At 38.7% G+C, this 60948-nt stretch overlaps 3 protein-coding genes, 1 long non-coding RNA gene and 1 pseudogene across 8 annotated transcripts; 3 read left to right on the top strand and 2 right to left on the bottom strand.

Annotated features, from left to right (window-relative positions):
• The first annotated feature begins 1705 nt into the window (after positions 1-1705).
• On the top strand, positions 1706-11540 carry LOC131321739 (flowering locus K homology domain-like). Of its 3 annotated transcripts, none has more exons than XM_058352655.1 (7): positions 1706-1942; positions 3960-4232; positions 6867-7113; positions 7542-7690; positions 9251-9526; positions 10413-10607; positions 11055-11540. In XM_058352655.1, the coding sequence occupies exons 2-7, from the start codon at positions 3963-3965 to the stop codon at positions 11235-11237; spliced, it is 1320 nt and encodes a 439-aa protein (XP_058208638.1). In that variant the 5' UTR covers positions 1706-1942; positions 3960-3962; the 3' UTR covers positions 11238-11540. The 3 variants fall into 3 exon arrangements, with proteins under 3 accessions (XP_058208638.1, XP_058208646.1, XP_058208655.1); XM_058352663.1 differs by lacking the exon at positions 1706-1942 and adding an exon at positions 5360-5623 and having other exon boundaries at positions 4092-4232; positions 6845-7113; XM_058352672.1 differs by lacking the exons at positions 1706-1942; positions 3960-4232 and adding an exon at positions 5366-5532.
• Positions 11541-12133: 593 nt separating this feature from the next.
• On the bottom strand, positions 12134-16445 carry LOC131321721 (uncharacterized). The gene is made up of 3 exons (XM_058352631.1): positions 16304-16445; positions 16026-16112; positions 12134-14682 (listed from the first exon to the last, which is right to left on the bottom strand). Exon 3 carries the CDS (start codon positions 14571-14573, stop codon positions 12282-12284), a length of 2292 nt encoding a protein of 763 aa, XP_058208614.1. The 5' UTR covers positions 14574-14682; positions 16026-16112; positions 16304-16445; the 3' UTR covers positions 12134-12281.
• A 1335-nt stretch (positions 16446-17780) lies between these two features.
• LOC131321809 (uncharacterized) lies at positions 17781-20421 on the bottom strand. Of its 3 annotated transcripts, none has more exons than XR_009198635.1 (2): positions 20252-20421; positions 17781-19312 (listed from the first exon to the last, which is right to left on the bottom strand). It is a non-coding gene; the product is annotated as an uncharacterized LOC131321809 (long non-coding RNA). The 3 variants fall into 3 exon arrangements; XR_009198637.1 differs by having other exon boundaries at positions 19389-20269; XR_009198639.1 differs by having other exon boundaries at positions 19409-20258.
• A 165-nt stretch (positions 20422-20586) lies between these two features.
• On the top strand, positions 20587-20757 carry LOC131309086 (U1 spliceosomal RNA; annotated as a pseudogene).
• Positions 20758-22124: 1367 nt separating this feature from the next.
• Positions 22125-24320, top strand: LOC131321730 (transcription factor MTB3). The gene has a single exon (XM_058352642.1). The coding sequence runs from the start codon at positions 22617-22619 to the stop codon at positions 24090-24092; it is 1476 nt and encodes a 491-aa protein (XP_058208625.1). The 5' UTR covers positions 22125-22616; the 3' UTR covers positions 24093-24320.
• Positions 24321-60948: the final 36628 nt, after the last annotated feature.

Genomic DNA, 60948 nt, shown 5'->3' with positions numbered 1-60948 from the left:
CTTGTCCTTGCGTATAAAAGGACCTCATGACAACTAATGCATGGCCAAATCATAACTCTCTCTCTCTCTTTCTCTCTCTCTTTGTGTGTGTGTGTGATGAATGGTTGAGGGGAATGTTGTCTGGTTCGAAATCGTTCATAGGGAGGCTGGAACACCATCTGAGTGATTTCGGACCAGGCTTCATTCCCCTCAACTTGGAAATTCGAGTGCTATCCTGGCTGTTTTCTTGAACAATAAAATAGTGTGGTTATGTTCTCTTGTTTGCAACTCTATGCTGTTCTGGTCAGTGATAGTTTATACAGCACAATCTACGCATGAATTATGAAGAAGCTGGTGTGGGTATCACAAGCATTGAGAGGAAGATCTGACTCACCGGAGTTCGGTGATCGTCGTCTGCTGCGGGTGGTTGGAATCGGCCTTTCCAATCTTTTTTCCTTTAAATTTCACCTAACATGTTGACAATAGTAGTACTATTTCCAATGTGAACGGTAATTTTTCGTCATAACTCAAGCTTTTGCTTGCTTTATTTGTTGGGACTTTTGACTGTTGAATTTCCAGTATGTGCTTTGCTTGTTTAGGTTGACAAAGAATATGAACTTGTGTATGGGGGGATCTACACTTTGAATTCTCACATGTAGATATACTATTACTATTATATATATATATATATATATATATATATATATATATGCACCATGATGCACATGACCTATGTGACCAATTAAAGTTGAGTTTTCGCATGGAGTTTTGAGTTCAAGAGGAGTTGACATAGCATCATGTCGTGATAAGGAGCCATGAAGGGATGGGAAGATCATACATAGCAATTAGCAAGTATACATATACAACTGGCCGTTCAATTGAGGCATTTTGTTGGGTTGCTTCTGATGAATGGTTAGGATGCTTTTTCAAGCTTTTAGATTAACGAAGATCTTCCTTTTGTGGGGCTTATTTATTCCCTTCTTAGTTACACCTCATCTTTTTTCTACCTGCGGAGGAGTGCCCTATTTTTCCCTGTCCGCGGAGGAGTCCTTGGATTCAAACTACCTTTCGCTTCCCTCGTCGGTTACTCTACCGAGTCTTTCCCGAGATTCACCTTAAGAAGGACCCAATATGTCATTCTTTTGAATAGAAAAATACTCACTATGCAGGCCGATCTTGTTTCACTAGCTCTTAATGAATCTGCTTACGTTTTCTTTAACCAAGTTCGTGTGAGATACTCGTTAGAAAAATCCTTTACAAAAATAAGAATTTGAGTTGCAATAGGCGATATTTTTTATGTTCAATTATAAATGGAAAAATCTAAAATAAGCCCAATATAAGAAGTGTGAATGTGTATTAAAAAGTGTAAAAAAATATATAGAAATATGTGTTTTTTTTATTTTCTTGTGTGTTTATTGTCAACCCATTGGGCTGACAATAGAAATACCGACTATAAATTAAAACTATAATCAATGCCAACCAAAAAGTAAGAGATGTTATCATGACATAAATATTTATTCAATAGAGTCTCTCTCTTTCTAAAAAAAGTTTTACAAAAGCCTTGTTTGGAAACTACGTATATTTTTTAAAGAGAGTTTGGAAACTACTCTTTAAAAGCATTTTACCGTTTGCTGATTTTCCAAAACAATTATCGGATGATAAAATAATTCCTCTCTCTCTCTCATCAATATAAACGATTTTGTTGGAGAACTTTTTTCATAGTATTTCACTATTTCAGGACTGGAATTTTGGTAAAAGATATCGGAAAGCCATGGCCTAATTCGTTGAAAAAGGTTTCTGGAGGGACTGAAAAGCAATTATCCTAACCCTAACACCACTCCGTAGAAATCTAGTACGCGGGCTCATTACGCTCGCGCTCTCTCTCTCTCTCTCTCTCTCTCTCTCTCTCTCCACGGCCCGCTCGCTCGCTCGCTGCATCACGCTTTGCTCACAGTGAATCACTGTAAGTATCCATTATATACATAAAACTACATATCTGTACATATATACATAGTACGTTCACACTCCCATGTTAGAGTCCCGTATTCAATCTTAAACGCTAAATTCGTTGAAGTAGGTATTCCTGTAGTATTTGTGTTGTTGCGTCACTTTGATTTTTGTGTATTTTCGTGTTCGAGTTTTTATGTTATACGAACATGTAGGAATGATGGGATTGGGTTGGTTTCTGATTTGTGGTTTCGTAGATTTTAAGGTTTGGTAGATTTTAGGGTTTCACCATCCTTTAGTAGGGCCTTCGCTCCTGCGCTCAGACCTCGCTCAGCACTCGGATTCTCAATCTCGCGAAATTTTGTACTTTGAAATATTTTAATAGACGCTTTTAGCCTTTTACGCTCGTGCACACGCATTATGTGACTTAGGAAGTACACCACAGGCCCGGCCCTGAGATTTGAGAGGCCCTAGGCGGGATTTCAAAATGAGGCCTCTCGCATTTATGTTTATAGGTTAGTTGTTCGAGATAAGGAACTAATTAGCCTTGTGCTTCAGTGGCAGAGAGTTGTAGCACTTCTTCAGTTCCCTTAGGTTGTGTGTTCGAGTTTTTGTGCCATATTCCAAAAGCGTTTTTTTTAAAGTTCCAGCATTGTTAAACGTCAAAAAACTCGAAGTTGCCAACGGTCGAACTCGAGACCTCTTGGATATTCACGCACACATCTTACCATTACACCAAAGAAGTATATTTTGAAAATTCTTGACATAAATAATATTTATCACATTCCTTTATTTGGAGGCCCTATTATTGGGCCAAAAACTGGAGGCCCTAGGTCCTAGGAGCTCGCCTTGTGGGCCGCTGGCCCTGGACAGCACTTTTTGTCCTTTTTCTGTGGTACTTCAGAAATCTGTGAAAGTATCCTGTCAGTCTTGGATTAAAACAGAGTGTGTTTTATTTTTTGTTGCAAATTAGGGGTTTTGAGTTCCTTTGGTTTGGGGGGGAGTTATTTGGTCATTTCTCTTACTTCTGTTTGATTTTCGCTGTTATCATTCCGGTTTTTGAGAGGAGGGGAGAATGTTTTACTTGATTTGTGGTTGCTTATTTTTAATTTGAAAGATTCTGGTGCCGGTGTTGGGCTCTTGTTTGTGTCAGGTTTCGAAATCTTTTCCTGCAAGTTAATTTCCTATTCTCTCCTACTCTTGTACCCTTAGGTTAATGAATAGGGGGAGAGAAAAGGAAAAATGAATAGGAAATCAGTTTTGTTTATTTGGTCAGAAAATACTGAGGCCAAGAGAACACAAGAAACTTTAGAGTAATTTTTAGACTTCATTGATCTTTTGTCTTGCAATCTCAGAGAGATTTTTAATTCATATTCTCCCCCCCCCCCCCTCCCCTCCAAAAAAGAGAGGAGGGAATTCATGGAGGAAATGAACTTTTGCTCATGTTTTGCTTTTTGTTATCCAAATCCTAGTTCCAAACAAAGTTAATAACCTTTTGGTTGTCGAGAAAGGGTTTATAAAGATTAGCGACATTAAACTGAGCTCTAGATATTTCGTTTATCGGAGGTCGGTACCCAAGACTAAGGAAATTATTGCATGTAACAGTCCTGATTGAGCATTTTCTCCTTTCACGGAAATGGGAGAGCATAAATTCGTACACTTTATATAGGCTTATACCTTTTTTTCTTATTGTTCTTTGGTTTATTGGCAGACCAAGTAGTTTCTGTTAGGTGTTTGTTTTCGTTTTGTCCGCTTGGATTGGTTTGTTGTTGAGGTTTTAAATGACCTGGCGTTGGGTTTTAAAAGTTGAATCTGTTTGTAAATTTACCTCTGGCCAGGGAAGGAAGCATATGTGCCCTTACTTCTTGACCACATTTCACACTATTCATGACTTCAAATCCCTAGGATCCAATACGTTGTCCTATTCCTTTCTTTCTACTAAGTGATGAATGTAGATGAGAACTATTCCCTATGATGGGAATTGAATGTCCGTTATTGAATATGATTAGTTTCTATTGAAATTGCTTGTTCAGAATATGGCTGAAGAAAGTTTTGATGAACCTGACATGGGTGGTATGCCTGAGAACTCAAATCCTCCAGATATACAATTATCCAGAAATGGTTCAGGAGAAGGTGGAGAAAAGAAGTGGCCTGGATGGCCCGGAGAGAATGTTTTCAGGATGTTGGTTCCTGCACAGAAGGTTGGTGGTATCATTGGCCGAAAGGGAGAGTACATCAAGAAAACCTGTGAGGAGACAAAGGCTCGCATAAAGATTCTTGATGGTCCTGGGTCGACAGAAAGAATTGTAAGTTTCCGTGTTCTATAAGTTGATACGATCACTCGTGTGAATATGACTAGTAAACTGCTGCAATGTGATTAATTTGACACTTGTAAATGGTCATTTTCTGGAGTAATTCATGGGTTGTGTTATGCACTCAGACTCGGAGTCACTGAAATGGTTCTGATGAGTAGAACCTAGTTTTGATGCATGCTACATTTTTATTTCTGTCCCTCTCCCTGCATCCAACACACTTCCTCATGTTACCTCCCTTGTTGGGGGGGGGGGGGGGGGTTGTGTGTGTGTGTGTGTGTGTGTGGTTACACAGGTCAATTGTCATTTAACTTTTATGTTTGGCTGAAATTACTACTCTGAAGTGGATGATCTATGTAATAAGCATACATGAACAATGGTGTCAAGGAGGTGCTACCCAAGAACAAGGTAAAAGGTGAAGGCCTCTGAAAGAGCAAAACAACACAAAGATATCACCTAATAGGTTCAGCTATGCAAAGATCCCACAAAATCAACCAGTTGGTTCAAACTATACATACTCAACCCTGTCCAGTTATGCAGCATAAGAAAACGAAAAAAGGAACTCTTTAAGCTATGGATTTATTCTACCAAACCCTGAAATGTTTGTAATACACTTTGTAATATAGATACACGATGCTTCATGTTGCTCTTGAAAACCATTGTCAATGATTGGATACTTTGATACTTGAGGATGTTTACATTTAACAATTGAAGAAGGTGGTCTGGTCATACTTTTCAGTTTTCAGAATTGTAAGACGAACATTTCGGTGGAAACTTCAATGCAGCTATTACTGCCTTCCATTTTGCAGTCAGGGTTGTATTGGGAGAGAAAAGGCTTTCACACGTTGTTGGTTGAGTATTATAAGGTTGTTAGTTGGAGTAGTATAAGGTTGTGAAGATTTGTTCTCAAGAGTATCGTTTCACTTGGTGAAGCTACACATAGATCACTGCCATCCCTCAAGATAAAGTTTGAAGTCAAATAGTTGAATCAACTTCCAGAAATAAGACTGAGCAAAAAAAAGAAAAGCTTTCAGAAATAAGGGAAAGAAATGTTAACTTCGAATACCAGGTTGGATATCAAGAAAGCAGGTTTGTCTTGATAACAAAATCGATGTTTGCAGGTTCTCGCAATCTATATGCATCATTTTCAATCACCAAAGTGCTTGAGTTAAGAAGGACAAGGATCCAGATTGCAGGAATCAACATGATCTTTATAAAGTGCTGAAAAGCTCTCTTGACTAACTGTCAGAAATGTCATGTGCGAACGATGGTACCAAGAAGCTGTGCACTGCTGGTAACTTCAGAACTTGGTCGATTGGTGTCTTGGACTCTTGGCACAAATTTGTAAAACCGTTACACCCAATAGTTGGCAATAACAAGATGAGGTATCGTTGATAGAATTTAAACTGGTTGCTCATTATCTAAATGAAACAAGTTGCCAGTTTGATGTACTGCAATCTGCAATATAAGCTTAGAGCCTTAGACTAAGACACGGATAACTTTTATGTACAAAGTGGAATATGTTTTGGTGCAGTCCACTTTATGAGCAACATATATCATCCAAAAAGGGTTCAAGCTGGTAATTGAAGATTATTGTCCTCTTCATGCAAATTGGACACACAGTTGTTCCTATTGGTTAGAAGTGATATGGGATAATAAACACCTAAATGCTTTCAGGTACATCTATGTGAAGTATGAGATGTAAACATAAAGGTGAATGCTTGCATTTGCCTTTTCTTTTGAAACATCCAATTCAAAACCAATTGCAACCGGTTCCTAGTTTTGGACGAGATACTAAACAGATGTGGGTTAAGCTCGAACACTCTGCTTGGGATCCCTGACTGGCTGACTTACACGTAGAGAGGTAAACAATGTCGGGTCACAATTAAGAGAGGCAAACAATGTCTGGTCACAAGCAAGAGAGGTAAGCAATGTCTGATCACGATTAAAGAAGGTACACTTCTTGGCACAAACAAAGGGGTCCAATCCTGTAAGAAATCGTCTTTCCCAAAATGTATCACCCCCCAGTCTTGAATTGTGATACCAATTTAAGTGTGGTGATGAGTGGAGAGGCTCTCATGGTCATTATATATCGGTTTTGGTGGTGATAATCTTCATGGAACAAGCTCTAACAAATGTTTCGTTTAAGCAGACAAAAACTTGAGTCTCTATATTGGGGAATGCAATCTAAGACGGGGGTTTACCCTAGGGGACGTGTCTGCCTTTGCATTTAAATTATCTGAACCGGAAGAAACACATGACATTGCGGATGAAAGGATTATTTGTTTTCCTTATCCTTCGTGACTTGGATTAGCCATAGTGGTTAATAGTAGGACCAAATTATCAATCCTCATAAGTGCTGTTTACTGATCAAAGTTCCCAAATTGTAGGTTATTGATTTATTGCTATGATGAAGAGCTAATCCTTTCTTTTCTTTTCTTTTCTTTTTCGTAAATGGGTTTATTTAGTTAAATTTGGTTTCCAACCTTTATGATGTCAGATGGTAGTATTACTTCATAATCTGGTAGATTTTTTTAGTAGTGGTTCTTTTTGAGTTTGCATCTGAATATGGAATTCGTTTGGTAATTCAACTGGTGATACTTCAGAATTCTTCTGCTCTATTTTAAGGTGCTGATTTCTGCCAAGGAAGAACCAGATGTTCCTATTCCTCCTGCTATGGACGGTTTACTGAAGGTTCATAAACGACTTGTTGATGGAGACAGTGATCCGGCTAATGCTTCATCTGGCGCTGGGAATGTTTGCACAAGGCTTCTAGTGGCAGCTACACAAGCTGGAAGCTTGATTGGGAAGCAGGGGACCACTATAAAGTCTATTCAAGATGCTTCTAGTTGTACAATCCGAGTTCTTGGAGAAGGTGCTGTCAGATCATTTCTTACTGCTCAGAATTGTTTGAAACTTGCATGTAACAAATTCAGATCAGCATTCCTGTCTGTTTGAGATTGTGTTCGCTTGGCTTTTGTTTTCTATTTAATTGTTCCCCCTTATTGTCAGATAATTTTTTCTTCCTTCCCATTCCTTGTTTTTATTTCTGAGGGAGGCCTTTTGTTCCATGTTAATTTCATCTCTGCTCCCCCTTTTCACAAGGTTTTTTGATTTATTCTCTTGGCTTTTGTCGCATAATAAATGTAAGGGGGACTAATTTGGGGATGACTGTAATGCCTTGTTAGCTCTATATGGGTCCACAATTGATGTTGTTCAATTATTTGAGATCTTATAGTATTCTTAGCATCTGAATTTTGTGTTGACTGGTGTTCCTATGCTTATGAAACAATCTCTGTGCAGAAAACCTTCCACCTTTTGCTTTGCCGGACGATAGTGTTGTTGAAGTACAAGGGGAGCCCGCGGGTGTGCATAAAGCAATTGAACTTATTGCAGCTCACCTCAGGAGATTTTTGGTTGACCGAAGTGTTGTTTCAGTATTTGAAATGCAAGTAAGTTTGATCTTTAGCCTCTTTTCATGTATTTCTTTTGGTATTAGAAGAATGTAGGTTCTAAAGGTGGTAACCAGAGGGGCTCGTGCTAATGAGAGCCATAGATTAGTGTTTGGAAATTGGCTTTTTACTAGAAGGGCTTATTCAATGGCGGGCTTGGGTAATGTTTGTTTGGATTGGTGTTAAGTGTTACAAACTGTGTTGTCAGAAAACACTTGTGCCTTAGTGATTAATGTTTGGAGTGCACATTCAGAAATATGGTACCCCTTCATATGTTTAGCGAGAGCCCTTCCACAGGGGACTCCCGGATCACTATGGTTGGCTGTCTTCTCTTCCAATATGGCGAATTCATTGTTGAACACCATCCAAAATTTTCCCTATTTGTTTCCCTGTCATTTTCCTTCCAAGATAAAATTCAGATTCAGTAAATCGGAATCTGGAGAGAGTCGACCTTTGGAAAGGCGAAATGTACAAGAATTTGTAATAACGATGCTAGAGATGTGTTAAAAAATAGTTAGGGGGGAAAAGAAAATTTCGATGAAGGTTTATGGCTTGCTACACATACAATATAATATTGTAATTTCAGAACCTACCTCTATCGGTACCTCAACATAAGACGTGGCATACCATGTTCCGTCTCGTTCATTGCACTGGACGATCCACGTTTTGGAATAGAAAAGTTGCGAGAAACAAAAACTTTGGATGAGGTTCCTTTGCTGTTGCAAGTTGAGGTTCAACTTTGTCGCTATATTGTACTTTTATTGTGACATTTCTTATCAAGAAAAATAAACTATTTTTCTAGTTCCATTATATGCAGTACAATCCAGTTATGGGAAGTATTTGGAATCAAATAATGTTGACGTTACATTAATGGGTGATGGTTGGAGGATACAAGGAAGTTCTGTGAAGGCTAAGGGAGAAATTGCTCAAGTAATTGTAATCCCTTTGGTAAACCTATTGATGGTAGAGGCAAATTTATCCCACTTTGCTTAAATGTGTCCCACTTTGCCTGTTATTTCTTAATGTTCCCCATATGAGCCTCTTCGAAAGGCCTTATTGCTGTGATCCTCTTGGTATGTGGCGTCGTTTCATTTTGCGGCGTCGTTTTAATATTCATTTATCCCTCGCTTTATTATTATTATTATTATTATTATTATTATTATTTTCTGTTCTTCTAAATTTGGGTTGGGATCTAATCCTCGGTTTTAAGATGAATCTAGGCAGGTTGAGTCCCCATTACCCCCTCTTTGGAGCCCAAATTGGAGCCCAAAAATAGAAGGCTGAATGATGCTAATTTTCGTTTTCCAGATTTAGATTGCACTTGAGCGATCTTAAACCCCCATTTGTCTATCCTCTTTTAACTCTTAATAGACATGATTCATCGTAACATCTCATGATCATTTCCTATCCTGGAAATCACCATTGAAATTTGATTTTGTAATAGCCCTGAATCTGGTTGCAGCTATGATTCCAAAAATAGACTTGTGTACTTTCTTAGTTTCTTAGCATGTCTGTAATCCAAGCACGGGAATGATTTGATGATTTCTGGTTTGTGGTCAGATGCAAATGCCAAATGCTCCAGCAAACCATAACATACCCCCACAGCAGGCTTGGGAGCCGCCCCCGCGAGGTTTTCCAATGAACAGTGATGGAGGACCTGGTTTTATGCCAAATCCTCGATATATGCCGCCTCCACATCAATTTGACAATTATTATCCACCTGTAGATCCGTCTTTTGACCAGCAACCTCGTCAAGGTCCACCTCCTTATGGAAGAGACACATATGCAGGAGTTAATACAACTTATGCCCCTCCACAACAATCAGTTGTTACAAAGGTTATATTCTTTTTGCTCAATCTTCATTTTTCTCTGCAAATTGTATCTCCTACCAGGGAAATTGCTAAAAGGAGGGGTTCAGAAAACTTGTGTTGGTTTTTTCTCTATTTTTTTCCCATTTTGATTTGGAGTAAACTTATCTAGCTTCAATCTATATAAGCAGGTGGAAAATGTGAAATTGAGTCATGTTGTCTTTCTTTCTTTTCCCCACTCTTTTTGTAAGAAATGGAAGATCTGAAGCTTTTATTTCCATGGCATAGTTTTCACTCTTTTCCAAGTATTTTTTTTTCTGTGCTGCTTAGGTTTAAGAAGTATTGACTTTTGCTCTCTCTCTCTCTCTCTCTCTCTCTCTCTCTCTCTCTCAGACACATGCGCGTGTGCCCACAATAAGTAGGGCAAAAAATGGTTTCAAAAATCTGGAAAGGTCTGCCTTCCTCTAATGATAACGTATGCTTAAGCCTTAAGAACGCAGCTCTGCATCCCCTGGAGTAGGAAGGCCAGCAAATGCTTCCCTAGTATTCTCTGGTTCTACCGTTCGAGAAGAATAGAATGTCACCAGGATATAATATGTTTTACTACTGTTCTCTGGTTGTATTTTCTTTCGTTCTAGTTGTAAGCTGTTTTAGTACTAAAATATGTATCAGTTTCCTCAATTTTTTTGTTTAATATTTCAATCTGCTGCATTGCAAGGACTCTCTATTTGGTTACTTACAAGCTTCCTTTTTCACTTATGTCTATTCAATTTGGACCGAGTTTTCATTTCTATCAAGCATGACAAAATGCATACTGGTCTCCCTCTGGCTTGTGTTTAATTTTGACATCAGGGGTGTATTTGCATGACGGTTATTGATTGGTAATATGTAAGTTTTAATTTGTTCTGCTGTAGGTCACCCAGAGCATGCAAATTCCTCTATCATATGCAGATGCCGTAATTGGGACCTCTGGTGCAAATATTAGCTATATCCGTCGTGCAAGTGGTGCAAGCATTGCAATACAGGAATCCAGAGGTGTGCCTGATGAGATGACGGTGGAAATAAGTGGATCTGCATCACAAGTTCAAACTGCTCAACAACTGATACAGGTATCTGATTCTCTTTGCATCTTGTGCTATATGATTTTGCCTTACTTCCGTTGGACTTCAATATTGACAGTGTCTTTGGGTGACGTTGCAGCATTTATAGCATTAGTGTTTAATTTATAATATGCTTTCCCAGTAAAGAAAACATGATTTAACATAGTGTGACCCCCCTTTTTGGGGGTAATGGAAGGTGCATGAAAACTAGCTGTTTACATCGGGTATTTCATCCCTATTGAGTCTTCTTGGATCGAATGAAAGATATTGACCTTATTTGTGGTTAAAGGCACCCTCCAGAAGCTTAAGACATTTGTAACTTCTGTAATTACAAGTCATGGATAACCAGAAGACCATATGGCTGTTTTGGGGTTGCTCCTTTTTAGACTAATTTAGAAGTTCTTGTTTCTATTCAAGCATTTGATTGCCTGTTCTTTTCTGTTTTCCGTTATGCAGAATTACATTGCTGAAGCTGCTAGTGCCACCCAGAATACTACTGCTGCACCAATGGGCCAACAGTACAACTATCCTAGTCATGGTCCAGTGTATGCATCCCCACCATCAAACCCTGGTGGTCATGCAGGCTATGCTCCTACCGGGGACTATGCATCTGTCCATGGAACGAACTATGGTTATTAAGGTTCAATATTTGGATAGTGCTATATGCTGCGCTGGGTTCACATGGGGAATGAATTTTCCCTTGGTCTGTATTGTATGGATAACTTTAGGCAGAACAGCGGGACTGAGCCCAAATTCAAGCCTTTTCTGCCCGCATGAATGCTCTCTGCTTGGGTTCCTCCCACAAATTTGGAGTGTGGTTTTGTTGCTTTGTCATTTTTCCTTATTCATGTTGCTATCTACAACTGCCCTGCTTTTCTGTATGGTTGGATGAAGGGCCAATTTATTACGAAGTATCTCTAATTAGCATGAGTGTTTTCTTTATTTACACGCTAGTTAATTCTCCTTTACTGACAGAAAATAAGATGTGGGGAGTTTGTAAGAAGGCTACAGATCAGACTGCTACATCAGCAATTATTAGGTGAATCCCATGGAATGTCAAAATCGACCAAAAAACATCCTAATTCCTAACCCTAAAAATGGAAGTCTGGGGGACGATGGACAGACCCAAGTGGGTTGTATCCTATTCAAAAATGCTACTTGCACAACCGTTGTTTTAGTTGTGTGCGTAATTCTGATCGTCCAAATACATTTGGAGGTCTAGATTTTAAAAAAACTTTTTCAAGGAAAAGTTTAACTTTTATAGGGAAGAGTTTGAGCGAATTTTAACCATTTATTACAGCAATGAATGTCTAGAGATTGGTTGTGTTGTGTTTTATACAACCGTCGTGTGTGTAGCACTTTTGTATCCTATTTTGTGAAACAAAAAGAGCTGATACCATAAAAGAGAACTGGATATAGTGTGTGTCAAAGAATGGTCAGCGTAAATCTTAAGAACGTGGAAGTCCAACTGTCAAATAGTACTACTAGAAGAAAAAATGAAACACACGAAGGAAAGAAAGACAGCAGGAAAAGAATTTGAGGCCGAAACTTATGCACTACATCATGATGTTCCAGCTACATACCACAAAGAAAATAAGAAACAAAAACCAATTAGTAGAATTTTAAGAAACCTGCATTCTTCTCACAGAAAAAGGAAACCTGGAAAACAAAGATAAACGGTATCTATATAGGAGCCGCACAAGTTGTTCTAAAATGTCCAGTTTGATTGCAACGGCTACAATGCACAACCCTCTTTACCTGACCCCGATCTTCTGCGCGAACTCGCCTTTTCCTCGGCTTAGCTGGTGGCCTAAGGGATTTTGGTGGGTTTATAACAATCTCAATACTACTGCCGGTACTGCCTTCAGCCAGAAAGCTGGTACTGCCATCAGTCAGAAAACCATCCGACATCTCCTTCCAAAGGGTTCTATCCGGAACTGGGTGTATCGTTTGAGAATACGCCTTTCGATAGGTAGCCACAGTGAAACACCCCTCAGTAAAGCGATGCACGTTCTGCCTACATGAAAGCAGTGCCGCCACAGCATGAGCGCAAGGCAACCCATACAACTGCCACCCTCTACAAAGACAACAACGGTTTCTTATATCAACTATATTTGTTCCTTCATGGGAAATGACTTCGAATTCTGCCTCATTTGCTCTGAGCACTTGGTAGGTCCGCGCTCTGTCAAGAGCCTCAGAAACATGCCTCTCGGCAGAAGGAACAAGTATGGATCCCCACTCCATGCTTGCTTCTCGTCGCTCATTGAACCAAGTCATGAGTTGCCGACGGATGGACTCCATCATTTGGATTATCGGAAGCGCAGAGGCTTCAAGAATCCAAGAATTTAAAGATTCCACTATGTTGGCAGTAAGATGCCCAAACCTTGTCCCTTCAAAATATGCTGTGGCCCACAAGCGAGGTGGAACCCGGCGGATCCAATATGCAGCTTCCTGTGATATCTCCTCAATCTCGAGGACTCTTGCTTCAAAATCAATTACGGTGAGAGCATTTGCAGATTCCCAGAGAAGGTTGACAAGGACCGTGTTGTTGAACTCCTTCCGGAAGCTTTCACTGAGGTGGCGCATACAGAACCCGTGAAAAGCGGTAGGGAAGTTTGCTTCCACACCCTCTACAATCCCCTTTTGTCTGTCGGACAAGATTGTAAGCCTTGGCATGTTTTCTGTGTTGGTTTCAAGCAATGTATGGAGCTCAGAGAGGAACCACATCCAATTATCGTCATTTTCCTCATCAACCACCCCAAATGCCAAAGGGAATAGGGCACCATCTCCGTCAAAGCCAGTGGCGAAAAGCAATGTCCCAAGGTATTTGCTTTTCAAAACACTTCTATCCAGCCCAAGAAGGGGGCGACACGCATTCAGAAACCCATAAATTGATGCTTGAAACGAAACAAACAGCCGTTGGAAGCAGTTATCTGCTGGATTCACATAAACTGACGCAATACTTCCAGGATTTGTCCGCCTAATCTGGTCACAATACTGAGGAAGGAGGCGATAATCTTCTTCAAATGACCCACGAACGGAGGCCATGATCCGTTCTTTCCCTCTCCAGGCTTGCTTGTAGGATAGTGTGATCCCATGAACGCGATGAATTTCTTCCAATATCTCCTTTGGTTTGCAATGTGGGTTTTCCCTAAGACTTTGTTCCACGGATTTCGCAACCCACTCAACCGAAGCTTGTTGGTGGCCAAGATGGGTAATTCCACCACAGGTGTGTTGCTCATGGATAGTCCTAATTGTGAAGCTGGGGATACCTGGCAGCTTTGCAGCGTGAATCCTCCAAGGGCATCCCTCACTAGCGCATTTGGCAGTGAAACGGGTCTTGTCGGACTTAACAGTCTGTATCTCAAAGTGAAGAGCAATAGCCATGTCCCTTAATGCCCTCCTACAGCTCTTGACATCAGGAAACTCTTGGCCAACAGTCAACTCATGAGTTGGAGCAAGAGCTACCGATCTGGACTGACGGATAGGTGTGATTTCATAGTGGGATTGCTGAATAGACATATCTGGGGAAGCTACAATACTCAACTCCTGGTTGTGGTCCAAGTTCTCATCCATATCATGGTTCTCTATGGCAGTCAATTCATTATTCTCCAACGCACCCAGCTCGTGATTTTCAGGGGCAGTATCATCTTCATCAATAGCAGGGTCATTGATCTTACCTGGGTTTATTCCATTGCTGTCGGTTTGTTCTAACCTGTTCTGTTGTTCGTCGCTCGGAACATGGGTATTTTGTGGAGCCATTTCATGGTCATGGGCTTCAGTCGGCTGACCTAGCACCGACTTGTGATCATGGGCCTGAACTAAACCTAAATCATCATGCTCATGCGTCTGTCCAAGTCCTAAATTATGACCCTCTCCCCTAATGAGATCATGATCATCCACAAGTCCCAAATTCTGGTTCTGTAACATTGGGAAATCCTGTCTTTGCCCAATGATCATGTCATGGTTTGCCATGAGTAATCCACTCAAATTTCACACGCAAACTAAATACCCAAATAAGAAGGCGAAAAGGGCACTCAAGAAACACTCAAAACTCTATGTTGCTCCTTATGTCCCAGAAAGCCTGTTCAAATGGAAATTAGGCATCAATAAGCATCCTTTTTTTTTTTTTGCACTACTCCAAACAAGCAAAAAAAAAAAAGGATATACAATTTTTTATCCAAACTTAATCTACGATACAAACACCAACAAATTAACATAGTGAATGTTACTGCCCCTTGTTCATTACTTTCTCAATAAATTAGCAAATCTGCAGGGCCAAGCAAACTTTGAATTGGCTCAAGAACATGGTAAGAACATGCCATCCTCAAAGAATAAGAGTAAACGATGCATTGGGTTTCTAGGCTAATACAATCAAATTAAGTCAAAATTTTGAACCCCCCCTCTATTTGGAAAGAAAGAAATTGTCGAATCTTTCAGCAGATTGGCCATGAGTCTGCTTCGTTGAAAGGCAGGTGGTGGAAGAGCTCAAAGCCTGTGCTTGCTTTTGGAGAAATGTGCAAGTCTGTGGATAACATGAGTCTTTGTATGGCTTGGGGAATTGTTGACTTTATTTTTTGAAACTCTAAGCCTAGCTCTTGAGGTATGTTGCAGTTTCGTTTCTAGTCTGTCTGGGTTTCTGGCATTGGAGCTATGGCTTTGGTTGTATTGTGGCTGTCTTGGTTGTAGAGTGGGTGTTACTGTTCTCAAGGGTATCCCCGGGTTCCTTTACTATATTGCCTTTTCCCAAAAAATTTTTTTTTTTTTGAACCCCAATCTAAATTGTAGAATTGGACAGACCCAAACTTCACTACATTAATCAAATGAGAGTATCTAAAGAAGCAACTGAAAAATCATGAGGGGCCAATTGAAAAAACTAGGTCCCCTAGATAGAAATAGTGTTCCATTAACAAATATAAGGAGCCAAATTGTTGCGATAATCAAATTCGGAAAATCTCATTTCTGGAACTCCTGTTTGGGCCCTTTTAAGAAAAAATAAAAACAGAGAAAAAAATCACTAAAGCAAAAAATAAAAAAAACTAAAGATGAAAAAATAACAAACATTACAATCAATATTTCTGGTATTTCTGTCGTCCTATATGAACTTTTTATAATTTCTCTAACTAATCATTAATCTCAAAAATTACGATAAAAAGCTAAACAAAAAGTAGAAACTACCGGACAAAAAACTTAGGGAGAATGGAGACTACTATGGACAAAAACAGAGTGTTTCAAAGTCTGAGTGGCCCAATTGACGTCACTAGCCCACAGCCCAGCACAGCCGATGCCCCTTTATAGAATTCCCGATTACGTCACTCATCTAACTAAGCCTGGTCGTACTACGACGTTTTCTCAACCACCAAAACGGCGATTAATACTGTAACAAAGATCACCATAACTAGACTAGACCAATCAAAAACAGCTCACCTGGAGGCATCCGAAGAAGAAGCCGCAAAACCCTAATCAAGAATGCACATAAAGAGCTCCCATCACGGCTTGGAAAACCGAGGAAACCTGCGAACAATTGGGATAAAACAGAATCAGATTATCAATGCAGAGATCACTGATCAAACAACTATTCTAAAACGACGGCTCATAATCAATAATCTGAAACGTATAGAAAGATGAGAAATCCCGAGAGAGAGAGAGAGAGAGAGAGAGAGAGAGAGAGTTTTGATTTTGGCGGGTGTGAGTGATGAAATTACCAGAGAGATGAGAGAGAGAGAGGGTAGAGAGAAGGAGGAGGCAGAATCTCGGAGGGGCAAAAGGGCAGAGGGTTATCGGAGAATTCCAAGGTCAAAAAACTAGGGCAGAATGCAATAAAAAAGAGGGCATTTACGTCATCTTTTTTTATACTCCTAGTCCAAGCAGTACTCGTTCGGACTATATACTTCTGAGCTCAATATTTTCGGGAAATTACACTTACCTCCCAAGGCTGGATTACGAATTTTGTTTAGGAAATCTTTGTTGCAATATAACACAAATCCAGCGGATATTCCAGAAGATAATCTAGATCAATTTCTAGATGAGATTTTAGATGATGAAAATCCGGCATAAAACCTAGTTCCGCTGGACTATTGAAGTGATTGTGAGTCCTATTTGTACTCTACAATTTACATGGACGTTCCAATCTACATTACCTTAGTCCCCCAACCAAAAAACAAAGTAAAAAGAGTCTTTTTGGAAATTAATTTTCATACTCCCTTTTTTATATGTACTCTCTCTCTCTCTCTCTCTCTCTCTCTCTCTCTCTCTCTCTCTCTCTCTCTCTCTCTCTCTCTCGTTTTTTGGTGGTGTAAGTGTTATGTAATTTTTTTTGCTAAAAGCAAAAAAAAGAGTGTGGATATAAAAAAAGAGAAGTAGCAAAATCAATTCTCGACTTTTAAAAAAAACCCGAACAAACTACATTACCTTGTACTCAAGGATAAAAGACACATCCATTGTCATAATCACTCTTAGACTATTTTACATAGGGTGACAGTGGAATCCATGTTACAAAACGAAATGTATTACTCCATCTTTTATAAGAGGAGACATGAAAATAAAATGTGTACGTAGCATTTTTTGGGTAGAATTTGAAGCTAACGAATAAATCTTTATCCACTAGCTAATATCTCGGTTTGAACAACACCGATAAAATAACTTTCGAAACTTGATTGGATCTATTTGAGCTGTTATTTTTCTATGTAGCCCTGTAGTGCACATAGGTTTATTAAGTTGATTTTGAACAATGCTTAAAAGTTGAACGAGTTTGACATATTTTCAACCATGGCTCACTTGCATAACGAGCGCTAAAATGAGATTTTGACTAGTCGAGCTTAATTAGCCTGATTGGTTTTTGTATCCACAAGTATATATTTATGGAGCTCTTTATTCTTGGCTTGGTTATATATCCTGGGATAACTTGGGCAAATACCCTGCATACAAAATGAAAATTAACTGAGGAAAAAAGCCCTCATGTTTAGTTTGCTATGATTTGCACTAACATGATTTAGAACTAGCAAGGTAGAGAACCAAGAAGTGGAAACAATCCAATGCTCTTTCTCTGAACTTCTTCTCGCGGAATGTAGAACTATATTTTTAAACACCTCAATCGGCGTAAAGAAGTAGCAGTCTAGGCCTCAAATATCAAACAATCAAGCACACTGATGAAGGTTTCACAATCAAGATGTGGATCGATGATGACGGACAATGGAGTGAGAGGTTTTGGTTAAAACAGGAAAAACAACTATACAGAATCCATCACTGTTTCCACACAAGTACAAATACAGTATTTTCCTTGTCCAGAAATTCTCCAAACATACACAGCTTAACGTCATTTACCAAGACAAAGAATGAACAAAATGGATATCTGAATGCCCACAGAAGCTGCAGAAAAGAAACTAAGTTATCTGTTGAAAGGTCCAACTACAAAGGCAGGATAGTGTTGCTCTTCTGTCATTCTTTTTGTAGGAGATTGCCAACGATTCACAGAGCCATATCCCTATATGCTATGGAGACAGGAGGATTGGGTGCTCATATTACTGTAGGGACACCTTCATCAGCAGTTCTGATCTCTTCAATTGGCATCTGATACATCTCAAAGTTCAACTGTTAAGACATAATCCCAAACCATAGGTCCGTGCTCACTGTCTGGTTTTTGTCAAGGAGATATTGGTGTTGCATAGTGCAAGTGTCTGCCTACATGCCATGAGAGAGGAAGTGACTGAGTGTGCATGAATAACACGAGAAAGGGGGATGTTTGATGCCATTAAGTCGCAGAGAAACATGAATAACTCTTTAGAATTGGAAACTTAGGAAGTGACAGAAGTCTGCGCACAAACCATAGTCATTTACAAAAACAACAAAATCCCCCAAAACATCCAATATGGAACTCCCTGCATTAGCTACAGGATGCATAATTTTCCAAATGTGATATTCTAATGAAGCATTGCTTATTCCTTTCTCTTTTGATAAGTAGAGTAACATTTGTAGCAACCTGAACTTGATTCCAATTAGTATCTTCCTAAGGTATTTGGGCCCTTGCTTAATCTCAGTTTCCCAAGTAATTTGACTTGTGCACTCAAAATTGACACAGACCTGAGGCGCGAGTCTAAGAAAAGTTGAGCCCTTAAGCCAGTTATGTATTACATTTACTTCCCTCTGGCATTGCCAACTGTTGATCATCAAGTTGAAGCACTAAAAGGTCTGAAACTGTGATCATACACTTCTATCAACCTGATAATTGCAGCCTCTGAGAAATACATATCTGAGCATTATATCAAGTTTCCCACAATCAACTCCTCTTGATGTCTGTCCAAGACAACGATGAATGTTAACATGATTTTCTTTTGCCGATTAAAAGAAATGAATGAATGTGAACATTCATTTACGAGATAAGCTTAAACAAATCAATCAACCAAAATCCTTCAAAAGGAATAAACAATTTGAAGCACAAATCTTCGACCAAGCATATACACCGAGGAAAGGAAGGAACACTAGAGAATTTTGTAGCTGAAAATGAGCAAGATGAGGAGATTAAACTGGTAAAAGGAAGCAAACAGTTGAGATTTCAGATGCATCGCCTCCCCTCACTTCAGGCTCTCCAATGACTTTCACCTCATTCCCGTCAACATCAAGCAACCTTATAGAATTTAGTTAACACTTCTGGGCCAGTGCCATTGCTAAATCAACTGCGGATTCCAGACAAGGATATAGAGCTACATCTTCATTCTCTGTTAAGAAAAGAAATTCAGAAATCACTTCAATGACTTTAACATGGATAAATGAAAACTACATGATGATACATACAAACTATGAAGTAACTATACATAATTGCCCATGCCTCGCTCCTTGCGTGTGCTGAGTTGCATCTCATATAGTAACGAACATCATAAGCTGTAGGAAAAATTTCACTCTTTGCACTAAACTTTAAAGTAAGTACTGCCCGCAACTGTGTTTGTTGTCCACAAGAACATTCCCACTTAGTATGATATCCACTCAAATATAAATGACAAAATAAGACATGAACTAATGGTTGACACACTCTGCCAGCAGAACCTAATATCAATAGAAAGGGGAAGAAAAAGGATGAAACTTTCTCGGGCTCGGCATGTAATAGTATTAGCTGAAATACATCTTTACATAAAGAATGGTCATTACTCTGCTTATTCCACCCAAAAACCTTGTGTAAACGGTTATGAGCTACCCATATCTGATGTTCGAAATCTTAACCAAGAATCATAAAAGGAAAGCAAGTGAGAACCCGCGAGACAAAATTTGCCTTAACCTGTTAACCCACAAACGAAACCAGTTCATTTGTAGTATATTTTTTCAGGGTGATGAAAACTCCATCAATTTGATTCTCTAGAAGGCAACCCATAGAGGAGTACATCTTTACAATTCTTGATCAAGGACCACAAAAGGCAAAACCTTAGACAGCTAAAACCAAATCACCAGACCGTAAACCACACACCAAAGAACCCTAAAGGCTCTAAACACACAAAATTTTCTCAACCCAGTAGCATAAATGCCTGCTAACGCTGGCAAGAAACCCTTAAGTCTGGAAAATATGCCCAAATGAAGCGTCTAAACAAGAACCCACATCACGCATAACAGTAATCTTGATAAATCACAGAGAGAGAGAGAGAGAGAGAGAGAGAGAGAGAGAGGACCATTCTTGAACCGATCTTGAAGTAAACTCTCAACCAGTTTTCTCTATCTTCTGAAGCTTTTGCGCCTGGTGCCTTTGTAGGGGTATTTGGTATTAGTCCCACGTCGAGTGAGTACAACAACACGGGGAGGATTGGGGGCTATAAAATAACGTTGGGTTGCTCATTGAATTATATTTCTTCCGTTTCAATTTGTTTGTCCAATTATCGAAATATTTGTATTTTAAAAATATATTTATATTTTGTATTTTATAATATTTTTATGATTTTGAAAATTTTGTATAATAAAATTAATTGAGATTTATCAAATAAAATTCATACAAATCGGGACGGAGGGAGTACTTACCTGGACGGGGTCCATATGCGATCACTGAGGCGGTGAGGCCTATGGCCTAGGCTGGAAACTTTCATTGCACTTAGGAGGGGTGTTTGATTAAGGTCTGTTCAAGTGGTGGTGGAGTTTACGTCATAATTTGTATTAGTGGAGGCCTGTGTTCGCGTGGCTCCTTCCCAATTTCAAGTTAAAATTCCGTGGCCCAATCGTTGGGAGTCCTATAAATATGTCCAAATGACGCTGCATGTGATTCATACAGCAAATCAGCTTAAGCCCAATGCACCAGACTGCAAATGACGAGGAGAAACGCTGGCCCAGAAGAAAAAAGTAGAATGTGTGGGAACAACAATTGAATAGGAGTATTATTAGAATGTGTGGGGTCGAAAAAATGATTCAATGAAATTCATCAGTTGACGTTCCTTTGATTAAATCATGTTAACGAGCTATCGGGGCCGCCGGCTTATGTGTTCATCGATGAACTCGTGTTCATCGATCAACTATGAGTTCACTAGTTAAGAGGAGAGAAATCAAAGAAATAAATGGTATTTGAGCAAAGAAATAGTGTTATGTAGTGGCATATTAACTATATTCTCACATTGTTATAGTAAAATTGTAAGAACTCAAGTGATTAGGTACTGATTAGACTCGGGTAATTCACGGCCCTAGTGCCACGGGCTAGATTGCTGAGCTCGATTGTTCATGAGAAGCTCTCTTGAGACCGACAAAATGAAGTTTCCACCTTGATCATCAAATTACGCAGAATCTCGGTGACTACGTGATTGATCCCTATGATTGAAGATCCGATGAACTTCCGATTTTTTGTGGATCTATAGGAGAAAAGTGAAATTGATTGAAAAATCATAATTTTGACGATTACTGAGATTTGATTCTTTTTTCATCTAAACTTCGATTGATACTTTCAATACCAATGGAAATGTTATCAACGTTAATGTGCATATATAGTTAAATATAAATTGTTCAAACCGTATCGCGTAGGCATTACGTGTTGTTGGATGTAATACTTTGCCACGCGATGTCCATCTTAAATTTGATTACTTCTGTCTTCACAAGGAGGGTTCGATTTGTAATCAAATATTTTTTTAAAATGAAATAGTAAGGCACATGAGTTTCTTGGTCCCATTATTCGCTCTCAATCCTATTTTACCATCTTGCTCTCCATCCTTGCTCTTAGAAATTTTATAATTTGAAACGTTCTATAGATGTTTTCACCATTGCGCTTTCACTTTCGCTCATGTTCAAGCATTACGTGACTTAAGTCATGACAATTGATGTTTGCTGTTAGAGTATGCAATTCACTTGGATGCATGTGTATGGATCTGATATATTTAAAACCGTCCGAAACACATGATCCCCACACGACACACGTGATATATTTAAAACCGTCCGAAACACATGATTCCCACACGACACACGTGAAACCTACGCATATCAAACGATATAGTGTGCACATGTCCGTTCCACTTCTGTACGATTTTTGTTGGAATTGAAATTGGGCATTGCTCCTTCCATGCACAGCATCTCTGCTGATAATTTCCTTCGGTCAACACCCATAGGAAAGATCCCAGGTGCAGTGTATCTACAGTGTAAAAAAAGAACTCTCAGATCTACACGAAAACAGACAACCAGCCACCCAAGTCTTTTTTCTGACCAAGGAAAAAAACAAAAACCACTCAAGTCTTTGTTGCGGTCACATGAAACACGAGTTTACCTTATCCTAAATAACCCAGGTAACTGTTCTTTCTTGCTCCGATTGCAGTTCTTCGTGCATCTTTTATGATTCATATGCATACACATATGCACACAGACGTTTACAAGAACATGGGATTGCCTTTGTGTCAATCTCTCTAGAGAAAGAGGTTCCGACTCTTTTTCGTAAGAAAAAGAAAACACCCAAGTCCCTAAAATTGGACATATATAGGTAGCTGTGTGTTGTATGGTCTGTGAGAATCTTGGACCCTAAAGAAATTGTTGTTGTTGTTGTAGATTTAGTATTTGTTGAATTGCTTGAGAGAGATGGGGGAAAAGTTTTGGCTGAATGAAGCGGACAAGGGTATGGTGGAATCCGTGTTGGGCAGTGAAGCCTTTGAATTCTTGGTTGCTTCGGCCTCTGGCAATGTGTTGTCGGAGTTTGCATCGTCGGCCGGAGATCTAGGTTTACAGAAAGGGCTTTCCAAGATTGTTGAGGGCTCAAATTGGAACTATGCAATTTTCTGGCAGGTTTCTAAGTCGAAATCGGGAAATTCGGCCTTGATTTGGGGTGATGGGTATTGTAGAGAGGCGAAAGGGAGTGAGGTTGGGACTGGGAACGGGTCACAGGATCGGAAGTATGAGGGAGGAGATAGGAAAAAGAGGGTGTTGCAGAAGCTTCATGCCTGTTTTGGAGGGGTTGAGGAAGATAATTGTGCATTGAATTTGGATTTGGTTTCAGATGTGGAGATGTTCTATCTCACATCTATGTATTACTCATTCCCATTTGATAAGCCCTCTACACCTTCTCAGGCATTCAATACTGGTAGAGTGATTTGGGCTTCAGATACAAAAAATTGTTCAGAACACTACCAATCCAGATCTTATTTAGCAAATTTGGCTCGATTCGAGACAGTAGTTTTTGTCCCACTAAAATCAGGAGTAGTGGAGATTGGCTCAATAAAAACGGTCCCTGAAGAACAGAATTTGGTTCAAGTGGTTAAAACTGCATTTGGGGGACCTCTGCCTTCACAGGGAAAACTGGTGCCAAAGATATTTGGGCATGAACTTAGTCTTGGTGGCACAAAATCGCGTGCCATGACTATAAGCTTCTCACCCAAAGTGGAAGATGATTCTGGGTTTGCATCAGAATCTTATGAATTGCAAGGTGTGGGCTCTAATCAAGTTTATGGGAACTCTTCAAATGGGTGTCGAAGTGATGAGGGTGAAGCAAAATTGTTTCCACACATGAATTTGGGGGGTTTGGAACAAGGTCGCGAGGACTTGTTGATTCAATCTGATGAGAGGAAACCTAGAAAGAGAGGGAGAAAGCCTGCCAATGGGAGAGAGGAACCATTGAATCATGTGGAAGCAGAGCGACAGAGGAGAGAGAAGCTCAACCAACGGTTTTATGCATTGCGAGCTGTTGTTCCTAATATCTCCAAAATGGACAAGGCCTCTCTTCTTGGCGATGCCATTTCGTATATCAATGATCTTCAAGGAAAGATAAGGATTCTAGAAGCTGAAAAGGATATGGTTAACTATAAGCAAAAGCAGGGCAGTGTCCCAGAAATTGATTTTCAAGCGAGGCACGACGATGCAGTTGTACGAGTGAGTTGCCCATTGGATTCTCACCCGGTTTCAAGGGTTATAAAGGCGTTCAGGGAGCATCAAGTTATAGCACAGGAGTCTAAAGTTTCCACAACAGAAGAAGGTGAGATTGTTCATACATTCTCTATCCGGGCTCAAGGTGGCACTGCTGAGCATTTGAAGGAGAAGCTTGTTACTGCTCTTTCAAGGTGAGATCTGGCTTTTGGTGTTGTATTTCGAAGGTTAGTCTCTTGTTGCATATCGTGTCTCGCTGTTCAAGAAGTGGTCGTATTTGCTCAAGTTAGGATTGTGCAATCCTTGTTGAAAACTGGGAACGTTTTGTTGTTGCTTATCTGGTTTTATTTGCTTCGAGTATGTATCCTCGAACTTACAATTGTTGAAGCTACTTAATAGTTAAATTCATCAGGATAGTTCTGTTGAGTTTTTGTTGTGTTTGGCATATAAAAGAGTGGAAAAGCCATAAAACAACCCGCAACGAGGATTGGATATTAACCGTAAATGAAATTTTGATGGGTTGGATCTAAAACTTGAGGATTACTGATCCGTGTCGCTATAGTCTTTTGTCTGACTTCACATTCCTGTTGAAGACAGTAAGAACTTAGAAGGGGGTGGTAGGTTTGGTGTTTCATTTGAAGTTCCTGAGAATGAGAACTAGTACTCTGATGCAGATTTTCAAGCAGAACCTGAGTTGAATCAACCTAAACTTATTCAACAGTAGAGCAAGGACCCTAGTCACTAAACACATAAAGCTCTATAAGTTCCTGGAAGCCTATGTTGGTATTAGCAATATCAGCCATGGTCAAGTACACATTACAAAAGTGCCTCTCTCCATCTTCCATGTAAGATCATTCAGAATTGCTTGGAACTTGGGAATTGAGAGTAAAGGGAATTAAATTATGTGGGATTTCATTTCTCTTTGTTTGGTTACAGATTAGATATCCCAAAGTACCTTATCCCTTCTTTATTCGCCAATTTGAATTCTGCAAATCAAACATGAATAAGGAACTTGCTTTTGGCTCCCAACTTCGTGGTTAACTTAAGCCACGTATTGTTTCTAAATATTAGTGTGCAGAAGTAGTATGTAGGTAAACTCAAATCTAAGATAACAAAGACATAAATTATCCTAGTCTTGTCAGTAAAATTAGACCTTAATTAATAGAATTACCAATGTAGCATTATCTCCTTTCAGTAGCATTCTAATTCTTGTTTTTCATTTTTTTTGCTCACCTGTGTATCTAAATCCGATGAGAAGTCTGTAGATGAAGTAGCAGAACTGGGGAGGAAAGTGTTAAATAATGTTGATCCAAAAAGTGACCTGAATCACTTTCCTTTTTTTCTTTCCTTTTCTTTTTTCCTTCTATTATGATCAGCATCCAAACATAAACCAAGAGAAAACTCTTGCTCTTTCCATATTCTATAGAACTAGCATACTTACATCACACAAAAGATAAAAAAGAATGAAGATCAAAAATGCTATTTGCCTGGGTCTGCACCAGTCTTATTCTAGCCCCTAGTTACGGTTGATTTCTCTGACTTACTAAGGTAGTAAATGAGTAATAAGAAGGGCTTTTGGGCGGGTTTTGTTTAGAATCAACTTGTGGCGACACCAACTGGAACCATGAGTTGCGGCAGCGGCGGCGGCGGCGGCATAGCATGACCGGCAAAGCCTTTCTGGCCGAGGGTACTAGTATGTGGTATGTGCGTCCCCCCACTTCCTGCCGACGGGGGGACATCAGCCCTCAGAGACTGTAAACTCAGGTTTTCTTCACTTAAGACTCTAGCAGCTTCATGTGGTTTGAACATGCTTAGAAGAAACAGGAGGGCTAGAATTGCCAAAGATTTGTTTATGGGTTTCATCTTGTTTGTTATAGGAAAGCAAATAAAGAGTTGAGGAATTCATGCAGGGGAGCCTGGGGTATTTATAGGGTGCAAGATATCAAGGGGTAGGACTTGGAGTTTTTACGTGTTTTTTTTTTTTAAAATTTGTTGGAAGGGGATTTTGACTGTTGACTCGTTAATTGGATTAAACATGGGGTTCAGAAATTGAATGGGTCGCAAAGTTTTTCTAATTTTTAATCTGAGACTTCCATTTCTTCAACCTTTTTGTAAACACGTATTCCTCTATTTCCTTGAACATGACTGCAGCATGCAAGGTGGGGACGTCAAAATAGAAAATGAAACCGCACTCTCTCTCTCTCTCTGCGCGCGCTACCCGAGGTCCTTTTGATGACCTGTGTTTGTTCACTGTCTTTGCAAATACTTTTAGAATGGAGTATAAGTATTTTGTTTTGGGTGCAGAGGTAAATTGACTCAGATTTGGAGTCTTGTGTTTGGCGACGCTTGTTCACCGTAGACGGATGTTTTTTTATTTTTTATTTTTATGAATAGATGTGTCTCTTCTCTTGTGACTATTAAGAAAGTCTTCAGTTAGTCTATCTATATTGCATCCTTTATTCATTTTAGGATGGGTTGATTTTCGAATGCCTTCATTGAGTCAGAGATTTTTCATTTGAGAGAGTACAAACACAAGTTTGGTTCGACAGACCCATTGATTGTAGTGCTGCTTCTGTGGTGCGCTCGATCAAGTATTGCTGAGAGATAGATGCCCATGTAAACCGTAAGAACCGCAACGGGGACAAATCTATCTTAACTACAACGTGCAGCACTCGCCTTGGTTTTGGTTGGATGGCTTGGATTTTCAAGTTCAAAGAGAGAAAAATGAAATGGAGTAAATATAAATTCTTGTTCTAAGATTTTGGTGGCAAGCACATGTCATGCCATGCCATGCCCTGCCTAGTCCGGTGATAAACATATGTCGTGCCATGCCTTGCCTGACCCGGTGTCCAACACTTATCGTTTCACCCACTCCGCCCCCTTCGTCGGCCCCTGTTACAAGGGGGTGAATCTTGTTGAATGGTTGATCTTCTTCTAAATGTTTTTTTTTTTTTTTTTTGAATGTTTGAACTTTGAAGTCTCTTTTTTTGATCTGTAAACTTTGAACTTTGAAGTCTTGGTTGCAGAGTATATAGGCGTGTAAAGGGTTTGTTGCAAAGTCTGATTGCCATGCAAATGCAATATCTAATCCCTGTCCGACTTTAGGGGGACAATTTGGGTAATGCACAAGTCTCTCGCGTGAAATATTATCCGCGGAATTGGATTCCTCATTCCATTCAATGGAAAATAAATACTATTAATTCAAACAAGAAGGCTTAGTTGTTAGAAAAAACAGAGTAAACGCATTCCTACCTCTCCAAAATTGACTTTTACAAGGTAAATAAATACTGTAAATATTCTTTTGTTTTCCTAGAAAAATCGTCCACCGGACTAATTAATTGGCGAAAAAGTAGTAGAAAGTGACGCTAAAGGAAAACGCTACTCCCTCCGTGTAGTTTGAAAAAATCCAACTTATTAATTAATAAGACAAAGATACTAGCAATAATTAAAAGTTGTAATTAAACTTTTCAAAAAATTGGCATTTAATTTCAGTTGCACTTGTCACTTCAATTCTTTAGAAGAGTGATGACAAGGTGTTTTTCTACGATTTCGTTTTCGATAGTTCAAAATCGACAAACAATTTGCAACATTAGAAAGTAAAAAAAAATGGACAAACAGAATGAGATGGAATATGAACTTTCCTCTGAAAATTTTGCGGGTAGTATTTTTCATCGAGCAATGCTATGAGCAAAGACAAAAGTGCAAAGATCTGGACACATTTGTGTTAATTTGAAATCGTTCGACGCACGTGGAGCCCACACGCATTGAACGGTTTCAAAAACATATATGTATGGCAGAATTCGTGCACTTTCATCTGTGCTCGTAGCATATATATATATATTTCATCATGCCCTTCTATCAAGCAAAGAGCAGACTGCGTAAAGGAGAAGCTGATAGCTAGCTCAGCCGATCAGCTCAACCCAACTGGCAATTGTAAAACGACAATCCTACGTCCAGCGCAAGGTAGGCTACCACACGCCTATTGAGGTCCATTTCGGGCCCTATAAAAATAAAAAAAAATATTTATAAATTTTAAAATAATATTTTATGAGGTCTTATAAGAAATCAGCTCCAACGGATATCGGTAGGTATGTTTCTTGAATTCGTAGGGAGTTTCACTACAAATTCAAAAAGACATACCTACGGATATCCGTTGGAGTTGATTTTTTACAGGGCTCTATAAAATATTATCTTAAAATTTATGGGTATTTTTCTGTAGGGTCTGAAATAGGCCCCAATAGACGTGCGGTGACTCTGGACCTTTTGAAAAACTCTAAAAAACCACCCCCCACCCAAGGAGAAGAGTCAACGCAAACGCTCACGCTCACGCTCATGAAGATGGATGTGGAGTGACTCTCCTCGTTTATGTATGAGGTTGTAGCGTTAATTGTCTTAGTTAAAATTGGATTACTTTTCTACTCTTTTTCTTTCCCCACTAGACAAGGCATCTAACTAGTAATTGTCGAACAAAATTAACTTAGAGCCCGTTCCAGAACACCTTCTTAAAAAATAAATACTTATTTCATATTTTCAAACTCAAAAATAATGTAAATGAAAAATAATTTTTCAAATTTTTTTGCACCGTATTAAAGATCTCAATGAGATCTTTCAAACAAGATCCATAATGCATATTTTTATATTTCAATAAGCCCATTATTTTTGAGCTTGAAATTGCCTTCTTAAAAAATAAGTACTTATTTCGCATTCCGGAACGGGGCCTAAGCTTAGTTGCCACCTTTGTATGAGAAAGTCTTCAATACACACTATTTTAAGGTGTGTATTATATGCACCTATTGTATGGTTCATATTGTGCCACCTCATAAAAAATTACTTGTAGGACCGGTTATTCATAATATTTTATTTCATATCGTAACTTTTATACTAAAAATTCGTAACTTTTTAGCAATAGATTCATAATATTTTGGGAATCATAACATTTTGGTGTGTTTCAATGATGGTACATATGATATACATTCAAATAAGGGGTGTGTATTGTAGCACTTCCCCCTTTGTATACTTCTATAGTACTGGAGGTCAAAGAGAGTCAATCTTTGCAAAAAACTGAGATTGATTATTTGTTCCCTTGATCTATTTGCTTAGTAATTTGTTCCCTTAATGAACTATCTGTTGAGCTTAGTATAATTGTGGACTTATGTTTTATGTAATTCAGGTATTTGTATTCTTCTACTGCTAATAATGATAACAATAATAATAATAATAATAACACAGTAATGATCTACGGGCCAAAAGCGGCGATAGAATGAATGACTACAAGAATTATTAGAAATTTCCAACATAACAACAAAATTACAAGGATTTGCAGCCTCACAATATGGGGGTAAGCTCCTCGTCATACTCTAATCCTCCATACTCTTCTAAACTCTTAAAGTTGCCCTTATTCTGGATACCCGGCAATGATCCGCCCCGTTCATCTCATAGGCCTCGTAGAGAATGTCGTCTGAAGTGTAGAGTTATCGATACAAAACCACAAATATAAAATATTTCAAAAGATCACGATGTAATTTGCTCTATCATCTTGATTTAACATATACTATTAGACTTTATTCCATATTGCTCATTTAAGCCACCCAAACTTGGTTATTATAATTTGTAATTTACTCCACTAGCTTATTGCCAATTAGTTTTAAGTTGGAACTCTCCAAAAAATCTAACAAATACAAAAGAAAAGTAACAACAAGAATACCATATAGGTATTGTCAAAAAAAGAATACAACATAGGAAACAAAAACTTGGGAAATCATTAGTTTGCTCTTATTATTCTTTGCTAATCAACATAGTCCAAACGCAAACCAGAAGCATATCTTGTTGCCCTGTCCATGTTCTTTTTCAGAGCTCTATGTATTTATACACACAACAAATAGAGGTACGTATAATGAATGGAGTGAAATACTAAAGCCTACAATTTTGACTTGCACCAGTCTTATTCTAGTCAATAATCACAGTTGAATTCTCTGACTTCAAAAGTAAATGAATCTCTTGTAACATTGGTTTTGGCTGGGTTTTGTGTACAAATTAATTGGTGGCCACACCAAATTGAACCGTTTGTTGTGGGTAAACCGGAGGTGGCAATGGCATCGCCTGACCGGCAAAGCCTTTCTGGCCAAGGGTGCTGGCGGTGATGTGGGTGTCGGGACTTGGATGCGAGGGGGTAACAGGAGCCCTTTGCAGGGCAAAGCCTTTCTGGCCGAGGGTGCTGGCGGGGATATTGGTGTCGGGACTTGGATGCGAGGGGGTCACAAGAGTGTTGGCGGGGATGTGGGTGTCGGGACTTGGATGCGAGGGAGTCACTGGAGTCCTTTGCACGGCGAAGCCTTTCTGGCCGAGGGTGCTAGCGGGGATGTGGGTGCCGGGACTTGGATGCGAGGGGGTCACTGGAGTCCTTTGCACGGCAAAGCCTTTCTGGCCGAGGGTGCTAGCGGGGATGTTGGTGCCGGGACTTGGATGTGAGGGGGTCACAGTAGTCCTTTGCACAGCAAAGCCTTTCTGGCCGAGGGTGCTGGCGGAGATGTGGGTGTCGGGACTCGGATGCGAGGGGTCCACAGGGGTATGATCCAGAGACTGTAAAAGCAAACTCTCACTCTTCATAAACTCTTCTTCTTGTTCATGCAAGATTCTAGCTGCTTCATGTGGTTTGAATATGGTTAGAAGAAAAAGTAGAGCTAAAATGGCTAAGGCAACGTTTATAGTTCTCATTTTGCTATGCCTATACTAATTGGAGAAAGCAATTAAAGAGCTAGCTGGTGATGTTGGTAGATTATGAAAAGTACTGGGAGGGAGTTGGATCTATTTATATGCAAGAAGTTGAAGTTTCGTGGTGTCTATCTTGGAGGGATATTGACTGTTAACGTGGTGCTTGGGTATGAAGAAAACAAAGTCTTAATTTTTACAGTAATTTAATTTGGAAACATTTAATTTTCAACCTTTGTGAACACGTCATTCCTTGAACATGACGGCATGCAAGCACGTAAGCCATGTAAAGCACGAGACAGAAAATGTAAGACTCTTTTTTTAGTTCGGGGGTGTTCGGGTCTGCGTACATTGACTAATTAATCCCCTCTTCGATCTGGTTAAATATAGAACATCCATGCTGTGATTAGGGGAGATGATTGTAAAAAAAAAGGTAAGCAACAATGTAAATTTGCAAAAGTAAGAGGGCTAGGTCAAAGGTTTCTATTTCGATTCCAATTTTGAAATTCGAACCGCAAGTGATATTAGAAATGAAAATTGATTTTTGCTCTCTACTTTTGTATGTAGATGCTCTATTTTGTACATGAAGTTAGTAGTTACTTCACGTTAAAAGTGAAACGTATGCATACAAAAATGGAGTGCCAAAATCAGCATCCGTTTAAAAGCTATAGTAGAAAATTACCACCTGAAATTAAATTCTTTTGGATGATGGAGCATGAAAATTTCTTTTACACAGAATTTATTTATGCCACATGAGATTTCATAATATTTTGATAGCTGCATCCGGGTCAGCTTACGTGCACCTCAACTAATTTTGAAACCCTGAATAAGGCCCTGTTCTACTAAGGTTCTTATTTTTTAAGTAATTATTTTATGCTTTATGATACATGTTATTCTCTCACAATACATCACCTTTAATTCAAAAAATAAATACTTATTTAAAAATTAAATACTTATTTTCCTTAGCGGAAAGTATATATTTTGATAACCGAATACGGGTCAGCTTACGTGCACCTCGATTAACGTGAAATCGTCCCTACCTGAGATGGTATTACTTTTACCAATTAGGTTTAATTCAAAGGTAGGAATGAGACCTATGAGTTGAGCCTTGTTGGAGGATTTGATTTTTTGCTCTCTATCTCCCCATCCTCATTTTTGGGGCCTTTGAATATATGCTTACCAAGGTTTTACGCGGCAGTCTATCCAAAGTAAGGAATTCAATTCCACGGATATGAGTCTCACATGACTCTCAGTCTCCTATAGGCCACGCAATACAAGGGGGAAGATTTTTTAACAGAACACACAAGTCGATCATGAAAATGATATTAGGAGTTTGGTTTGAAACCTTAACGAATTTCAAGCAAATTTTTAACGAGCCATGATGTATTGAGCCCAAGTAGCTTGGTTCGTTATAGTGAATTTTTATTGAGCTCGAGTAGCTTGGTGCTTTCCTACACCAAAATTGAATGCATGGCCGGTTTGATGTATGTATGGAAGTACTCGGGTGATTGATATTTGATAGTCTTTCTTCATAAAAATTTATCATGGTGGCCTCGAGTATTATCTGCATAAAAGAGCTTCGACTACTTTGTGATTCCAGTATCTCAAATGAGCTTTGATTGATACTGTGTTGAGCTTAAAAGATGTGTTCGGACTTCCAATATTTGTGCACGAAAGTTCTTTACCAGCCCTACATAAACATTTGCCAGTCATGATCATCTCCAACTAAACAAACAAGCTAGCAACATCTCGCTTAGGTTTCGTGTCATGCCTAGCCAAAACTCTTAAATTTGCCCTTATTCTGGATACCCGGCAATGATCCGTCCCGTTCATCTCATAGGCCTCGTAGAGAATGTCGTCTGAAGCATAGAGTTATCGATACAAAACCCCAAATAAAAATTATTTCTCATAGGCCTCGTAGGGAATGTCATCTGAAGCGTAGAGTTATCGATACAAAACCCCAAATAAAAAATATTTCAAAAGATCATGATGTAATTTGCTCTATAATCTTGATTTAACATATACTATTAGACTTCATTCCATATCACTCATCTAAGTCACTCAAGCTTGGTTATTATGATCTATAGGTTACTCCACTTATTGCCAATTAGTTTTAAGTTAGAACTCTCCAAGAAATCTAACAAATACAAAAGAAAAATAACAACTAGAATACAATATAGGTATTGTCAAAAAAAGAATACAATATAGGAAACAAAAACTTGGGAAATCATTAGTTTGCTCTTATTATTCTTTGAACCAGAAGCATATCTTGTTGCCCTGTCCATGTTCTTTTTCAGAGCTCTATGTACTTGTACACACAACAAATAGAGGTATAATGAATGGAGTGAAATACTAAAGCCTACAATTTTGACTTGCACCAGTCTTATTCTAGTCAATAATCACAGTTGAATTCTCTGACTTCTAAAGTAAATGAATCTCTTGTAACATTGGTTTTGGATGGGTTTTGTGTAAAAATTAATTGGTGGCCACACCAAATTGAACCGTTTGTTGTGGGTACACCAGAGGCGGCAACGGCATCGCCTGACCGGCAAAGCCTTTCTGGCCGAGGGAGCTGGCGGGGATGTGGGTGCCGGGACTTGGATGCGAGGGGGTCACTGGAGTCCTTTGCACGGCAAAGCCTTTCTGGCCGAGGGTGCTGGCGGGGATGTGGGTGCCGGGACTTGGATGCGAGGGGGTCACAGGAGTCCTTTGCACGGCAAATCCTTTTTGGCCGATGGTGCTGGCGGGGATGTTGGTGCCGGGACTTGGATGCGAGGGGGTCACTGGAGTCCTTTCCACGGCAAAGCCTTTTTGGCCGAGGGTGCTGGCGGGGATGTGGGTGCCGGGACTTGGATGCGAGGGGATCACTGGAGTCCTTTGCACGGCAAAGCCTTTCTGGCCGAGGGTGCCGGCGGGGATGTTGGTGTCGGGACTCGGATGCGAGGGGTCCACAGGGGTATGAGCCAGAGACTGTAAAAGCAAACTCTCAATCTTCATAAACTCTTCTCCTTCTGCATGCAAGATTCTAGCTGCTTCATGTGGTTTGAATATGGTTAGAAGAAAAAGTAGAGCTAAAATGGCTAAGGCAACGTTTATAGTTCTCATTTTGCTATAGTAATTGGTGAAAGCAATTAAAGAGCTGCTGATGTTGGTATATCGATTATGAAAAGTACTGGGAGGGAGTTGGATCTATTTATATGCAAGAAGTTGAAGTTTTCGTGGTGTCTATTTTGAAGGGATTTTGACTCTTAATAACGTGGTGACGGGTGTGTTTAGTAAGGAGCTTAGAAAATTCAATGGGTCGTTCATGAAGAAATTTTTACAGTAATTTAATTTGGAAACATTCAATTTCAACCTTTGTGAACACGTCATTCCTTGAACATGACGGCATGCAAGCACGTAAGCCATGTAAAGCACGGGACAGAAAATGTAAGACTTTTTTTAGTTCGATGATCAGGGGTGTTCGTGCCCGCACACATCAACTAATTAATCCCCTCTCTGATCCGGTTAAATATAGAACATCCGTGTCGTGATTAGGGGAGATGATTGAAAAAGAAGAAGTAATAATCTCTCTCACAATGTCAATTTGCAATAAAAAGAGGGCTAGGTCAAAGGTTTCTATTTCGATTCCAATTTTGAAATTCGAACCGCAAGTGATATTTAAAATGTAAATTGATTTTTGCGCTTCACTTTTATATGCAGACGCACCATTTTGTACGTGAAGCTACTAGTAACTTCATGTTAAAAGTGGAGCATATGCGTACAAAAATAGAGTGCCAAAATCAGCATCCATTTAAAAGCTATAGTAGAAAATTACCACCAAAAATTAAATTCTTTTGGATGACGGAGCATGAAAATTTCTTTTACACAAATTTATTTATGCCTCATGAGATTTCATAATATTTCGATAGCCGGATCCGGGTCAGTTTACGTGCACCTCAACTAATTTTGAAACCCTGAATAAGGCCCGTTCCGATAAAGTTCTTATTTTTTAAATAATTATTTTTCGTTTTACGAGACATGTCATTACCTCACAATACATCACTTTTAATTCAAAAAATAAGTACTTATTTTCCTTAGCGGAAAGTATATATTTTGATAACCGAATACGGGTCAGCTTACGTGCACCTCGACTAACGTGAAATCCTCCCTACCTGAGATAGTATTACTTTTACCAATTAGGTTTCAAAGGTAGGAATGAGAGACCTATGAGTTGAGTCTTGTTGGAGGATTTGATTTTATACTTACCAATGTTTTACGCGGCAGTCTATCCAAAGTAAGGAATTCAATTCCACGGATATGAGTCTCACATGTCTCTCAGTCTCCTGTAGACCACGCGATACAAGGGGAAAGATTTTTTAACAGAACACACAAGCCATGAAAATGATATTAGGAGTTTGGTAAACCTTAACGAACTTCAAGCAAATTTTTAACGAGCCATGATGTATTGAGCCCAAGTAGCTTGGTTCGTTATAGAGAATTTTTATTGAGCTCAAGTAGCTTGGTGCATGTTTTTCTACACCAAAATTGAATGCATGGCCGGTTTGATGTATGTATGGAAGTACTCGGGTGTTTGATATTTGATAGTCTTTTTGCATAAAAATTTATCAGCCGGCCCCGATCGAGTATTATCTGCATAAATGAGATTCGACTTCTTTGTGATTCCAGTATCTCAAAAGAGCTTTGATTGATACCGTGTCAAGCTTAAAAGATGTGTTCGGACTTCCAATATTTGTGCACAGAAGTTCTTTACCAGCCCTACATAAACATTTCCCAGTCATGATCATCCTACTAAACAAACAAGCCAGCAACATCTCGCCTAAGTTTCGTGTCATGCCTAGCCTAATCCGATGTCCAGCACTTATCGTTTCACCCACTCCACCCCTTCGTCGGCCCCTGTTACAAGGGTTGAATGGTTGATCTTCTTTCAAAATTTTTCATATTCTTTTTTTGATTTTGAATGTTTGAACTTTGAAGTCTTGCAGAGTATATGTGCGTATAAAGGTTTTTTTTTTTGTTGCAAAGTCTGATTGCCATGCATATGAATGCATTATCTAAGCCTTGTCGAGACTTGAGGGGTAATGCATCGAGTCTCTGGCGTGAAGTATTATCCGCGGAATTGGATTCCATTCAATGGAAAATATTCAAAATAGTACTTCCTCCGTGACTCCGTCTCATATTTTTGGTCATGTTTTATTTTTTGTGCGCGCACTTAAACAATTGTGTATATCTCACAATCAATAATATTTTTTTTGTGATTTCGAAAACTTTGATTAATAAAATTATTTGAAATCTATCAGATAAGATTCATATTTGATATAAAAATCATTATAAATTAAAAGATATAGCTAATTTTTTTAGAGCTTCCAAATAGTAAACAAGACCAAAAATATGAGACGGGGAGTAAGTTTTAGGAAATAGTAGTAATTCAAACAAGAAGGCTTAGAAGTTAGAACAGAGTAAACGCATTCCTACCTCTCCAAAACTTGCACAAACCTTAGCAAAATTGACTTATAAGGTAACTACTGTAAATTTTCTTTTTCTTAGAAAAATCATCCACAGGACTAGTTGTAGCGTTAATTGTCTTAGTTAAAATTGGCTTACTTTTCTACTCTTTTCTTTCCCAACGAGACAAGGCATCTCCCGTCGCGGCCGTCGTTAGGCGGCCCGATTCTCGCCTAACAGCTTGGTGTACGTAGCATCCGCGACAGATAGGTTTGCTTTGGATTTTCGGGTTTCATTGCCATGGGTGGCCTGTGGAGGCGTGGTGGTTGTCGGTGGGGCAATCCGGTGGTAGTGGTGTGATCTGTCAGATGCGGTGGGCGGCAGCTCTCGGGTTAAGTTTTTGGGTTTTCTTTTGGGCTGGGCTATTATTGTTGTATTTGGACTTTCATGCCTTTTGGGTGTATCTGTGCTGTTATTGTTTTATTTGGACACTTTAAGCCCTCGGGTGTGTTTTCAACTTTTGGCTGGAATTGTTCCCTTCTCCCTTAATAAAATGCTATTTTTTGCCGTTAAAAAAAAAAAAAAAAACAAGACAAGGCATCTAACTAGTAATGGTCGAACAAACTTAAAGTTAGCCTAGGTGCCACCTTTGTACACTTCTACACTGGAGGTCAGAGAGTCAATTCTTGTAAAAAAATAGAGATTTTTTTTGGCAAATGTGAGAAGTTGTATTCAACAGTGAGGCGAAAACCTACACAACAGAGAGGAACCTCATGGGAAAAATGGACGTCCACAAACCGGACAAACTATTAGCGAGAGGGCAATCAGTGCACAATACGTGCAGTCCTATTTCAAACTCATCTAGCGAGATCAGGTTCGTAGAAAATAAAACTGATACCAAACACATGACCAACAAACCACCAGACAAAATCTGGACATAAACCGGATTAAATCCAGATAGAAACCAGACTAAATCCGGATAAGAACGAAATAAAACAAAAACTACACTCTCTAATTCCGTCATTGAGCAGCCATTTTCTTGCAAAAAATAGAGATTGATTATTTGTTCCCTTGATGTATTTGTTTAGTAATTTGTTCCCTTAATGAATTATCAGTTGGGCTGAATAAGATTGTGGATGTTGAAAAATGTATGCATTATAATTTGTGAAAATTTATATGCATCTCTATTAATTATTTTGATGATTAATTCAATGATATTTTTATTCGGCAAATACAAAATTATCGAAAAGTCGATTCCCGAACTAAATATTTTCGTGACCTTGAAATATAGCATAAAGTCTCTTGGATTCATGATTTATATTTACAAAGACTTTATTGAGCTCAATACATGCTTTAACGGATTTATTTAGATGAAATTGTGAGCCACAGGTTGACGAACCGGCTGACAAGCCGGCTGTCTGAACAGAAAGCTGTGACAACCGGACGACCACCCGGATGACCACTCTATCTAACGGCTAGTTTCCAACGGCTAGTTTCAAACGGCTAGTTTCCAACGGCTAGTTTCAAACGGCTAGTTTCCAACGGCTAGTTTCCAACGGCTAGTTTCAAACGGCTAGTTTCAAACGGCTAGTTTCCAACGGCTAGTTTCAAACGGCTAGTTTCCAACGGCTAGTTTCCAACGGCTAGTTCCAACGGCTAGTTTCCAACGGCTAGGAAGCATATGGATGGCTATATAAGGCATCAAGAACTCATTAATGAGTACACACACAAGCTACAACATTCCATATTATTGCAAGAGAAAATTCTCAAAAGATCAAAGCCAAAAATTCTCATTGTTCTTCCACTTTCATATTATTCTTGAGAGAAAATTTGTACAAGTCGTGAGCGATAATTTTCATACCTTCTTCACATACTTGTATTTCCTAAGTGAGTGTTTGAGTCAAACACTTGAAAGCTTAGAAGACCAAATTCGGGTTGGAATTTGGGTGTTATTGTTTTTGAGAAGTTTTCGGAGAAAATTCTTGCGGTTGTGCTAGCTCCTCGGGAAAGCTAGAGGCATTCGGTTCTTGTAAGCACCCGCAAGACTTACAAGTTGTAATCTTTTAAAGATTAGTCTAACCTTCAAGTAATTGCTTGAGGAGAAGTGGAGTAGGGCCGGACCGTGGACAAATCCGGACCGAACCACTATAAACGGGTTCTATCTCTCTATCTCTCTATTTTGATTGCATACTTATTGTTTGCATATATTGTTAGAGATAAATTTTTATTGGTAATTATTACTAGCAATCCTATTCACCCCCCCTCTAGGTTGCATAATTTGGGTAACAATTGGTATCAGAGCCTCGGCTCTTGTTTGTAGATTTAACCATCTAAGAGTTAAGATCCATGGCAACCACTAGTAATGTTTCTTGTATCGAAGGTCAATCGTCCAATAGACCTCCCTTGTTCACCGGAGAAAATTACTCTCATTGGAAAAATAGAATGATGATCTTTATTCAATCCACGGATTATGATCTATGGAAAATTATCAAAAATGGTCCCATTATTCCTACTAAGAAAGTTGGAGAAGAGACTATGCCTAAACCAGATTATGAGTGGAGTCATTTGGAAAAGGCTTCAATAGAAAAGAACTATAGAGCTATGAACCTTCTTTTTTGTGCTATTACTCCCAATGAATATGATTGTGTCTCCGCATGTGAATCGGCTAAAGAAATATGGGATAAGTTAGAAATGTCACATGAAGGAGATAGTCAAGTTAAGGAGTCCAAAATTGATATTCTTGTGCATAGCTATGAGCTCTTCAAAATGAAACCGGATGAATCTATATCTCAAATGTTTGCTAGATTTGCTAGTATTACTAACGGTTTAAAAGCTCTTGGAAAGATTTACAGTCAATCCGAAATGACAAGGAAGGTGCTCCGTTCCATGCCAACCAATTGGGACACTACCACCTCCATCATCCTACAATCCAAAGATTTCTCAACATACACGATGGACAAGCTCATGGGATCTCTCATGACGGAGGAAATGCATCACAACCTCAAGGGTGAAAAAGAGAAGAAAGTTAAGGATCTTGCCTTCAAAAGTACAACAAGCAAATCAAAAAGCAAGGAGGATTCAAGCAACGAAAGTGAGGATGATGAAATGGCGCTCATCACAAAAACGTTCAAGAAACTCCTCAAAAATAGAGCATCTCGCAAAGGTAGAGGATTTTCAAGAAAAGATGGAGGCAAAGAAGAAAGTAGCAAAAAGGATCCAATCATTTGCTACGAGTGCAAGAAGCCCGGCCACATCAAAAGTGAATGTCCATATGCCAAAAAATATTCAAAGAAGGACAAAAGGAGAGCTATGATGGCCACATGGGACAATAGTGACGATAGTAGCTCCGATGAGGACGATGAGCAACAAGAGGTCGCTAACTTGTGTTTCATGGCCATCGAAGAAAACGAGGTAGATCTCGACTCATCCTATTCCTTTGATGAATTGTTTATTGCCTATAAAGAGTTGAAAGTAGAATTTGAAAAAGTTGTTTCTAAAAACAAATTTCTTAAAAAGGTTGCTAAAGATCTCTCACTAGAAATGGATGATTTAATTGAAGAGAAAGATATTTTGGAGGAAGAAAATGAAAGTTTAAGAACCTCTTTGGCAAAAGAAAAAGAGTATTTGAAGGATACTTCCAAAAACGAATCTTTAGAAAAACAAATTGACGATTTAACTAATTCTCTTTCAAAACTCACTAATGGAAAAGAAAGTTTAGACATTCTTCTTGGAAAACAAATGGTTTCTTTTCACAAGGCCGGAATTGGTTATAATCCCACTCAACACAAAAATCTTTTTGGAAAAGATGTTCCTCCTTCTAACCATTCTAAATTGACATGTCATTATTGTGGTAAAATTGGTCATATTTCTCCTACATGTCCTATGAAAGGATACTCATCTTCTAATGCAAAAAAGGTTTGGGTTCCTAAGAACCGTATCAATGCTAACCTTCAAGGACCCAAGATGATTTGGGTACCAAAAGTCAAGAATTGATGTGCTATTGTAGGTATGCTTCAAAAGTTCTCTCAAGGAAGGAAGTTGGTACCTTGATAGTGGATGTTCAAGACACATGACCGGTGACAAGAGGGCTTTCAATTCTCTTTCGCCTAAAGATGGTGGACATGTCACATTTGGAGACAACAACAAAGGCAAAATCATAGGAATTGGTGATATAGGTAATTCTCCTATTATTGAAGATGTTTTACTTGTTAGTGGTTTAAAACACAATCTTCTTAGCATAAGTCAATTATGTGATAGAGGAAATCGTGTTATCTTTGAAAAATCCAAATGTATCATTGAAAATGTCAAAAGCAACAAGACACTCTTCGTTGGACAAAGACTTGAAAATGTATATGTTTTTAATCTCAATGATTTAAGTAATTGTGATATAAAATGTTTTTCCGCTTTGAGTGAAAATAGTTGGCTTTGGCATAGGCGCCTAGGACATGCAAGTATGGATGCTATTTCAAAACTCTCTAGAAAAAATTTGGTAAAAGGTCTTCCTAAAATCAAATTTGAAAAAGATAGACTTTGTGGTCCTTGCCAACAAGGAAAACAAACCAAGGTTTCTTTTAAGTCCAAAAATGTTGTTTCAACTACTAGACCTTTGCAATTACTTCATATGGATTTGTTTGGACCAACTCGCTCTCCAAGTCTTTGTGGAAACTATTATTGTCTTGTTGTTGTTGATGATTTCTCTAGATATACATGGGTGATGTTCCTAGCTCATAAGAATGAGGCTTATCCTAATTTCACTAAACTTTGTAGAAGAGTTCAAAATGAAAAAGGCTTTGTTATTTCTAACATTCGTACGGATCATGGAAAAGAACTTGACAATTCTTTATATGAAAAGTTTTGTGATGAACATGGTATTGGTCATAACTTTTCCGTACCTCGTACTCCTCAACAAAATGGAGTAGTAGAGAGAAAAAATCGTACTCTGGAAGAAATGGCCCGCACTATGCTTTGTGAAAACTCTTTGCCAAAATATTTTTGGGCGGAAGCCGTTAATACCTCATGCTATATTTTGAATCGAGTTTTAATTAGGCCTATCCTCAAGAAAACTCCTTATGAGCTTTGGAATGGTAGAATACCCAACATTAATTACTTTCATGCCTTCGGTTGTAAATGTTATGTATTAAACAATGGAAAAGATGACTTGGGTAAATTTGATTCAAAATCGGATGAAGGCATCTTTATTGGTTACTCTCTTACTAGCAAAGCATATAGAATTTATAATAAGCGCACTAATCTTGTTGAAGAATCTATTCACGTTTCCTTTGATGAATCTAATCCTTGTGCTACTAAGGATGTTGTTGATAATGATGACTTAGAAATTACACATGAGATTCATGACTTGAAAATTCAAGAAAAAGTTGATGGTGATACTCAAGTAGAAAGCTCTCAAATCAAAGAAGATGAAGTTATTAATCAACCTCAAGATGCCATGGGAGACAACCAAGATCTTTCCAAGGATTGGAGATTCGTGCAAAACCATCCAAAGGACTTGATTCTTGGAGAAGTTTCGAAAGGGGTAACCACTCGCTCGTCTCATAGAAATTTTTGTGAAAATCAAGCTTTTGTTTCTCAAATTGAGCCTAAAAACTTTCCGGAAGCTCAAGATGATGAAAATTGGATTTTGGCCATGCAAGATGAGTTAAATCAATTTGAAAGGAATAAAGTTTGGGCATTAGTACCTAAGCCTCTTGATCACACTATTATAGGTACTAAATGGGTTTTTCGTAACAAGCTAGATGAATCCGGAAATATTGTTAGGAATAAAGCTAGACTTGTTGCTCAAGGTTATAATCAAGAAGAAGGTATTGATTTTGAAGAAACTTTTGCACCGGTAGCTAGATTAGAGGCTATTCGCATATTGCTTGCCTTTGCATCTTTCAAAAATTTCAAGCTTTATCAAATGGATGTGAAAAGTGCATTTTTGAATGGGTTCATAAATGAGGAAGTTTATGTCAAACAACCTCCCGGCTTTGAAGATCATGTATACCCCGATCATGTTTTTAAACTCTCAAAAGCTCTATATGGTTTGAAGCAAGCACCACGTGCATGGTATGATAGACTTAGTTCATTCTTGCTTGACAATGGCTTTACTCGTGGAAAAATTGATACTACTCTTTTCATTAAAGCCAAAGGTAAAGATATGCTCATTATTCAAATATATGTTGATGATATTGTCTTTGGTGCCACTAATGATAATATGTGCAAAGAGTTTGCTAAGTGTATGCAAGGTGAATTTGAAATGAGTATGATGGGGGAGCTTAACTTCTTCCTCGGACTTCAAATCAAGCAAACTAATGAGGGGATTCTAATCAACCAAGCCAAGTATGCGAAAGAACTTATTAAGAAGTTTGGCATGGAAGGATCAAAGCCAATGAGCACACCAATGAGCACATCAACTAAGCTAGACAAAGATGAGAATGGTAAGGCCGTCAATGAAAAGATGTATCGAGGTATGATCGGCTCATTACTTTATCTCACTGCAAGTAGACCGGATATAATGTTTAGTGTTTGCATGTGTGCTAGATTTCAATCATGTCCTAAAGAATCGCATTTAAAAGCTATTAAACGTATTTTTAAATATGTTGCCGGTTCTCATGACTTAGGATTGTTTTATCCACGTGGAGTTGCATTTGATTTAATTGGTTATTCGGATGCGGATTTTGGAGGTTTCAAAGTTGATCGTAAAAGTACAAGTGGGACTTGCCAATTTCTAGGGCACTCTCTAGTGTCTTGGCATAGCAAGAAACAAAATTCCGTAGCTCTATCTACCGCCGAGGCGGAATATGTAGCGGCCGGAAGTTGTTGTGCCCAAATATTGTGGATCAAACAACAAATGGAGGATTTCAATTTGCAATATGATCATATTCCTATTAAATGTGATAATACTAGTGCAATTAGCTTAACCAAGAATCCAATTCAACATTCTCGAACAAAACATATTGAGATTAGACATCATTTTATAAGAGATCATGTTCAAAAAGGGGATATTGAACTTAACTTTATTAGTACCGACAAGCAATTGGCGGACATTTTCACAAAACCCCTTGGTGAAGAACAATTTTGTTTCATTCGACGAGAACTCGGCATGTCTAATCATTTATGAAAAAGTTGTGTTCTTGATGTCAAAAGTTTTTTTTTTGGATTCAATGTTGAGTTGATTGAATTCGTAAATATCATACTTGATGGAGAGTACAAATGATCTTGATAAAGAAATCACCCTCCAAACATTTTATCATATGATTCATTTTCCTGTGTTTGGTATGCAGAAAAACAGTTTTATGGTCTTTAATGCTACTCCTCTTAAACGTTTTCTGGACTTAACCTGCATTTGTCAGTGTAGAGACCCGTATTTTATTTCCATAATTCTTTATGTTTTATTAAGGCATGAGTTGTGATATAAAATGGAGAATGAGTTCGGATGTCGAATGTACTAGAATTTAGAAGTTCGGGATGCAAGTGTAATATGCATGGGTGTATAAGTGAAGGTGTGTGTAGGGGATAATTCTCCCCCACATATATTTCTTTTCTTTTCCGGGCAGACACACACACGTTTCTCTCTCTCTACTCCCTCGACCGACTCTCTCTCTTTCTCACCTCTCGTCCAAACTTCTCTCTTCGATTTCATCGCCTTAGAATGAGATTTCGGAAAAATCCCAAGTACTAAAGTTGTTCTACGCGACGAGATCTTCCTATTGATCGAAGAAGAATCATGATCGGAGCACTTTGAGGTTTCCTCCATGTTCGGGCTTGCTTCTAACCCTCGAGGTAGGGATCTCCTACCTTCTTTACATGTTTAAGTGTTGGTTAGATGTACAAGAATCAAGTTTGATCATTTATTTTGAGTCTTGAACAAATCTGTTATATGCTGATAATTTCGTGGGTTTTGGAAATCTGTCTTTTGGGAGCCCTCTGCTAGAAATCACTGGCATTTGTCATGATTAAGACCTCAAGGGGCGGGTCAGGGTCGTGACAGTCAGTCGGATGTCCAAGCGGATGTCCAACCGGACAACCGTGAGGTTGAGACTTATTCAAGCTTTTGCGTTGCTAACTCTGATTTATTAAGTCTGTTACACTTAGTTTGTATGAACTTCATGGCTTAGTGCTTAAATTGTCTCTTATATACTTCGCCGATATGAATTTCTTGTCTCTAAGCTTGCAGGGATAATCATTCTCGGTAATACCCCTCGCATTCTTTAAAAAGCTCTCTTTTAGGGGGAGCATGTATTAAGGGGACACAACAATAAACACCCGAACACAATTTTCTTCCCCTATTCTTGTCCTATTCGGCGCCGCATCCCCTATCCTATCTCTATTCGGTGCCGCATCCCCTATTATCTCTCTTTCGGCGCAGCAATTCAATCAATTCGGCGCACCATTTCAAACAATTCGGCAATCTCATACTCTATAAATTCAACAACACTCTCTCTATCTCTTCATCTATCTATCTTTCCTTCTCTCTCGGCCTAAATCTCTCATCAAGCAATGGCAAACATACCGCAAGGGTTACCGTTTGAGTTTTACGAAAGAGATGCCGAACGAGCAGAGTTCAGGTTGTTTATCCAAACCATTTGGATGCAACTCTTTATCTTCATTCTGCTGTGTGCGTTACTTACAATGAGAATACCACCATGGTTCGGGTGGAATGTAAATGTGGATACTCTGTGGTATTGGATTGGCATTGTAGCTGCCGTTGTAGCAGCCATTATTCGAGAATACGAAAATCAAGGACGCCAAGCTCTCAATGAACGAAGATAGAGTGCTACAGGGCAAGAGCGGCATGGTGCTGGAACCATGGCCCTATTGTTTTTCTCTTTTTAGTTTTTTTTTATGATGTCACAGGGGGAGAAAAAGCCAAGTTTTAATTGATCTATCTTGCCATTTTGGGCAAATTTAAAAAAATTGCTTGCTATGATCTGATGATTATTGCTATTACTCGTTGATCATAGATAACTGCTTTGGTGCATGTATTAAGGGGGAGATTGGCATAACTCCTACTTGAATAAAAACTATCATTTTGTGTCATCATCAAAAAGGGGGAGATTGTTGAAAAATGTATGCATTATAATTTGTGAAAATTTATATGCATCTCTATTAATTATTTTGATGATTAATTCAATGATATTTTTATTCGGCAAATACAAAATTATCGAAAAGTCGATTCCCGAACTAAATATTTTCGTGACCTTGAAATATAGCATAAAGTCTCTTGGATTCATGATTTATATTTACAAAGACTTTATTGAGCTCAATACATGCTTTAACGGATTTATTTAGATGAAATTGTGAGCCACAGGTTGACGAACCGGCTGACAAGCCGGCTGTCTGAACAGAAAGCTGTGACAACCGGACGACCACCCGGATGACCACTCTATCTAACGGCTAGTTTCCAACGGCTAGTTTCAAACGGCTAGTTTCCAACGGCTAGTTTCAAACGGCTAGTTTCCAACGGCTAGTTTCCAACGGCTAGTTTCCAACGGCTAGTTTCAAACGGCTAGTTTCAAACGGCTAGTTTCCAACGGCTAGTTTCAAACGGCTAGTTTCCAACGGCTAGTTTCCAACGGCTAGTTCCAACGGCTAGTTTCCAACGGCTAGGAAGCATATGGATGGCTATATAAGGCATCAAGAACTCATTAATGAGTACACACACAAGCTACAACATTCCATATTATTGCAAGAGAAAATTCTCAAAAGATCAAAGCCAAAAATTCTCATTGTTCTTCCACTTTCATATTATTCTTGAGAGAAAATTTGTACAAGTCGTGAGCGATAATTTTCATACCTTCTTCACATACTTGTATTTCCTAAGTGAGTGTTTGAGTCAAACACTTGAAAGCTTAGAAGACCAAATTCGGGTTGGAATTTGGGTGTTATTGTTTTTGAGAAGTTTTCGGAGAAAATTCTTGCGGTTGTGCTAGCTCCTCGGGAAAGCTAGAGGCATTCGGTTCTTGTAAGCACCCGCAAGACTTACAAGTTGTAATCTTTTAAAGATTAGTCTAACCTTCAAGTAATTGCTTGAGGAGAAGTGGAGTAGGGCCGGACCGTGGACAAATCCGGACCGAACCACTATAAACGGGTTCTATCTCTCTATCTCTCTATTTTGATTGCATACTTATTGTTTGCATATATTGTTAGAGATAAATTTTTATTGGTAATTATTACTAGCAATCCTATTCACCCCCCCTCTAGGTTGCATAATTTGGGTAACAGTGGACTCATGTTTTCATATAATTTAGGTATTTGTATTCCTCTATTACTTGTACTAACAATAATGATAATAAAAATAATAACACACTAATGATCTACGGGCCGAAAGTGGCGATAACTTGATTGACTACAAAGATTACTAGAAATTTCCTACATAATAACAAAATTACAAGGATTCACAGCCTCACAATATGGGGGTAAGCTCCTCGTCATACTCTAATCCTCCATACTCCTCTAAACTCTTAAATTTGCCCTTATTTTGGATAACTAGCAATGATTTGACCTGTTCATCTCATAGCCTCGTAGATAATGTCGTCTGAAGCGTAGAATTATCGATACAAAACACAAATATAATATTCAAAAGATTACGATGTAATTTGCTCTATAATCTTGATTCAATACTATTAGACTTTATCTCACGTCGCTCACCTAAGCTAACCAAGTTTGGTTAGTATAGTCTAGAAGTTACTTCACCTATTGTCAAGTAATTTTAATTAAGTTAGAACCCTCCAAAAAATCTAACAAATACAAAAGAAAAGTAACAACTAGAATTAGAATACAGAAAGAAACAAAGACTTGGGAAATCATCAGTTTGCTCTTTTTATTTTTCCCATACATATCAACCTAACCAAAATACAAACCAGAAGCATATCTTCTTGCCCTGTCCATGTTCTACATCAGAGCATTATGTATGTATACACACAACAACATAGAAGTATAATTAATGGACTGAAATACAAAAGCCTACAATATTGACTTGCACCAGTCAGGTAAATGTATCTCTTGCAACATTGTCAATGCCCTTCGGGTAGGGTACCGGTTTTTGGACAATTAATTTGTGGCCACACCAAATTGAACCGTGTGTTGTGGGTACACCGGAGGCGGCAACGGCATCGCCTGACCGGCAAAGCCTTTCTGGCCGAGGGTGCTGGCGGGGATGTGGGTGCCGGGACTTGGTTGCGAGGGGCGTACAGGAGCCCTTTGCACGGCAAAGCCTTTCTGGCCAAGGGTGCTGGCGGGGATGTAGGTGCCGGGACTTGGATGCGAGGGGTCCACAGGGGTATGAGCCAGAGACTGTAAAAGCAAACTCTCACTCTTCATGAACTCTTCTTCTTGTTCATGCAAGATTCTAGCTGCTTCATGTGGTTTGAATATGGTTAGAAGAAAAAGTAGAGCTAAAATGGCTAAGGCAACGTTTATAGTTCTCATTTTGCTAGCTATAGTAATTGGGGAAAGCAATTAGAGAGCTGATAGATTATGAAGAATACTGGGAGGGAGTTGGGGCTATTTATATGCAAGAAGTTGTGAAGTTTCGTTGTGTCTATCTTGAAGGGATTTTGACTGTTAACGTGGTGACGGGGGTGTTTAATAAGCTTGGGTCGTTGATGAAGAAAACAATGTCTTAATTTTTACAGTAATTTAATTTGGAAACATTCAATTTTCGACCTTTGTGAACACGTCATTCCTTGAACATGACGGCATGCAAGCATGTAATGCAGGAGACAGAAAACTCATATGGCCGGCTCTGGGCTAAGGTTCATGAGGCACAAGCCTTAAGCCTCAAAAAATGTCCAAAAAAAACTAGAGCTTAATTCTACTTCTTTTTAGTAGCACCTAGTATACGTGTTGTTATAGGGCCCATTTTTTTACCCATGAATATGTTTTACATATGGCCCAATGGCCCAATAAAAATGGAATGGAGGAAAAAACATAAAGCAAGAATAAAGTTGGATCATGAGACGTCGGGATCGCTGATCTCTGGGAAAATTATTCAGTGTGGTAAGTGCATCATTAACATGGATGCATCTTTTCCCCTTAAATGACAATTTCCATTGCAAACAAACCCAACGAACTGACTAAGAAGGAATTACACGTTAAATGATAGGATATTAAGGGAAAAATTGATTTTCGCGCTTTATTTTTTACTGATGGCACTCCATTTTTAACGTGAAGTTACTAGTAACATCACGAAAAGTTAGTAACTTCACGTTAAAAGTACGTGGAGCGCCATCAACAAAAAATGGAGCGCGAATATCAAAATCCTATTAAAGGCCTCATTTTCGAAGATCGTCTTAGGCCTTCGAAATCTCATAGCTGGCACTTAAGACTCTCTTTTTAGTTCGACCGTCAGGGGTGTTCATGCCCGCGCACATCGACTAATTAATCTCCTCTTCGATCTCGTTAAAAATAGAACATCCATGCCGGGATTAGGGGAGAGGATTGGAAAAAAAAGTAAGCTTCTCTCTCACAATGTAAATTTGCAAAAGTAAAAGGACTAGGTCAAAGGTTTCTATTTGGATTCCAATTTCGAAATTCGAACCACAAGTGATATGTAAAAGCTATAATAGAAAATTACCACATGAAATTAAATTCTTTTGGATGACGGAGCATGAAAATTTCTTATACACAAATTTATTTACGCCACTTGAGATTTCATAATATTTCGATACCCGGATCCGGGTTAGTTTACGTGCACCTCAACTAATTTTGAAACCCTGAATAAGGCCTGCTCCGATTACGTTCTTATTTTTTAAATAATTATTTTTCGCTTTACGAGACATGTCATTATCTCACAATACATCACATTTAATTCAAAAAATAAATATTTATTTAAAAATTAAATACTTATTTTCCTTAGTGAAAAGTATATATTTTGATAATCGAATACGGGTTAGTTTACGTGCACCCCGGCTAACGTTAAATCCTACCTACCTGAGATAGTATTACTTTTACCAATTAGGTTTCAAAGGTACGAATGAGTTGAGTCTTGTTGGAGGATTTGATTTTTTGCTCTCTATCTCCCCACCCTCATTTTTGGGCCTTTGAATATATGCTTACCAAGGTTTTACGCGGCAGTCTATCCAAAGTAAGGAATTCAATTCCACGGATATGAGTCTCACATGAGTCTCAGTCTCCTGTAGGCCACACAATACGAGGGGAAGATTTTTTAACAGAACACAAGTCATGAAAATGATTGGGACATAAGACTCGGTTTGATTTGGTAACACAAGTCATGAAAATGATAATAGGAATTTTGTTCGAAACCTTAACGAATTTCAAGCAAATTTTTAACGAGCCATGATGTATTGAGCCCAAGTAGCTTGGTTCGTTATCGAGAATTTTTATTGAGCTTGAGTAGCTTGGTGTTTAATTTCCTACACCAAAATTGAATGCACGGCCGGTTTGAGGTTTGATGTATGGAGGTACTTGGGTGATTGAAATTTGATAGTCTTTTTGCATAAAAATTTATTAGCCCCGAGTAATATCTGCATAAACGTGCTTCGACTTCTTTGTGATTCCAGTATCTCAAATGAGCTTTTATTGATACCGTGTTGGGCTTAGAAGATGTGTTCGGACTTCCAATATTTGTGCACGAAAGTTCTTTACCAGCCCTACACAAACAACCCAGCAACATCTCGCGTAGGTGATAAATATATATATCGTGTCACTGTCATGCCTTGCTTAACTCGGTGTCCAGCACTGATCGTTTCACCCACTCCACCCCTTCGTCTGCCCCTGTTACAAGGGGTTGAATCTTGTTGAATGGTTGATCTTCTTTCAAAAAATTTCATACATGCGTGTCAACGTTCTTTTTTTTTTTTGGTTACAAAGTCTGATTGCCATGCAAATGCATTATCTATGCCCTGTCGCACAATGCACGAGTCTCTGGCGTGAAGTATTATCCGCGGAATTGGATTCCATTCAATGAAAAATAGTACTCCCTCCGTCCTATAATATTTTTGGTCTTGTTTCACTTTTTTGCTACGTAAACAATTGTCTATATCTCATAGTTTATAATATTTTTTTACGATTTCGAAAACTTGACTAATAAAATTATTTGAGATCTATCAAATAAGATTCATATTTGATACTATTATTAAAAACTTTATAAATTAAAAGATATAGCTAATTTTTTTATAGCTAAACAAGACCAAGAATATGAGACAAAGGGAGTAAATTTTAGGAAATATTAGTAATTCAAAACAAGAGAGTAAACGCATTCCTACCTCTCCAAAACTTGCACAAACCTTAGCAAAATTGACTTATAATTAAGGTACATACTGTTAAATATTCGATCTTTTTCCTAGAAAAATCATCCATAGGACTAATTGGATGTGGAGTTGACTCTCCTCATTTATGTGTGAGGTTGTAGCGGTAATTGTCTTAGTTAAAATTGGCTTACTTTTCTACTCTTTTCTTTCCCTTTCTTTCCCAACAAAACAAGGCATCTAACTAGTGAGAAACTTTTATGTATAACGGGGATACCAGGAGTAGTGGTATTCCCTCTGGTCCGTTTCTATTTTTTCGGTCATTTTTCAATCATATTTTGATGATAAGCTCCGATTCATTCATTTTTTAGAGTTCGGCAAAAAACATTAATTGTACTAAAAATTGTGTTCAAGATTCTTGCCGAACTCTAAAGAATGAACATAGCCGATCATCCAAATGCAATCGAAAAATGGCCAGAAAAGTAGAAACGGACTGGAAGGGATACCACGACCCTAGTATCAATGTTATATATAAAAGTTTCTTTTAACTAGTAATGGTCGAACAAACTTGAGTTAGCTTAGTTGCCACCTTTGTACACTTCTATAGTGCAGGTTGGAGAGTCGATCCTTGCAAAAAACAGAGATTGATTATTTGTTTCCTGGATTTATTTGTTTAGTAATTTGTTCCCTTAATGAACTATCAATTGGGCTCAATAAGATAGTGGACTTATGTTTTTATGTAATTTAGATATTTGTATTCTTCTACTGTTTGTAATAATAATAATAAAAATAATAACACATTAACGATCTACGGGTCAAAAGTGACGATAATATGAATGACTACAAGGATTACTAGAAATTTCCAAGATAATAACAAAATTACAAGAATTCGCAGCCTCACAATATGGGGTAAGCTCCTCGTCATACTCTAATCCTCCATACTCCTCTAAACTCTTAAATTTGCCCTTATTCTGGATAACTAGCAATATTCTGACTTATTCACCTCATAGCCTCGTAGCTAGATAATGTTGTTTGAAGCGTAGAATTATCGATACAAAACACAAATATAATATTCAAAAGATTACGATGTAATTTGCTCTATAATCTTGATTCAATACTATTAGACTTTATCCCACATCGCTCACCTAAGCCATCCAAGTTTGGTTAGTATAGTCTAGAAGTTACTTCACCTACTGTCAATTGATTTTAAGTTAGAACTCTCCAAGAAATCATAAGTTTTGCTCTTTTTATTTTTTCCTAATCAACAAAACCAAAACACAAACCAGGAGCATATCTTGTTGCCCTGTCCATGTTCTACATCAGAGCACTATGTATGTATACACACAACAACATAGAAGTAAAATGAATGGACTGAAATACAAAAGCCTACAATATTGACTTGCACCAGTCAGGTAAATGTATCTCTTGCAACATTGTCAATGCCCTTCGGGTAGGGTACCGGTTTTTGGACAATTAATTTGTGGCCACACCAAATTGAACCGTGTGTTGTGGGTACACCGGAGGTGGCAACGGCATCGCTTGACCAGCAAAGCCTTTCTGGCCGAGGGTGCTGGCGGGGATGTGGGTGCCGGGACTTGGTTGCGAGGGGGGTACAGGAGCCCTTTGCACAGCAAAGCCTTTCTGGCCAAGGGTGCTGGCGGGGATGTAGGTGCCGGGACTTGGATGCGAGGGGTCCACAGGGGTATGAGCCAGAGACTGTAAAAGCAAACTCTCACTCTTCTTAAACTCTTCTTCTTGTTCATGCAAGATTCTAGCTGCTTCATGTGGTTTGAATATGGTTTGAAGAAAAAGTAGAGCTAAAATGGCTAAGGCAACGTTTATAGTTCTCATTTTGCTATGCCTATACTAATTGGAGAAAGCAATTAAAGAGCTGCTGATGTTGGTATATAGATTATGAAGAATACTTGGAGGGAGTTTGGGGCTATTTATATATGCAACAAGTTGAAGTTTTCGCGGTGTCTATCTTGGAGGGTTTTTGACTGTTAACGTGGTGCTTGGGTGTTTTAATAAGCGGTTAAGAAAATTCAATGGGCCGTTGATGATGAAATTTTTACAGTAGTTTATTAGTTTGGATACAGTCAATTTTCAACCTTTGTGAACACGTCATTCCTTGAACATTACGCATGCAAGCATGTAAAGCAGGAGACAAAAGATGTAAGAATTTTTTTTAGCTCGACGGTCAAAGTTGTTCGGGCCCGCGTACATCGGCTAATCCCTTCTCCGATCCGGTTAAAGACAGATCATCCATGAAGGACCATGCTGGGATTAGAGGAGAGGATTTAAAAAAATGTAAGCATCTCTCTCACAATGAAAATTTAAGAAAGTAAAAGGGCTATAGGTCAAAGGTTTCTATTTCGATTCCAATTTTGAAATTCGAACTAGAAGTGATATTTAAAAGAGAATAACTTATTTACAGAGGCGCGCAATAACATTCGTCCGTCTTGGCAATCAATGATCGAGATATGTTTTTAAACTTTTACCGGTAATAAATATCTCTGACCGGCAATAGTTTATTTTTAATTCGGATCATCCGAAACACTTTTAGACGTGCGAAATTGAGCTCCGTAAAACTTATTCACGACTCCTCTGTGAATAGGTTATTCTCTATTTAAAAGCTATAGTGGAAAATTACCACCTGAAATTAAATTCGTTTGGATGACGGAGCATGAAAATTTCTTATACACGAATTTATTTATGCCACATGAGGCTTCATAATATTTTGATAACCGGATATACGGGCCAACACTTACGTACACCTCGACAAATAAATTTCAAGACTGAATATGTACGTATTTTTTTTTTTAATGAAACTCTTTTCCTAGTATTTTTTTGGATAAGCAACTTTTCCTAGTATTACTTTTACCAATTAGGTTTCAAAGGTAGGAATGAGACCTATGAGTTGAGTCTTGTTTGGAGGATTTGACTTTCTGCTCTCTATCTCCCCATTATCATTTTTTGGGACTTTGACTGCTTGAGGACGATTTGTTTGGTCACAGTTTATGCGTACTACGGTTTTACGCGGCAGTTCATCCAAAGCAAAGGAATTCAATTCCACGGACATGAGTCACATGACTCTCAGTCTCCCGTGGGCCACGGAATACAATTGTAACAGAACCCATGTCATGACTTGATTATAGGAATTTCAAGCAAATTTTTAACGAGTCGTGATATATTGAGCTCAAGTAGCTTGGTTCGTTACAGCGAATTCTTGTTGAGCTTGAGTAGCTTGGTTCTTTATTGGGCATACACCAAAATTGAATGCAATGGTTTGATGTATGGAAGTATTCGATTGGGTGCATGATTGTTATTTGATATTGACTGCCTTTCTCTACATAAAAGTTTATCAGCTGTCCCCAAGTATTATCTGCATATATAAACGAGCTTCGACTTCTTTATTATGATTCTAGTATCTCAAAACGAGCTTTGATTGTTGCCGTGTTGAGCTTAAAAGATGTGTTTGGACTTCCTATATTTGCGCACGAAAGTTCTTTACCAGCCCTACATGACTTGGAAACAAAACCGTTTGCATTAAGCTGTATATACAAATGAACAATCGTCTACAAGATCAAGCTATACCCAGACATATAGGAGTACAAACAGGGTAATAGCTGAACCAACATTACACGCAGTACCAGAGAAATCATATTGGGTCTACAGTCGGATGGTGCACATAAGTACTGCTACATTATAAGTATATCTGTATGAACAGCGATGCTGCCTTCTTTATTCCGCCGTGGCCTTCTGGTCTCTGTTAAATCCACCGCATGTACGTACAAGGTTCATCACTCCCCATCCAATGAGACGAAACCGACCGATAAATCATCAACGGCACGCAAGACTTGAAGGTGGGGATAGGGATAGAGAGGGAAATAGAAACTATAACTTGGCGTGTGTTTTACTTGCATGCATGGAAGAAAATAAAACGCATCTGAAACAATGAAATTTCCGTTGGTGTGTTTGGGTTCCGGGATGCATTTCCATTGAGGTGGCCAGTGGTGGCTAGGTGGATTTTGGTGGTGGTTGATCTGTCAGATCGGTGGGCAGCAACGTCGCTCTTAGGGCTAGCTAGGTTTTGGGTTTTCTTTGGACTAGGCTTTATTGTTTGATCTGCGTTTTTGGCCTTTTGAGATATTTAAGCTGTATTTGTTTTATCTAGGCACTTTAGACCCTCAAGTGTTGTATTGGGCTTTACTCCTTACCATCATTTCCCGAAAGCCGAGCCCTTATTGATTGCGTCAAAGGCGTGTATATGCCTATGGCTGTATTTTCCAACTTTTGGTTGGAATTTCTTCCCTTTTTCTAATAAAATATTGCTTTTGCCGATAAATAAAAAAAACAATCAAATTTCCGTTACAACCCTGGTTTCACTTTCTCTGGCTCATTTCCAAAACAATACTACAAATTATGAACATCAGCAAACTAATCCACATATAATATGGAGCAACAGTTTTTGAATTATTTATATTTTGAACTATCGGATTTGTACATTTTTTTTGTATAGATGAGATTTATGGGTAATAAGACTAGAAATACCATACGCATATCCGGAACTCACTTTATGTGAGATGACGTTAAAAAGAATCGTTGTATCCATAAAAAAAGCATTCGAAAAAATAAGATTTGATACTACGTTTATATACTATATTTAGAAAAGTATTGCGCCGTGTTTTTAGACATGAGCAATTACTAGTCCACATGCATGAAGCAGATGGTAGACAACTAATTGACAAAGATAACCCTTGGTCTTGTATGGGAACTCTTCCTGCATGCTTTACACAATATTCATGTGCATGTGAACATATAATATACGGGTGTGCAGCGGACCTCACTACTTGATCGTGTGGAACTCACGTCGGTCGTGTCAAGAATTTGTTCCACTGCCTCCATAGTTTTACTCTCCTAATCTTTTCTTTCCCAACACGACAAGGCATCTAATTAGTCATGGTCTAACCAAACTCAGTTGGTCACTGTTGTATACTTTTATTGGGGAGGTTAAGGGGTCAAATTTGCCAAAAGTAGAGATTGATTATTTGTTCCTCCGATGTGGCCGGTTTATTTGTTTAGTTATTTATTTCCTCAATGGGCCATTAGTGGGGCTTAATATGATTGTAGGCTTATGTACCGCTTGATATAATTCAAATACTTGTATTCTTCTACCGCTTGTAATAGAAAAAAACTCTAGGTAATGATCTACGGGCCGAGAGCAGCGATAACAATGACTAGAAGATTACTTTTGGCCGAAAATTACTTTTGGCCGCATCGAATTTCACTTGGCCCCATCGAATTACTTTTGGCCGTGTCGAATTGCACTTTGTCCCGTCGAATTGCACTTGGCCGTATCGAATTACTCTTGGCCGCTAATAATTACTCCAATTAAATTATTCTTGGCTCCACAGAATTACTTTTGACCGCATTGAATTGCAATTGGCCGCATCTAATTGCACCTGGCCGCTTCAAATTGCTCTTGACCCCATCGAATTGCACTTAGCTGCAACGAAGTACTCTTGGGCGCATTGAATTGCTCTTGGGCGCATTTAATTGAACTTGGCTGCTACGAATTACTCTTGGCCGCATCAAATTGCGGCCAAGTGCAATTAGATGCGGCCAAGTGTAATTTGTAGCGGCCAAGAGTAATTCTGCGCGGCAGGAGTAATTTGATGTAGCCAAGAGTAATTTTCGCGGTCAGCAGTAATATTTTGTAGCCATTAGTAATTCTTCATAGCCAGGAGTAATTCTTTGCGGTCAATAATAATTCTTCGCGTTAGATTCTTTTTATTTTTAACTAATGGGTAAGAGAACAAAAATGTTGTTCAATATAACTTGAGTTGTTGGTTTAGATGATTTTGAGTTTCATGATTTGTCTGAGATTGAAGATTGTAGGTTTTTTGTTGGAGCCTTTTGGGTAGACAGAGTTTCAAATTCTGCTCCTTACTTGGTTATATCATATATGTAATCTTGGAACTATTTTGCTCTTCTATTTTTCTAAATCAGTTAAAGAATCAACTGCGAAAGGGGTGTCATTTTTGAGAGAGTGGACGTTCAAAAAATTGAATTTGAGTTGGAATCCCGTATAATTATACATTATTAATATTTATGATGCTATCCCTGAATGCAACCGACATAATTAACAGATTTGGTAATATTTGTTGTGTTAGATTATTTTATGAACTTGGTTAGATGTACCATGTTTGAAGCTTATTTTTAAAATAAAAATTTCCGAGAAGTAGATTTTGTTGGGAGACGGAATTTTTTTCTAATTCACGGTTATTTGTTCTGGCATGAGGTGAGACCATACGTATATCCGAGACTCACCTCATGTGAGATGGCGTTAAAAAGAACCGTTGTATCCAAAAAAAATCTTCGGAAAAATAGGGTTTGATACTTCATTTAGACTCTGTCTAATTAAAAAGCATTGCACCGTGCCTTTAAGCACGAACAATTACTAGTCCACATACATGGAGCAGAAGGTAGACAACTAATTGACAAAGATAACCCTTGGTGTTGTATGGGAACTCTTCCTGCTTTACACAGTATTCATGTGCATGAACGTATAATATACGGGTGTGTGGACCTCACTACTCGATCGTGTGGAACTCACGTCCGTCGTGTCACGGATTTGTGCTATTTTGCCTCTAGTTATATATAGCAAAATTACATGGGTAGTTCCACTGCCTTTGTTAGTTCGATCTCCATAGTTTTACTTTCCTAATCTTTTCTTTCCCAACACGACATGGCATCTAATTAGTCATGGTCTAACCAAACTCAATTGGTCACTCTTGTGTACTTTTATTGGGGAGGTCAAGGGGTCAAATTTGCGAAAAAAAGAGATCGATTATTAGTTCTTCGGATGTGGCCGGTTTGTTTGTTTAGTTATTTGTTTCCTTAATGGGCCATTAGTGGAGCTTAATATGATTGTAGGCTTATGTCCCGCTTGATGTAATTCAAATACTTGTATTCTTGTACCGCTTGTAATAGGAAAAAACACCAGGAAATGATCTACCGGCCGAGAGTGGCGATAACAATGACTAGAAGAATTACTATAAATTTCTGAGATAACAAAAATTGACAAGGATTCATAGTCTCCCACAACATAGGGGTAAGCTCCTCTCCATACTTTCGTCCTCCATACCACTCCTAACTCTTAATTTTTGCCCGGCAATGATTCTTCCCATTCATTTCATAGGCCTCGTAGAAAACGTTTGAAGTATACAATAATCGATACAATAAAACACCACAGGTATTTCAAAAGAACACAATGTAATTTGCTCTCAAATCTTGATTCATTCAATACAAAAGAAAAGTGACATGGAACTACAATCCAGCAAGAAACAAAGACTTGGGAAATCAATTTGCTCTTTTTTTTGTCTTCCCTTATCAACATAACCAATCCAAAACACAAACCAGAAGCATATCTTCTTGCCCTGTCCATGTTCTACGTATACATCAGAGCTCTATGTATTTATACACACAACAAATAGAAGTATAATGAAAGGAGTGAAATACTAAAGCCTACAATTTTGATTTGCACCAGTCTTATTCTGGGCAATAATCACATTAGAATTTTCTGACTTCTGAGGTAAATGTATCTCTTGCAACATTGTCAATGCCCTTTGGGTGGGTTTTTTGGACAATTAATTTGTGGCCACACCAAAATGAACCGTGTGTTGTGGGTACACCGGAGGCGGCAACAGCATCGCATGGCCGGCAAAGCCTTTCTGGCCGAGGGTGCATGCTGGCGGGGATGTGGGTGTCGGGACTTGGATGCGAGGGGGTCACAGGAACCCTTTGCAGAGCCAGAGACTGTAAAAGCAAACTCTCACTCTTCCTCAACCCTTCTTCTTCATCATCCAAGAATCTAGCTGCTTCATGTGGTTTGAATATGGTTGGAAGAAAAAGTAGAGCTAAAATGGCTGAGGCAACGTTTATAGTTCTCATTTTGCTATAGTAATTGGAGAAAGCAATTAAAGAGCCCATGTTGGTAGATTAGGAAGAATACTTGGAGGGAGTGGGGGCTATTTATATGCAAGAAGTTGAAGTTTTTCTGGTGTCTATTTTGAAGGGATTTTGACTGTTAACGTGGTACTTTGGGTGCTTTAGTAGTTCAAAGTTCCGTAGTCTTTGGATTAAGTCCCCTCTTATTTTGGTTTATTGATTTCTTATTTAGGAATAAAATTTCCTCTTGATATACTATTTATCTATAATATCACTTGCTATTGTTTTGGCAAAAAATAAATAAATAAGCGGTTTAGAAAATTCAATGGGCCGTTGATGAAGAAGTTTTTAATTTAATTTGGAAACATTCAATATTCAACCTTTGTGAACACGTCATTCCTTGAACATGACTCATGCAAGCATGTAAAGCAGGAGACAGGAGACAGAGTATGTAAGAATCTTTCTTTTTAGTTCGACGGTAAGGGGTGTTCGGGGTCGCGCACATCCACTAATCCATTTTTCTGATCCGGTTAAAGGTATGTCATCCATACAGGGATTAGGGGAGAGGATTAAAAAAAATGTAAGCACCCTTGTCACAATGAAAATTTGAGAAAGTAAAAAGGCTAGGTCAATGGTTTCTATTTCGATTCCAATTTCGAAATGATATTTAAATGCCATAGTTGAAAATTACCACCTGAAATTAAATTTTTTTGGATGATGGAGCATGGAAATTTCTTATACACAAATTTATTTATGCCACATGAGACTTCATAATATTTTGATAACTGGATACGGACCAGCTTACGTGCACCTCGACTAACGTCGGGACTTTGAATATTTATTTTTTCAATGAAACTCTTTTCCTAATGTGGAATCCTCTCTAATTGGGAGAGTATTACTTTTACCAAGGTTTCAAAGGTACGAAACCTATGAGTTGAGTCTTGTTTGAGGATTTGATTTGTGCTCTCTATATATATCCCCATCCTCATTTTTTCGGCCTTTGAATGCTTGAGGACGATTTGGTCACGGGGTATGTTACGTACAAAGAAATTTTACCTGGAATATACTATTTATGACCGATCATAAATAATATATTCCGAGTTCTTTTTCGAATAACATTTTTTTGTACATACCACTTTTGTTTGGTCACAGTCTATCTAAAGTAAAGAATTCAATTCCATGGACATGTCACATGACTCTCGGTCTCTCTCGTGGGCACGCAATACAAGGGGGAAGATTCTTTTAACAGAACACATGTCATGAAATGATAATAGGAATTTAGTTTGAAATCTTAACGAATTTGAAGCAAATTTTTAACGAGTCATGGTGTATTGAGCCCAAGTAGCTTGGTTTGTTGTAACGAATTTTTATTGAGCTCGAGTAGCTTGGTTCGTTATTGGGGCTTCACCAAAATTGAATGCACCGGTTTGAAGTATGGAAGTGCTCAGGTAATTGATACTATTTTGATAATCTTTCTGCATAAAAGTTTATTAGCCCCGAGTATATATTGTCTTCATAAATGAGCTTTGACTTCTTTGTGATTCCAATATCTCAAACGAGTTTTGATTGATACCGTGTTGTAGGGGCGGATCCAGTTAAGGCACAAAAGGGTCACGTAACCCTCCTGAAACACAATAAGATCGAAGTCTTGTTCGAGTGGTAGGGTTTTTTCTTTTTCCACGCTTGTGGTCGTGGTTCAAAGCTTGCTAGCGTTGTTCGATTATTTGTTTTAAACGCTCACGCGGTTTGGAAAAAAAAGCCTCCTCTAAACACAGGTGCAGAGAATTTGAACCCTGTTCACTTATAACATAACATTTGCGAGTCATCTCATCTCCTATTAAACAAACAACTCTCATCTCTGCTATTAAACAGACAACCCAGCAACATCTCGCAATAAAACATCTCCCGGGTCTCATCTTTCTCATGCTAAAATTAAAAGGGCTGGCAGATCTCAACCTCAACCAAAGAACCGAGAGTAGTATCAACTTGCAATTTTTGGTTTTACTTATTTCCAGTTATATACAACCCGTAAAAACCAATACATCTATGACTCAAAAACAACCGTTTCCTCCCTCAGGCTTTGCCGACGCTTGGCTTTCTGGGAGCCCGCCGGTGCTACTATTGGGTGCGCCGGTTTGGCTTAACGGCGTGGTGCTCCCTGGCGGCTCGGTTTTAGGCGAGGTTCACTTCTCCCGCCGATTATTATATCTTGGCATAATCGGATCAGCTTAACAGCAAGTTGGATGCTCAGGCTGCGGATGGCGTGGTATTCCCAGTTTGGGTGAAGCCCATTTGCAGTACTGTTTTGTTTTTTGGACTGTATTTTCAGATCTGAGCATTTATGGCCCTTAGGTGTTCGGGCTTGGCCCATTTTTTGGAGTTTGGTCTTAGTCCCTTTTGGTATCAACCTTTGGTTGATTGCCGCCCTATCACCCTCTTGACATACCCTTTATCAAATTTCTCTAATAACATTTTGCCGTTTAAAAAAAAAGCTATACAAATGAAAAATCGTCTACATCAAGCTATACCCTGACATATGCAAACAGGGTAAGAGCAAAACCAATGCTACAAATGAACAAAGAAATCATTCGGGTAAAAATGACTGCAATGCACACGGTACCAGAGAAATCATATTGAGTCTGCAGTCAGATGGTGCACATAAGCACTGCTACATATCTGTATGAACAGTGATGCCGGCCGCCTTCTTACTCTGCCGTGGCCTTTCTGGTCTCTGTTAA

The sequence above is a fragment of the Rhododendron vialii genome, chromosome 1a, assembly GCF_030253575.1.
Source record: "Rhododendron vialii isolate Sample 1 chromosome 1a, ASM3025357v1".
Classification (NCBI taxonomy): domain Eukaryota; kingdom Viridiplantae; phylum Streptophyta; class Magnoliopsida; order Ericales; family Ericaceae; genus Rhododendron; species Rhododendron vialii.
This window is presented reverse-complemented; position numbering and strand designations above follow the sequence as displayed.

Excerpts from the sequence above, each read along its gene's own strand:
- LOC131321739 (XM_058352655.1), top strand. The coding sequence starts at position 3,963 with ATGGCTGAAGAAAGTTTTGATGAACCTGACATGGGTGGTATGCCTGAG. Across the intron at positions 7,114-7,541 it reads AATCCGAGTTCTTGGAGAAG|AAAACCTTCCACCTTTTGCT; the intron begins GTGCTGTCAGAT and ends ATCTCTGTGCAG. Across the intron at positions 10,608-11,054 it reads CTGCTCAACAACTGATACAG|AATTACATTGCTGAAGCTGC; the intron begins GTATCTGATTCT and ends TCCGTTATGCAG.
- LOC131321721 (XM_058352631.1), bottom strand. The coding sequence starts at position 14,573 with ATGGCAAACCATGACATGATCATTGGGCAAAGACAGGATTTCCCAATG.
- LOC131321730 (XM_058352642.1), top strand. The coding sequence starts at position 22,617 with ATGGGGGAAAAGTTTTGGCTGAATGAAGCGGACAAGGGTATGGTGGAA.